This window comes from Macadamia integrifolia, unplaced genomic scaffold (assembly GCF_013358625.1).
Source record: "Macadamia integrifolia cultivar HAES 741 unplaced genomic scaffold, SCU_Mint_v3 scaffold871, whole genome shotgun sequence".
Classification (NCBI taxonomy): domain Eukaryota; kingdom Viridiplantae; phylum Streptophyta; class Magnoliopsida; order Proteales; family Proteaceae; genus Macadamia; species Macadamia integrifolia.
In genome coordinates this window covers 70,597-142,685 of record NW_024870566.1, presented here as the reverse complement: position 1 = coordinate 142,685, position 72,089 = coordinate 70,597, and the positions used below count along the sequence as shown (strand labels likewise).

At 39.6% G+C, this 72,089-nt stretch overlaps 2 protein-coding genes across 5 annotated transcripts; one reads left to right on the top strand and one right to left on the bottom strand.

Moving 5' to 3' along the window:
* Positions 1-14,680: 14,680 nt before the first annotated feature.
* Positions 14,681-23,006, top strand: LOC122070279 (ERAD-associated E3 ubiquitin-protein ligase HRD1A-like). 2 transcript variants are annotated; one of them, XM_042634404.1, is made up of 3 exons: positions 14,681-14,937; positions 15,559-16,103; positions 22,796-23,006. In XM_042634404.1, exons 2-3 carry the CDS (start codon positions 15,571-15,573, stop codon positions 22,974-22,976), a joined length of 714 nt encoding a protein of 237 aa, XP_042490338.1. In that variant the 5' UTR covers positions 14,681-14,937; positions 15,559-15,570; the 3' UTR covers positions 22,977-23,006. The 2 variants fall into 2 exon arrangements, with proteins under 2 accessions (XP_042490338.1, XP_042490339.1); XM_042634405.1 differs by lacking the exon at positions 14,681-14,937 and adding an exon at positions 15,017-15,145.
* Positions 23,007-28,261: 5,255 nt separating this feature from the next.
* On the bottom strand, positions 28,262-68,495 carry LOC122070281 (regulatory-associated protein of TOR 1-like). 3 transcript variants are annotated; one of them, XM_042634408.1, is made up of 20 exons: positions 67,816-68,495; positions 56,740-56,842; positions 53,363-53,445; positions 53,120-53,278; positions 52,901-53,026; positions 52,645-52,805; positions 51,815-51,969; positions 51,544-51,688; positions 51,306-51,384; positions 49,528-49,629; positions 49,045-49,128; positions 48,818-48,928; positions 47,771-48,124; positions 47,463-47,652; positions 35,895-36,515; positions 35,387-35,716; positions 35,166-35,289; positions 28,786-28,910; positions 28,532-28,677; positions 28,262-28,434 (listed from the first exon to the last, which is right to left on the bottom strand). In XM_042634408.1, the coding sequence occupies exons 1-20, from the start codon at positions 68,104-68,106 to the stop codon at positions 28,264-28,266; spliced, it is 3,660 nt and encodes a 1,219-aa protein (XP_042490342.1). In that variant the 5' UTR covers positions 68,107-68,495; the 3' UTR covers positions 28,262-28,263. The 3 variants fall into 3 exon arrangements, with proteins under 3 accessions (XP_042490342.1, XP_042490343.1, XP_042490344.1); XM_042634409.1 differs by having other exon boundaries at positions 52,901-53,017; XM_042634410.1 differs by lacking the exon at positions 28,262-28,434 and having other exon boundaries at positions 28,546-28,677; positions 28,770-28,910.
* Between the last annotated feature and the right edge of the window lie 3,594 nt (positions 68,496-72,089).

Below are 72,089 nucleotides of genomic sequence, written 5' to 3'. Positions count from 1 at the left end.
GTGGTATTTCGGGATCGAACATACCCCCATTGGGTTATCCAACACCTTACCCCATGTTGGCAAGGAGACGTAGCATAGGGAATGTCACCTAACCACAATATTCTGTATGCCTTTTATAATGATACAGTTAATATGGATCACGCGACATCGGGATCACCATCGGCTACAAAGCAGGTCCATTTTCAAGTATAGTCCTGGGGTACATGATACTGGGATACCATCGGCCACAAGGTGTAACCCACGACTATACCTATTATAGCATACAAAATAGTTGAGCATGGACTATGCAACACTGGGATTCCCATCGACCACGAAGCGTATCCATTTTTAAATGTAATCTTGGAGTACACGATACCGGGAAACCATCAGCCACAAAGTGTATTCCGTGACTACATTTAATCTAATCACATAATTAATGCATGAATGCAACAAACATACAGCAATCACGGTACTGGAACCCCTCGGCCACATCGGATTCCATCTCACAATATACATTTCATATCTTTTCTATCAAAATATAACATGTTATAGAACATCATCATCATCATCATCATCATTTAAGCAATTTAAATAATCATGTGAGAATCCTACATATGCGAGCAGTTCTATTATAATTAAACAATCCAAAAATAAAAGGCAACCATCCCTCACCTTGATTAAGTTTGAATGGATCAGGTTTCAAGTACGATCACCGAATGTTCAATTTAATTTTGGCCTCAAGGTACGTGCGCATCTCTATCCTAGGCACAAAGGCAATCGGGTGTTATTATGTGTCAGGAACATCGGGGAGAAACCATAGGGTAAACCCAAAAGAGTCAGACACTATCCAACTTGGATAGTACAGGTCACCGGATTCAGTCACTGGAAACAAGGTTAGAACCCACCAGATTCATAAGATGTAAATCCAGTGGCCTTGGCAAAGAGGTCCTAAGGTTTGGAGACCTCACCAAAAATAGCCACCGGATCCTGGCCCAGGGTTTCCGATGAAGACACAGAAGGTGCCCATGCCATTAGGGCTTTCCGGCTCGGGTCTGATTGTCGGGGTTTATTCCATGGAGTTTGTAGGGGGTGTTCGTAGCATTATTTTAAGCTAAAAAATCTCAATTCCATCGAGCCATTTGGGAGATACATCGATCGAAAGATTAAAACCCTAGATGGTCATTTGGTCACAAGTGTTGCTGGGGTTCATAGGACTTGGTTTGAGCTCGGCAATCACACCGAGGAGGTAGAATACGTACTTCCCAAGCTTAGGAAGGTGTGGAGGTCAAGATTTACATCCATACTCACTTTACCCTAGCTCTAAATGAAGGGAGAGAGTGGTAGGAGAGGTGGCACTTACCTCCGGCAAGGATTTCGACAACTAGGCGGGCAACCGGCACCAAGGTGAGCTCCAAAATCCTTCCCTTTCCTCTTCTCCTTCCTTCTCTTCCTTTCTCTCTTCCATTTTCCCTCTCCCACGTTTGTACGAGTGAGAAATGAGAAATGAGTCCTCATTTCCACTTAAATAGTAAGTCCTCAATAGGGCCTGTTTGGTTGGGTCCTTTCTTGTCCAAATGGGTTAATCCGTCATTCGTGACACGCAGTCCCACCTCCATAGACTCATATGAAGTACAAGTCATGAGGAAGGTATGGGAGAGTGTGTGTGGTCATCCGATGTTGTTCCCAATGCGGGTGGTGGGATCCACAGGCATCAGAACCAGTTCAGGAGCACCAGTGGCCACCGGATCCAAGCCCAGGTGCTTTCAATGGTCAAGACAGCTATGTGTCTTGACTGCTTGTTGTCCACAAGTTAGTCTTGCACGGGTAGTTGCCCTAAGCTGAGGACATGGCCTTCCGACAGTTTTGGTGCGTGCCAGGATTCGAGTGTATGTTGTCGAGTAGCTTACCATCTGTGATTGGAAGGCTTGAATTCCCTCCAGTTAGATAAGTAGGAGATGCACTGGCATGTGGGTCATCTTTCCCCCTTTGGAAGTGAGCTATCGCGAGCCAAACCTCGGTGGTGCTTTCCACTATTGGCCCGAGACCTATCACAACAGTTCAAATTAGACTGTGTTAGGGTACAGGTGTAACACAAAATTCATGAATTCCATTTCGAATCTCACATCTTCTTTGTATTCCGTCAACTAAAACTAAATTTAATTAAGGAGAAATTCCAATGGCCTTGATCGTTTAAGAATTCCAGCACAGGTTCCACAAGAGAAGCTCTAGTATATGCCTATAGAAATCAATGAATCTAGAAAACTAAATAATCTAATCTCAACATTTAGTAAGAAAAAAGAATGCACAATTGAGTTATTCAATAGTAAAATCACATTGATCTCAAATCCCCATATATTAGGATAGCTTCCTATCAACCAAAGAGCCATTGAGATTAAAAAAATGTCCTAATGTCAGGTTTTCTAGGTGGTTTTATAGAGTGCCGGTAACCAAAGTATATAAGTAACAGAAATTATGTCAATTATGGACATGGTGCCCTTAGGTGAAACTTTAGAAGATTGGACCATTTTAATAAATGGGGGATATATCCAAAACCCACTACGCAACTGTATTTTGGAATGCAATCCTTCAATCTCATCCTCTCTCATTTCACAGTATGACAGAAGAATTAAGCTCTTAAATGGCCAAGATTTGAGTAAATGACTGTCTAGTAAGAGTTTATATACATAATGATCCCTTTAACATGCATTTGAACAGCATTAGCTACCCCAAAAGACAATAGGTTAACACTAAGATATTAGAATCAAAAATCAAACATTACTCCTACAATCCACCCTATGTTCCAAAAGTGAAACAAAAATCCTTAAAAAAATAAAAACATATAAGAACAACCATATAAATTGGAGAATTGACCAAGATTTTAATTCTTATTTATAGACATCCAAAACAAAACGAATCCAAACATATTTATCGTTGTTTCGAAACAATTTATTGAAATTCAAGTTTCCTTCACTGAAATAGAAGACCAAATACTATCTTTGGAGGATAGAAGGAACGGAGCCTCATTGGTCCAACCTTCTTGTTCTTTACTTTAGAGGGTTATTTCTTTACCTGTAAGAAAATAAATAAATAAATAATGAAAAGGCTTCAACTTCAAGTGATAGTCCAAAATTATTTTGAGGAATGGACACACAACCCTTATATCTGATGGTTTTTACTCTGGTTTGACCTGAAATATCATCTGGCTCCAATGAACAATCTCAAGTTACGTATGTTCCCTAGTGTGGTTAAAAAGCTTGAAAACTCAGTTGAATATTGAAATCAATAGCGGGGATTTAAGGGTATAAACTATGAGCTAATAGTGATCTGATTTAGTGAAAAAGCAGGGATATGGAAAAAATAACAGAATACCGATTCTTAAATCCAGATCCAGAGAAGCCAAAATTGAAGAATTAGCATTGAAGTAGGATCTTGGAAAATTAACTATAGAAAATAACACTCAAATTAAAGTTGAAAATGAAACTAAAATTTAAGTAAGATATTGGAATCACAGGTTTTGAATTAGAAGTTCTATTCTGATATGCCATTGGAGGAGGTAAAATTATGGATAATGAAAATAAGAAAATAATGCAATCAAGAATCCACCAGATTAAATCTACTGAATCTACGGTTGCCACTCAGACTTCACTGAGCCACACCTAAATCCAGATGCAAAGTCTAAAATCCATAGATCTAAATAGCAATAATGACTTTTTTCTTTATTTTTACAAATTGTGGGGTATGGGCTGTAGCCCTACAGATATTTATAACCTTGTACTCAGACCCTTTAGACCCCAAGGAAAGAAAAGAAAAGTAAAAAACTGACTCTAACTCCTCCGATTTGGAGAGCTGTGATGGCAGTCTTATTTGTAAATGAAACTGACTTATAACAAGACTGGATCCACAATTTCTGCTTTCAGGCTGTATGAGACATTAACAATGATAAAATTAAGAAAATGAGACTAAAACTAAGACTTGACGATGGACTGAACTTCAGATTTCTAAAGTGACGAGGAAGTTTGGAATTTTAAGAACTATGAGCCTAATAGAAGGCGGAATTGGCAAGGGTAAAAGCTTCAAGCGACAAACCTCAATCTTCTTTTTCTTTCTTCTTTATTAGAACTATGAGCCTAATAAGGTCAGGGTTGTAGTTTTGTTTTTGGAGTTGGCACGGGTGAAAGCTTCAAGTGACAACCTCCCCTTTTTATATGATGATGATTTGCAATCGTATCATCTTATTTTCTTCGCTATAATCTTCTGCAATAAGATAATAGTAAATTAATAAATCAAGTTCAGAAATAATATCAAAAGATATTAATTAGTCTAGTGCCAACTGCTATAATGGAAGAAAATTTGTATTCATCCGAAACTATGATGATAGAATGTTGTATTGCAATGCAAGGAAGCTAACAAGATGTCACACCCTGTCAAAATTTGGCCAAGGTATGTGGCACTAGACACCCATATCCAGTCAACCAAACCTTCCAGGATCACAGATGCAGTATCTTAATTTCAAAAATTCCCACAAGACCACAACTAAAATCAGAATATGCTAATAAAGTCCCATAAATATCACTGGTGATGTACTAAAGTGATAAATTACATTATACAATTTGTATGTCTGAAAACGACCACAGGTTACAATACTACTTACTACACATCCACAAATATATACATCAAGAAGAAGGAACTGAAAAATAGTGAAGCCCATCAAAATCCCGACATCTCGCCGACATAAGCTTCACAATTACTACTGAAGTCTAATCCCGCCTTAGCACCAGTTTCCATCATCTGAAAATAGAATGCCCCAAAGGATGTGGCCTCGGCATCTTGAAGGGAAAATGTAAGGAGTGAGCACAAGAATGCTCAGTGAGGGGTGGGGGCAAGCAAGCATGCATAACATAAGATGCAATGTAAGTTCCACACAGACATGTGATGCATATGAACCCATTAAGAACAAGCACACACAGCATAAGATGCAATATAAGTTCCACACAGACATATGATGCATATAAATCCATTTAGAACAAGCACACACAACATAAGATGCAATATAAGTTCCACACAGACATATGATGCATGTGAGTCAATTTATTAATTTTCCTATTTCTATTACTAAGTCCATCATATGGTATAGGTGCTACGCAACGTAAGTGGCATTCCCTACCCTATATGTTGGGCCTCAGGAATACAAACTCGCTGCAAGTGGAAGTCTGTAGGTCTCGGAATCATACACAATCGGTCTTCCTGCAAACCTCCAAAGGTAATCCAAAATAGACAGTCATGGTCCCAGAATCCTACACATCGGTCACCCGTTCAGTGAATAGCCACGGTCCCAAAATCCTACACATTGGTCACCCGTGCTATTTTTGCCTCGGAGTACAGTACATCATACTCTCAATAACATACCACACTTTGGGATTAGCCAGTACCTAACTCCCTACTGACAAGGGGTGTAACACCAGGGTTTGTGAATCCTAACAATACATTCTATATGCTTCCATATCATACAACAGTGGCCATCACTGTAATACCAACCTCTAAGCCCACGGTACCAAAAATGCACCTCAGCCACACCGTACCTCAGACCATCAATATTACAATCATTACCACCCATTATTAATCACACATCCCCTGACCTCTAAGCCCATGGTACTGGACAGAACCTCGACCACACCGTGCCCTAGACTGTCAGAGTCACAATAACTATGCTACTAATCTCTAGGACCACGACACCAGAAACACACCTCGGCCACACCGTCCCCCAGACTTTTAATACTACAGTTACAACTGTGAACTACATCCATATAGCCACATTCAATATTCACAACACACAATCACATAATCACAATGGCTTACCTCCCTTATCTCTGCAGTCCAGAAACCTGTCCACAGTCTTACCAATCCATATTCACAAGGTAACAGATACTAATAGCAACATCATGCATAGCAACAACATAACAAATCATGCATACACATAATTCATGCAAAAATATAAAATAATGTAGAAACACTCTGTAAAATAAAGTCAAGCACCCCTTACCTTGTTACCCAAATCACAGTTGTTACTGTTGAATTTCCGTCACCGCGTATCCTCACTGGATGATTTAGGTTCCTAAACCAATATGTATCATAATATCAACATCCATAACATACTTACATCAGAATTATTATCAAACTAGATTAGATAGGATTATTCTTATCTCTACCATTTCTGTTTTGGTTCACTTTATGGTCCCTTTTTACTCTTGTGCTTGGGCACACTATCCCCTTTTTAGGTATTTAAGAGGTCCTTAGTAGGACCAATGAGTTTCAAATCAGTTCTGAAACCATTTCAGTTTTTGTGAGTCTAACCGGCTAGAGACTTCTGCCACGACCGGCCGGCCTGTAGTCTCCTGCTTGTTACTCCTTTTCTGCAGAAATTCAATTTTTCTAGTGTTCAGTAGAAATTTAACTCTACAATGGTTTATACTTCTCTGTTTTGAGGTCCCAACCACTTAATAATAGTACAAGGACTTAATTTAAGCCCTCTTTTAATCCACTCACTAAATTCCATATCCAATTCTTGGGTTACACATGTGATTTAGTAGAAATTTCAGATTTCTCCCAAATTGAACCAATTCCTCATGTTAGATTGTGAATTTAAGGTGAGATATCAGTATTTAGTCTTTCAATTTACATAATCTATGCCCAATTTTTCATGGATACATAGATCCATCTCGAATTTCCCTTGCATGTAGCCCAAAACCCAGTTGTACATGACTATAAAGACCATATACAACTTGTATATTACCTAATTTTTATAGGTGCAACATGCTTGACTAAAGTTATCCAGTCTCTGTATCTGTATTTCATTCAAATCTCATGCATGCAATCCAAAATTCCTTTCTAGGTGGCTGCATGCTTAGGAACTAAGCTGAATCTGTAACGACCTAAAAATACGGCAAGTACTAGACCCGCTTGGGAGATTGGTGAGGTATCCCCACCAAGAATACGACAAGTACCAGGGGGTTTGGGAGATCGGTGAGGGTGTACAAAGTTTAGTCCTACATCACCTAGGGAGAGATTACTGGGCTAGTTAATAACCTCTAACCTCCTTAATATGGCATAAAGTTTTTTAAAGCCTTGAGGCCTATGGGCTAAAGAGGACAATATTGTGCAAGGTTAATGGGGCAGGGGCATTAAAAATGGTATTAGAGCCTACCCCGATAGTGTGTGGGGCCACAGGGGGACGTTGTGCCTAAAGGGAGAAAGTGTAATGACCCAAGAATACGATAAGTACCAGACCTGCCTGGGAGATCGGTGAGGTGTCCCCACCAAAAATACGGCAAGTACCAGGGGATTTGGGAGATCAATGAGGGTGTGTAAACTTTAGTCCCACATCGCCTAGAGAGAGATTATTGGACTAGTTAATAACCTCTAGCCTCCTTAATATAGCATAACGTGTTTTAAAAACTTGAGGCTCACTGGCCAAAGATGACAATATTGTGCAAGGTTAATGGGGTCGGGGCGTACAGAACCTATACCTAATTTGTAACTGCACTACTGTATAGAAATTTCAGAGGTTAATTTTTACCTTATGATGTGTGTACAGCAACATATATGTAGTAGTAGGCCCTTGGGACAATAGCATGCACTCCTCTTGGCTTGATTTTTCATAAGGATGAAAGATTAATAAAAATTGGCATACCCTTTCAAAGATATAGATCCAACCTTTGTAAATGATTTTGTAGGTGTTTATAGAAGATCATAATAAATGAAGCCACCAAAAATCCAAGGAACTCACAAGCAATCAAGGTGCTCACCCCAACTGGACAGGTATACTACAACCGGTATTTTGAGCTTCTTCCTTTCCCTTGCATGTGTGACCTTGAGATATTTATATCTCTAGGGTAGAGATGACTAGCCATAAAGTCAGACCCCAAATGAGATGCTAGCGATCTAATAAACATATCCATAATGCCCCTTGGGCTTACCTTAACAATTACTAAAATGTCCCCAAAAGAAAAAGGGAACAAAAATACAAACTACCTATTTCCAAAATCAAAATCGGTTTTTGCAAAAAGATAAAATTGATATTATTTTATATTAATAAATAAAAACATTATTTTTAGCAAAACTATTTTGACAATAAATTTTTTCAAATTGGCAGTTAAAGGTATGCATACACTTATATAATTGTTAAGTCACTAGCAATGTAACATTAGTCACTAAAATCAACACTCAATGTACACAAGGTCTTTCCATGGATGGACTCCACAGACCTAATGTGTACTGACCATCAAGTGACTAGTCCTCATGTCTCCCATAGTCTGAGCAATTTCGACTTGCACCCCTCAAACCCATCATAATAGGTGCGGTCAAGTCAAGGACTATAATGTGGCTCAGTCGGATGATCATCCATAAACCAGTCCACTAATCCAGTAGACCAAAAAATAATGGTACAATTTAACAATTCAATAAGCCACAAAATATATTTTACATGCCACAAAATAAAACGAAAATGTCCAATGATAGTGTGCAAAAAATAACACAAATAAAAGTGTGTTGGGCCACACAATTCCAACAGTTTCCCACTTGGCCTATCATAGTCCCATATTTATTACATGTTTCTCAAATAAACTAAAAGACAAACCTTTTGTAAAGGGACCAACCAAGTTTGACTTAGATGGCACTCTTTGAACATCTACCTCCTTCCTTCTTATCACATCACGAATGTAGTGAAACCGACCCTCTATATGTTTGGCACGAGAGTGACACTTTGGCTCTTTAGTGATGGCTATTGTAAAGTTGTTGTCACACAATAGTGGAATAGGTTTTTCCACACAATCCACTATTAATGATTCTGACAAAAACTTTGGAAGATATACAGCTGCCTTAGCGAATGCATTTAAAGCAAATTCGGCTTTCATAGTTGATTGAGCAACACATTCCTGTTTCTTGCTCTTCCAAGCAATAGCACCACCATATAAAGTGAACACCAGAGATAAATTTTCTATTATCAACACATCATTGATAATCTGAATCAAAATATCTAATGATGTTAAGCTCATCAAAATGATAAGTCAATCTAAAGCCTTCAGTTTGCTTTAGATACCTTAGGATCCACTACATAGCAATCCAATGCATCCTACCAGGGCAACTCTGAAAAAGACTTATCATATTAATTGAAAATGCTATGTCTGGACGAGTACAAAGCATTGCATACATCAAGCTTCCCACAACAGAGGCATAAGGGTATACTAACTCATTTAAATTTTCTCTCTTAGACTTGGGACTATCTTCTTTGTTAAGTGGTCTAAGATAATTATATGAAATTTTTCCACTCAAACAATCAGTCATGTGAAACTTCTTTAATACAGTATCAATATATTTCTCCTGAGACAAACTTAATCTTCCTTGTTTTTGATCTTGTTCAATTTTGATACCAGAAATATAAGAGGCTTCTCCCAAATCCTTCATCTCAAATATGTCAAATAACCACTGTTTTATTTCCATCAACATACATACATCATTTCCTACAAGTAGAATATCATCAACATATAGTGTAAGAAATGCAATCTTATGCCCTTCTTTCTTCACATACATACAAGCTTCAGAAGTATTCTGTGTAAACTCTATGCCAGTAACAGAATCATGAAACTGCAACTTCCATTGTTGTGAAGCTTGTTTCAATCCAAATATGGATTTTTCTAACTTGCATATTTTTCCTTCATCTCCCTCAGAAATAAAACCTTTAGGTTGTTCCATGAACACACCTTCAATAAAAACGCTGTCTTTACATCCATTTGATAAAGTTCAAAATCATAGTACGCAACCAATGCCGAAACAGCTCTAATAGATTGTATCCTCATACTTGGTGAAAAAGTTTCATCATAATCAACACCGTATTCTTAAATGTAGCCTTTAGCAACAAGTATTGCCTTAAATTTCTCAACATTTTTATCCAAATCCTTCTTTCTTTTGAAGATCCATTTGCAACCAACAACTTTAGTGTTTGCAGGTTTGTTAACCAATATCTATACACTATTCTTATACATAGAGTTGAACATCCTCTAGACCCAAGTACGGAGTGAACGACTGGTAAATGCTAAAAGTAGGGCAGCATGACCAGGACTGCACTTGTGACTACTGTGCATATGCGGCACCATAAGATGCTCTGCATATTTTTGTTACTTTGATACTGAATTGTGAATAGTATATTTTTGGGATTATTAATTATAAATCATGGATAATTGTAATGGAATAACTTGGTTATTTATATAAGATCTCTAGATGTTCCCCATCTTGAGTTATGATTCTGCTATTATACTCTGATTCCGCTACTACTGGTTTGGTTGTGTGGTAAAATTGTGTATGTTAAGATACTGCTATTAAAGATCCTGGTAGGTTTGTAAGATGGGTATGCGTCTTACTCACACCATCGATATTCCTAATGGTAAGTTGGATTTACTGAAATTGAGGTGTGACAGGAGGGGCTGGCCTTTTGGTACACCAGCAACACCCTTCGGGGCATAGGAAGCATATATGCAACCCTTCCTAGCCAGGGCCTCTAGGCAACTTCATTGTAGCCTCTTTATTATTGTTTTCTTTTTGGTTTTATATTTATTTTGCTTTTATCATTCCCTCCGCAACTGCTCTATTGCTTTTGTAAAGATTCTGCGGGCCAACCACCCAATCGAAGAGGCATCTTGGGAGAAAGAGGATGATATTTAAACCTTGTATCCTCATCTTTTCAGGCAACCAGGTACGATAATTTTGGGGATGAAATTTTCAAAAATGGGGGCTAATGTGATACCCTACTTTCTAAACCCGATCTAATTAATCGCATTGACTTGGTTTGATTATATAGGGGTTGAACTAGAGAGAACCGACACAGGTACCATATGGAATATGGTAGCAAGGGTGACCTTGAACTTAGGTTGGCTGACACGACCGAGCGGATACCAAGGGTAATACATGCACCTAAGCCTTGCACTTGCACTCACCATGAAGCCATGTACAGAAAGTAAAGGTTCGTAATAGTGTTGTTGGGTGCCAATGTAATCTAATATTATGTGGGGGGTTTATGCCCACCTGAGATTTAACCCACTTGAGATATAGCCCACCTGAGATTTAACCCACCTGAGATATACCCACCTAAGATATATCCACCGGAGATATACCCACCTGAGATAGCCCACCTGAAATTTAGAAGATATTTTGGAGGCCCAAGTATAAAAAGGGGGAGACATAATTGTCTTTTCCCTCATTAATGTTAGTTGGTTGGTGGAAGAGTAAAGAAGAGAGAGAAAGAAGAAGAAAGGAAAAGAGGAAGAAGAAGAAGAAAGAAGAATAGAAATCGATCGTAGAGCTTCACCAGAACTAGGTCTTGGTATTTTGAGCCCAGATTTATGATCAACTCGTCGAGATCTTCTATTTGAGGTAGGTATTTTACACATTCCAAGGATTCTTAAGAAAACCCCATCCTTAAACCCTCTTTTTTATTTTTGGGAAAGAACTCACTTGGATCTTACTAATCCTACTCAGATAATCAAATCAAAGGTCTAATGAAAGGTGTGTATAATGATTTTGAAGGATTTGAAAGAAGTGCGGATGAAGATCTAGAGTATTTGGAAGTTCTTGAGCAAAAGAAGTGAAATTTAGGATTTCATTGGTGTTCTTGAAGAAGAGGTAAGAATCTTCATTTTCTTTTGATTTAATCTTAGATCTAGGTTGAGGGTACGTGATTGGACCTTAGACAAGTGATTTGAGCCACCAGATCATCCCCAAACAAGTTCCCTAAGCTGGAGGAAAGTCGGGAATGATGTTGGAGAAATTTCATTCACAAACTGGGGGGTACTTTTACCCCACCTGTCTTCTGGTTTTAGCCCACCTGAGTTTCTAGAACTCAGATTTTAGGCTCTAGAGTAATCGACGGGATGAAATCGGTGGGCTATATGTAGCCTGTTGGTCTTCTGATTTTAGCCCACCTGAGTTCCCAGAACTCAAATTTTAGGTTTTGGAGTAACCGACGGGCTACTTGGCCCACTAGTCTTTGGCTCTGGCCCACCGATCTTTCCAGAATTACCAGAATTTGTCCAAATTTAATGGGTAGCCTCCATTTATGATTCTAAACCCAATTATAATGTTCAAACATGATGATTTTGACCCCAAAATAGTGAAATGATAAACATATTTATGATATGTTACACTCAATATATGCGTACTCACACATCGGATCTTTTTCGTATCGAGTACAAGCACCATGTACACATACAAGTAAGTGGGGAGTGGACTCTTTTTTAATTTCAGAATGTTATGTATCATTTAACATATGTTAGTCTAGCTATGTCACTTGTATGTAGATTAGGCATCACATATGCCATATCACGCATTTGAATGTGCATTTACATAACATACTATGCTTTGTGTTATGATGGAATATTCATTGTCTTAATATATGTGATGGAGGAATTTCATTTGGACATGATATGCACAATAGATTTAGATGCTATAGTCGGCTTAGAAACAAGTGCATAATGGCACATGGTATGGGACGCAGTACCATTGTGTAATCCTACTGTGCTCATGTAGAGGCATGTGGCTAAGATGTGATTTACTCTTGTGCTATGATCCTTCCCCACAGAGATTTACATGTTGAGGGATCATTGGGGGAAAGCATCGGGTTGTGGTTGTCGAACTCCTGCAGAGGTTAGAAGTACGCACAGCTGATCGCTAAGATAGTCGATAACCCCTGTGATATTTCAGGTGGAGTCACCCATTTACGTTCTGTCATTTAAATTTACCGGGAGTCTGCTAACATTTTAAATTCTGGTACCAATGGTGGGCCTTCTCCAATAACCCTATAGGCATATTGTGGGATGGGGTTCGCGGCTCGTACCAGGGGCATACGCGCACTGTGGTTATTAGTACAAAAACTATGACTAGGTAATGTTGTTAGGCTAATAGGACTAAAATGAATCGCATATAGCGCATTTGTATTGTGACTGTTTGTGTGATTTTCTTTTTGTGGTCTTCCTTTCCACTTACTGGGCTAGTGAGCTCATCCCATGTGCACAAATCTTTTTAGGTGATTTTGTAGGTTACCCGCTTGGTGATCAGGAGCGGGGCTCCACTGTGGAGTTTTTATTTGAGGATTGGTAGGTCCCTGACGAGTTCTAGCATGGATTGCATGTGAGAGGATTGTGCTGCATGATTGCTGTGACTCCTAAGTGATTCTTTTGATTCTTTTTTATGTACTCCCTTTTGTTACTTGATGCTTAAATTGTTATATTTTTGTATATATATCATGCCTTCAAGCCCAAATATACGAAATATTTATAACTCAATTTGGGTATCAAGTATTTGTGAAACAATTACAGATATTATTATGAACAGGTCTTCCGTTGAAAATACAGGTCTTATCTTAGTTTAGTAAATGTATGCTTTATTGCAGGTACTGCATTATTAATCTTGGTAGGTTTGTGAGTTAACCGGTGTTAACTCGGTCACCGGCTCGGTTTTGTGCAAGCGAGGTGTGACAATGATCCTTGACCCCCTTACCACAGAAAAGGTTTATGAACTCACGGCAGTTCGAACCCTCCTTAAGATGATCCCCTTGTCGGACATCTATGATTCTTGGCGAGCCACTTCCCGAGGACCCTTAGACCCTCTTTAGACGATCCGTCTGTTCCACACCTTCCTTCTCTTTGCTGTGGGGCAGTGCTTTTTTAGTAACTTCCGGGGTGAGATCGACATCCGTATGACACTCCTATTTTCCAATCCAGAGGAGATTGAGGAGTAAGATTGGGGTGGAGTGGCATACTCCTAAACATTTTGATTGCCAAAGTGACAAACAGACTAACCCAAAAAAAAATGTGTGTAAATGTCCAATAAATTAAATTTGTTAAATATAACAAAAGCAACTAATTCAATATATTAGTGGATATACATGACAAAATATAGAAGTTTGTGCTATTAGGTTTGCATTAACTAACTTGTACAAATCTCTCTCTCTCTCTCTCTCTTCCCCCCTCCTAAATTGTTTCTCCTCCTCTTCCTACCAAGCCTGCACTCTCTCGTTCCTCTCTTCTACTCACACTCTTATTACCTACAATCCACATTCACCTTTCAGGAAAGTTTTCTTCACCGTGTCTCATAGGTGAAAAAAAACCTTGGGTCTCACAATGATTTTCCTCTGTATGACAAATGTCCTAAGTGCCCTTGACATTTGCTCCTAGAGCCTAAAAAAAAAAAGTAACTCAGTGCACGAGGCTTTCGCTACTGCGGGGTCTGGGAGGGGAGAGCCTCATTATGTTAAAATATTTTATTCACATCATGGGTGAAAGTAAACTTGATACTTTCATCTTTTAAGAATAATTTAGTATTTTTCTATTTGGCAAAGGTGAATCATTCTATGAGGATAAAAATAACCCCAAGGTCAAAATATTTGCCATATGGTGAACAGACAGACTAATAAAAAAATCCTTTTTAAGATCCTCTATTTATATATCTTGTTTTTTGATGAGATTTCTTACCTTGAAACAATGGCCACTTGATCACAATGGAGCAATTGCACCAAGATCCACCCTTTATAATCCTATCTATTATATTTTTTTGATGAATTGAAAAAAAACCATCTATCTAATATCTAATAGAGTAATAAGTCAGAATCTCTACCAAAAAAAATAAAAAGTCAGAATCGCCACAGTGCGTCACTTCGCATTACGATGTACGACTAGTCTCTCTTCTCGTCCACTCTCCGACCTGGCGGTCCTGGTAAGGCTCTAATAAGGAAACCAAGACAGGACACGTGTTATCTTATTATTCGCTAACTTTCCATCAGATGACGCTGCAGCTGGCCTGGACCGGACCGGTTCTGTGGTTTTATCCTCTTTCCTTCTCTTTCCTCATGCGTCTTTTTCTATCAACGGAGATCTCACCGGCGACAACGAAACCCCTAAATCGGAGCTTTCACAGGTATTTGAATTCATTAAATTTTTTTCATTCGAATTTATTTCGATTTCTTCACATATGTAATTTCAGCTTTCGATTATACGTTTTCTAGGGTCATCCATTTGTTGAGGACTTCAAATTCTTCCCGTAACGAACTCTGTTAGGGGTTTTTGAATTGAGGAACAAGTTCAATCTCTCCAAGACCCCCCACCCTTTTTTTTTTTCAAAGTTGGTGGGAGATCTTCTGCTCTTCTGTAATATATATATATATATATATATTTTTTTTTTTTATTGTATTCTATTGTAGCTTCGACGTTTTCTCTGCTTAATGTCAAATTTTGATGGTTTGATGTAATCAAAATGGAATTCAATTTAGTCTCCAGGAAAGGAAAATAATCGATTTAGGAATCGTGTAGCTTTGAAGTTCCCTGGAACTCTTTTTCGTGGGTGATGTTTGCAGTTCTTTTGAGTTTCAAAGCTATAACAAATTTATTTATTTTGGAGGTCTTATGCTTGTTGTTCAATATGTTTTAGAAGGGGGAAAAAAAATGAAACTTAGAGGTTGCAGATTTTGTTTCTGAGTTGGAACTGGAATTGGTTTTGTCTGTTGTACGTTATCTGAATGGATGTTGTTTATTGCTGCAGCTCTTAGAGGAAATGATGAGGCTGCAAACATACGCGGGACTCAGTTTAGTCAGCGCAATTGCGATTATTTATCATGCTTTTAATACCAGAGGCCAATTTTACCCAGCAATGGTATATTTATCGACCTCCAAGATCAGTCTGGTTCTTCTCCTGAACATGGGTCTGGTCATCATGTGCATCTTATGGCAGTTAACTAAGAAGGTGTTCCTTGGTTCACTCCGGGAAGCAGAGGTTGAGAGGCTGAATGAACAGTCTTGGAGGGAGGTTATGGAAATCCTCTTTGCTATCACAATATTTCGACAGGATTTTTCTGTTACTTTTCTTGCAATGGTCACTGCTCTCCTTCTGATTAAGGCTTTGCACTGGTTGGCTCAGAAGAGGGTTGAGTACATTGAGACAACCCCATCTGTTCCCATGCTTTCTCACATTCGGATTGTTTCTTTTTTGGGGTTTCTTCTCATTCTGGATAGTCTCTTCCTGTACAGTTCCTTAAAGTATTTGATACAAACATGGCAATCTTCCGTTTCTCTCTTCTTTGCGTTTGAGTAAGTCACCTACGCTTATGCTTCTGGATTCTTTGCAGTTTGGTTCAGAACATCATTTTTAGTGTTGCATACTGTTGAGTAGTCCTTTATTTGTATTTTTTATTTTTAAAGCACTTTTGTCCTTGTTTGTGTAACAGAAGTTTGTATGAATGGGGTTATTATACACATGATTGGGGGAGAAGGATCCTCATTTAATAGAAGAACTGCTCATAACTTTACAACTCCTTTTGAAACTACATTCTTCAGTTCTTCTGGATATCCATCCTTCTCTAATCAATAAATTCATCTAAAGAGGAATAAGACTCATAGTAAGAGAACTAATATTCAACCAAACCCTTGGAATGGATGTACTTGGATCTTATGAACCTCATGCTTTTATTTTATATATTTGATCACATACCCTTTAATCAAACAAACCCCTTCACTGAGATTTAAAAAGGGGGGGGGGGCTTTTAATTTTCATGAAATTAGCCTTGAAGAGTCAAAATATGATTTTGAGCTTCTATAACTATATGTCATAAAATAAAGTTGTTTGTTATGCATCAGAGGTTGACCTAATGTCAGTTATTAAGCTGTGACAATTAAAACCAGTGGTGAAAAGTAGATGCCTAATTGTACAACAAACAATTGATTCACATTTTATTGTTACTGGGTTACCTTGCATTTTGGGGGGGGGGGGTGCCGTGGTGGTGGTAAGAAACTCAATCTTCTGAATTTGCTTCCTCCTCAATACCTCTAAACCAACTTCTTTTTTCTTGGAAAAAGATTAGGGGTGCTCATTAAAAGGAAATTTAAAAACAAGGACGCTGCCCACATGATATAGGAGGCAACTAGAGATGAGAGCAGCGGCAGTGATGGATTGAAGATACAGCTCTACTAAATCACAAACTTAAAAGCCAATACATTGTTCAGTAATGGTCAATTTCCCACCTCCTAGAAAGCCAATTGATACCTCAAAAAAACTGTATGGATAGATGCCTAGATGAATAGAAGAAAAAGCACTTTCCTAGTCACAGCATTTTAGAATTCTAGATGGTTTGAATCTTCGAACCCACATGTACAGGTATCCCAACAGCCATACAAAGACAAAAATACTCCATATGATCACCCCCCCCCCTTTTTATCCCAGTGCATAGCAACTTGGTCTTGACAGCAAGTTGGACATGTTAGAGGTGCAAACCTTATAATGATAAAATTAATCAAAAAGGTTAAAACAAGGATTGGAATGGGAGAGTCAACTGCACTTTTTAAATGATGGCTGATGCTAAAGTAGGGGTTATTAAAAAAAAATGTGACCTATCAGTCTTTCACCTTCATTATTTATGATAGGTGACAGTAGGATTTTTTCCAAGTTTTTACCCCTAGGAATGTTGAATAATAAAAAAAATACTAATAAATGAAAAGACAACATCCCAGTACACCAGGTTCCCGCTACTGCAGGGTCAAGGAGGGGCAATTGTATGCAGCCATACCCTCTGCTTCACAAGAGAGGCTATTTCCAAGTTTAGAATCCACAACCAACAGGTTGTAATACCGCGACTGAACCTTTGCACAAAGGCTCATAGTTGTCGCGGTGTCAAATCGATCCAAAGTAGTAGTGGAGGGGTGGCTAATCGATTTGGTGATGAATCGCCCCGTTATGGCGTTGCCATGGCGGTCAAATCGCCCATGTGTCATTTTTTATTTCCCTTATTTTCTAAAGTTATTTGGTATGCTACAAGCCTGCAATATATACCCTATAACATATAAAACCAATATTATGCAACATCAAATCATCAAAAATCAACATAGCTATATCATGTCATTAAAAATCAACATGAATTATTGACTTATATAGTTATACATCAAATCATCAAGTCATAAAAAATCAATATGTACATCAAGTTATTAAACAGAGAAGAAGGAACAGAGATGGAGAGAACTAGACGACTAGAGAAGAACTGAAGAAGAAGGAGAAAGAGAATCAGAGAAGAAGAATCAGAAGCAGAACTGCAGAAGATGAACAAGGAGGAGAGGAGTGAAGAAGAGAAGAGAATCAGAGTAGAACCAGATGTTGCAGAGAATAACTGGAGCAGAGAATAGAAGGAGGAGAGCTGGAGAGAAGAAGAGAAGAACTGGAGCAGAGAATAGAACTAGATGTTGCAGAGAAGATCAGAAGAAGAATAAAGAGTGAAGATTAAAAGAAAAAGAAAGACCAAAGAGAAGAATTAGAGCAAAGAAGATCAGAAGAAGAAGATGAAGAAGACGAAGGAGGAGAAAGACCGAAGACATTGCAGACTCGCAGGTGGGGCCTTTACCTGGCTGGCTGCTATCGCTCTTGCTACTGGAGAAGGAGAAGACGTCGCAGGCTGAAGGTTTTTGAGGGTTTTGTTCTCTTTGAGGGCTTTTTTGTTCTTTTGATGCTTTGTATTTGAGAAATTGAGGAGGGAATGAATCGACTGGTAGAGGCCTCGAGGGTTTTCTCTTTATCTTGCCAATAAAAATATAAGAAATGGAATATTGTTAATAAGTAAAAAAAAAAAAAAAAAAAAAAAAAAAAAAAAAGAAAGAAAGAAAGAAAAAAGAAAGTCCAATACAAAAAATCGACCGCCTAGTGAATCAGGTGTGACCTGGCGACCGCCATTTGTGAGTCGAGTAAATCGTAGCACTGCAATGAACTTGTTTTTCTGCTGGGACGCCAAATCGCCGTCTAGGGAACGCTATGACAATTATGCAAAGGCTCGTTGATGGAGGGCCTGGGGAAGAAGGTTAAGATCAGAGTAGTAGGGGGAGGAAGGGAATCACACACTCACATAGAGCACAAATCCAACCAATTCTCATTCAAAGACCAAATAACTCTAATTTGTCCATCGGTTATCACCATTATATAGGAAAATAAAGACATAAAATTAGCAACTCAACTGAAATAGTAATTAGCCTAAATTAGGAAAAATCCTAAAAAGGAAACTAATGCATAAAGAAAAAACTCCCAACTCATACGTTCAAATTTGGAAAATAGAAGGCATGAAATAAAAAGAAACCACTAATTATTTCTAGTCATTGTTGGACCAAAACCCTAGGCTGGACCGGTTCTTGGCTCTTGGCTTCCAAAGTCGGTCATACTAGTCCAACCAGGCAATTGCAGTCATGTCTGCATCAACTCTCCTCCTCTCCGTCGAGTTAAGGAAAGGACCAAGAAAACCATTTAAAGGAATACGCTGAATGAGAAACAAACCCACCATCTTCTTGAGCTTAATTCTAAGGAGATCTTTGGCAGGATGAAACTTCATAGTCTTGTTATCATGCTTGAAAGCATAGGCATAGGCATAGGCATAGCTACAATGCTGTATTTTCTTGTCAAACAACCAAGGTCGACCAAAAAGGATATGACACACTTTCAGAGGGAGGACGTAACATTGGACTGTATTTTTAAATCCACCAATAGAATATGTGACCAAACACTTATCTATGATTTTGAGATTAGTGTTGTTCACCCAAGCAACCTTGTAGGGATTTGGATGTGGCTTTGTCTTCAGTCCCAGCTTAAGAATAGCATCTTCAGAGACAACATTAGTGCAACTACCTCCATCAATGACCAAGGTTAACATTTGGTTATTGCACTTCACATGGGTCTGGAAAATACTACTACGACGCCGATCTTCATCATCAGTGACTCTCTGAGTGGTCAACACATGACAAATGACATAAAAAGGATATGAGTCCTTTGGGAGTGTCATGGACTTCACTTGACGCACGCTCTTCCTTAAAATTAATTTTGTCAGAATCAAGTTGCTCTTCAGGAATATAAGGTATAGGAAAATCCTTATCAATAAAAACAACCAAACGGCTAGGATATTGAGCACTGATATGTCCAAATCCATTGCATAAGTAGCATCGAGCTGTAAACATTATTGTCTCAGAAGGTTTATTTGAACCATGCCGAGGGGGCAAGTATGGACGAGTAGGCTGTAAAGATGACATTTCAGAAGCATGTCGAGGTGGAGAATACGGTCGGCTAGGTCGTGAAGATGCCATAGATGAAGTATTAGCCTGTGGTTTGCTGGTTGATTTTTCCTGGGGAGATGACTATGGCTGAATAGAATTAGGACCCCTAGGAAAAGTATCTGTACATGGCCTCTGATTGTATGGGCGTTTCGTACTTTCCTCAACCTGATACGCTACTTGTACGAAATCTTCCATTGTAGGTAGTCAACTAGATGCAAAGGCATCAATAATTTGAGGATGCAAACCATTACGGAATTGTGCCACTAATACTTCTTCATTCCACTCAAAATCAAAATGAGTGGCAAAATAATAAAATCTAGCAACATATTCTTTTTCAATGGTCAAATTTTCCTGTTTCAACTGTGCAAACCTGAGAAGCATGCGTTGCTTCTCATCAAGAGGCAAGAATCTCTGGTTCATGACTTCATGCATTTCAGCCCAATTAGTGACTAATCCAATTCCTCGGGTTCGATTTTGTTGCTGTTGTTTAGCCCACCAGACTTGGGCTGTGCCTTTCAGTTTAGCCTCTACAAATAGGATCTTTCGGGTTTCAATCAACCCGTACCATCTGAAGAATGTCTCTAAGCTATGAATCCAGTCAAGGTGCAGTTTTGGATTGTTATCTCCATAAAATATCAAGGACATCCAATCTTGCTGCTCTTTCCGCTCCATCATCATATCAACCAGTTCCATATGGTGGTGGAGGTGGTGGTGCTGGACCTACTGGTGTATGATGTGGTGTTGTTGGTGGTAGTCGTGGCAATGGTGATGACGGAACCTGTGGTGTGGTGTTGAAAGAATCCCCATATTAAATGGGACTCTTCCCTCTATCTGTTGGGAGTTTGCATAGATTCAATCATTGTTTGAAGAGAAGCGATAGCGGTAGTGAGGGTATCAACTTTGCATCCGTTTCACCCTTGTCGGAGTTGAGCTGTTGGAGGACTCCATTGTTGGTTACCATGGTGGAAATAACCAAAGAACACTCACAAGTAATGGCAGAATAGTAATTATAGTGAAGTCCTTAAGTGAGTGGCAATTCTGTAAATACAGAAGTACAACTTGAAACCCTATAAGTAATGTATATAGGGGGAGGGGGGCTAACTCGGAAACTGGAAATACATATGGGATAAAAGGAAAAAAGGAAAAGGTAGGGGCTGTATAGGAATAAAAAAGAAAATAATAACGAAGGAAGAGAGAAAAGGAGGGATCGGGGGTGGTGGTTGACCGACATAAGAGTTTATCTCCTTCTTAGAGACGAAACCAGTAGAGAAGGGTTTGTGCTCTCGAACCAAGGGAAGCAATGAGGAATTTCCACTTCAAAAAGGATTGTGACTTTGATGGAGGTGGCGATTAGTAGCGGGGACTTCGCAATGAAGAAAGTCGACGTACGGCAGGAGGCGGGGAGACTGAGAACCAGGTATGTTGACTTTTTTGTTTGTTTTTTTGCTGGCTGGCAGAACCTGACAACCAGAGGGGGATTTCGATTGAAGCTAAAGGAGGGTTTCAGCATGGTTGAGAAGTGGCCCGTTGTTGTTGCGACTTTTTTTTTCCGCTCGCCATTACAGCAGGGAAGAAAAGAGGGTGGAGGGGTTTGCTGTAGAGGGATCCGAGGGAAAATTTGGGGTTTCCGACATCTCTATTTGTGTAACAAAGTTTTTTTTTTTTTAATTTTTTTATTATTTATTTATTTATTTATTCACTTGTTGGTTGCTGTTGGCAGAACCCTAAGTAAGGGGAGAGGTCGATTGAGTGGGCAAGGGAAAGAGGAGGTGGTAGGGGTTTTCTTGTTGGGAATCGAAGGGGTGGGTTTCTGTGGGGGGAACCGAAAGAGATGGGATTGGAGTTCTAATGTATTTATTTATTTTTTTAATCTCAGACTAGGAGAAGATTGGGGAGGGAAGAAGAGAGATGTAAGGGAAAGGAATGGGGATCCTTCGGCTTTGATACCAAGTTGATGGACGGCTTGGGGAAGAAGGGGAAGATCAGAGTAGCAGTGAAGGAAGGAAGGCACACACACACTCACACAAAGCACAAATCTAACTAATTCTCATTCAAAAACCAAACCACTCTAACTTGTCCATCGGTTACAGCCATTATATAGGAAAATAAAGACATAAAATTAGCAAGTCAACTGAAATAGTAACTAGCCTAAATTAGGAAACAATCCTAAAAGGGAAACTAATGCAGAAGGAAAGATATCCTAACTCCTACATTCAAATCTGGAAAATAAAAGGCATGAAAAATAAAGACAAAGAAACTACTAATTATTTCCAGCCCTTGTTGGACCAAAACCTTGGGCTGGACTGGTTCTTGGCTCTTGGCTTCCAAAGTCGGTCATGCTGGTCCAACCAGGCAAGTGCAGCAATGTCTGCATCACTCATCCACTAAAAAAATAATAATAAAAGTTAACCTACCACTTTAGGGTATACTTCTTTGGGTTGTTTATTTATTTGTTTTTGGTTTTCATTGCTTTTATTAAGTTGCCAATAATCTGAGAACATCCAGGCTTCATTCAATGCAGTTTTTTTTTCGAACGAATTTTTTCACTCAACAACATCATGATGATTTTTAATTTTTAATTTTTTAATTTTTAATTATATTTTTAAGTAATCTGAGAACATCCAAGCTTTATGCTTGGATATTGCGTCTGAGGTTTTTGTTTCAACTTGCTGTTCTTACTTGTAATGTGTCGCTGAAATTTTTATCAGGTATATGATACTGGCAACAACAACAGTGTCTACATTTGTGAAATATGTTTTCTATGTCAGTGACATGTTGATGGAAGGACAATGGGAGAAAAAGGCTGTCTACACCTTCTATTTGGAACTTATTCGTGACCTGCTTCACTTGTCTATGTATCTATGCTTCTTCCTTGTGATTTTCATGTAAGTAACTAATTTGTCTCTTGACTTTCCATTAACAATTTCTACGTATGCTTTTGCACATTCTTGATTTGGTTATGCTAAATTTTTATATATTACATTGAATTCTGCACTTGATACAGTGATATGGCCAACTGTCTATTTTGAATTATGCTATTGTAGATCATCTTGAGTATTTGGTCGTACTCACGAAGCAAGATGATAAGCTTTTAATGTAAGACGTTTGACAAACCAAACTAGACCCAATACTACAGGAACTTATAAACCAAAGAACAACCAAAGTTCACCAAGTAACCCAACTATATTATACTAACAAATTTGGACAGCATGTTCTAAAACCTTGCAGTCGATCCCAATAGCTTCAAGAAAACCTCAACAGTAGAATATTAAACAGCATATGATAATTTCAAATTACTGTTAGGTGAATCAGTCCATTCAGGAACAAGGGCAGCAACTAACTTCATCACAGATTAGGTAAAACCAGAATCGACTCCACAAAATAGCAACACAGTGAACTCAGAACTCAGAATTGCAGAAATCAGTTATCACCAGTTGTAGGACTAAATAGTAGCAGAACTGGGATATTAAATAGACAACAGATTTCAGCAAGGCAAAACAGAAACAGAATTCAAATCTGGACAGACTTAGCATTCGGCCAGAATTGAGAGAAACTTCATAATTCAAAATCCCCTGGTCTGATTGGTCCCAAATTAAGGTCGAGCCTCCCTCTTAATAAACCCAACAATCGATCAAAAGGGGAGGGCCATCGGCTGGCTGGATCTTCCAGAACAAAGTAGGGGCAGTAGGAAGAAATCTGGAGATTTCCAGAACCAGAATTCAATCATAGTTTCAGATCTCTTACCTGATTTGAAGAACCTTGCAATTAAATTTGAAAAGAAAGAAATAATAGTTTAAGAGACCTCTTGGACTTCACGCCGCAAAGAGTCAATTGGCTCCAACACCAATTCCTTCAGCCTTGATCAAACACAAGACAACTCTTCATGAAGAAGACAATAGCAACAACCATTATTTTTTTATCAAAATCATTTAAGACTTTTAGGAGCCTCCTCTTCTTTATTTATAATGTTAATGGGGGAGGGAATTACAAAATAGAATGTTCCTCAAAAAAGAAACCAAATATTCTCCTAATGTGATAGTTACTAAAACCTGAAATTAGAAACTACTTAAAAAGGAAACTAACTACTAATGACTTGACTCAATTAACAACTTGACTCCTAAGGAAACAAATATAACTCAAATCAAACCCAACTAAAAAAGAAACTAATGGAAAAAAGAAACTAACTAGTAATCCCGTACTCAATCTTAGAGCCCCCCCTTTAAACCCATAAAAGTGGTTTATTACACTCAAAATACATGGGATCAAAGGCCCAACATGTATGGAACCCAACCCTAGGCTTATTCCTAATAAAACAAGCCTATTTTGGTAATTAATTTGCATCAACTCTCCCCATTTTGAAAAAAATCATCCTTGAATTTTGCAGTGATAAGGGGGAAACAACATATGCGTAGCAGCTTTAACCATTCCCAAACAAAATTCTGGTTGCTTGTAGACTTTTGGAAGGTAGTCTTCAAGGTGTGGACCTTTCTCTTCAAAGAACCATGATGGCATAACAAACTCTATATGCTCAACCTCTGAATCAATACCAACTGTGAATGTCGTGTCCATAGAGTCGTCAATGTTGGTAATCTTCTCATTAAGGATTGGAACAAACTCTTCATTCTCATCATGAATCTCCAAGACTTGTTGTGGAGTTCTTTCAATTACTACCTCATCTTCCACGGCTTCAGTCTCGTCTACTATGCTCTCTTCAATGTAGAACTCTTCAGTGGAATCTTCTATCTCTTGACCTTCTGACTTTGATGCTTCAAGAACTATCTCTTCAATGTGAACCTTGACTTCAAGTTCTTTTGGTTTGAATAGAGATATCTTCACGTCACCTAGAAGAGCTGTGTCTCTTGGGGATGCTGAAGAGTTAGGTTTAGTGGCTGGAAAATTTTTCTTGACCTCCCCAGCTTGATAATGAAACCTTCTACCTAGCTATACTATAAGTTCCTCTGCTCGAAGAGCCTTGTCAAAGCAATCTCTCACTATATACACATTAGCAACACCAATTCCCCTATTAATTTCTGCTCGTAATCCCAGTCGAAACCGAGAAAGTAATTCCTAATGCCTGTGAGAGAATAAAGTGCATCAAACTTATTTATTTACTCCACCACAGTCATATTTCCCTGACGAAGAGAGTTCAACTGGTCTTGTATACGAGCTCTAAAATTACGTGGCAAGTACTTATTAGATAGTTCAAGTTTCATCTCCTCCCAAGTAGTAGGCTCTCTACCATGGTCCTCCAATTCATATTTATAGGTTCTCCACCAATCACGAGTAGCCTTAACTAGCTTACCACAAGCTAGTTAAATTTTTCGTTCCTCAGATAGGTCATAGTAGTCAAAGTAGTTATCCAATGCAGCTATCCAACCATAAAACAACTGGGGGTCATGTCTACCATCAAACTCCTTCAAATCAAGCTTGACTTTCTATGAATCCCTTGAGTACCTCTGATGTGTAAGACGTTCCTTCTCAAAATAACCCCTTATGTGTTCTTCTAAAGTAGGTTTCTCTACAAGAATCCTTTGTGCTGCTTTCAGATTAGAGATAGGTCTTATGTTAGCCGACTGAGCAGTTACATTCAATGGTGCTTCTTCCACTTCGGGTATTGTATGTGAATCACTGGTAGGTTGTTGTGGTTGGCATAGTTGTCAAGGCGTCGCCTAGGTGACGACTAGGCGTCCAGGCGGTTTGCCTGGGGCCTAGGCGACAGTCGCCTTATTGCACTGCATGCCGCCTTGTATTTTGGCACTTATTTATGCCAAATATCATTTAAGTAAACGCTCATTTACTTAAGATATTATTCATAAATAAGCAAATACCCCTTATTTGAATCCAATAAAAATAGTTTAAAAATCAATTCTAAAAGGATAAAAAGTCAACCACCCAGTCCAAGAAGAAAAACTGAATTTTGGTTATAGGGGCGATTTTCAACTTTTAAATGCTGGAGTTTTTCTCAATTATGAAAATTTTATAAATTTTATCATGTTAAAACATTGTTAAAAACCAAAAGTCCGGTAAAATAATTTTTTGTTTTGATATCCATAAAATTATTTTCATTCAGGCGATTTTAACAGCATTCGCGCACTTAAAAATAAGTTTGACCGGAGCATAACTTTGTCATTACAACTTAGATTTAAGTAATCTTAGACTTGTTGGAAAGCTGATTTTATATTATAACTGATACAAAAAGTCTCATGTAAAAATAATATCATTTGACCAATCAAACTTATTATAGAACCAGAGCATTTCTCTAAATTTTGATTTTTTATAACTTAATATGACTTAATGTTAATCTTTTTATGATTTAATATGGCCAAATGTTAGATTTTTAATGATTTGATGTTGCTTAATCTTGATTTTTTATGATACAAGGTATATATAGCTTACTAAATAATGTTAGAAAATAGGAAAAATAAAAAAATAATTGGTCGCCTTGTTCGCCTCAAGGCGTGTACCTTCTCGCCTAAGCACTTAGGCAACCCTCCACCACCTTGGTTCGCCTTGTCGCCGTGACAACTATGGTAAGCGCAATTGGAGTCCATTTTTACTGATCCACACCAAGAGGCGGAACCGACTGGGTCACGAAAAGCTACAACAGTTGGTGTCTATGCATTATAATATGAGATTGAAGATACAACACATATAGCATAGAGGGTAACAATGAACCAATTGAACTTGCTCACGTTTTCCAAGAAGACTCAGATGAGGATGAGGATCCCCTATACCAATGGATGAAAGATGGAGGTGAGCCACTTATGGATCAGCCTGGGGGTAGGCCCGACCCCGTGGTAGCTAGTGAGATGGGTACTGACGTGGATGAGTATATATCTCAAGAGGGCCGTGTGCTTTCACAGGTACCCAGGCCTTTCGAGTCCCAAGCTACTAGGGTTGATGTGGAGCCTGAAACTGTTTAGTCACGGTCTGGTGATGAAGATGATGGTGTAGGGCCTGGTGGTGGTAGTAGTAGTGGAGTCCGTGATGGTGATGGTGATGGTGATTGTGATGGTGATGGTGATGGTGATGGTGATGGTGATGGTGATGGTGGGGATCCGCGAGAGGTACCATTACACTAAACCGGAGCAAGAGTCACTGCAGTTCAAAGGAGAGATTCAGTTCACTCATGCCACACAGGACATGGACCACAGTGCACATTCCACCACACCCCTCAAGAGAGGCTCACATCGTCGATTTATAATTGGTGGAGAGGAGCAGGATAACATGGACTCCATAGACATCTCTATTAGGAGCTTGAATGACACTCTAGGAGGCTTAAGCATGGAAAGTGGTATTCATGGGGAGCCGTTGCATGCACCGTCAGCTATATATGCCATAGGGACAACCGGTTCAGACTATAGTTATTATAATCAATTTGGCCAGTTGGGACACCCACATGCCAACTCTTTCCCCTCTGCCACTGAGTATGAGGGTCAGTCTTTTGTGGATAGCATCTTCGGGGTTCCAGAGCCCCAGACATACATGCCGGTGCAGGTTCCTATCCGTCAAGCGCCAACCAACAGCTATGGATCTCGTTCCAGCTCATTTAGTTTCAGAGATATCTACCCAAGGATTGGGTATCTCCAGTTTGTTGGTGATGATATTTATAGGGCTGTTGTGGCAGACTTTGATTATTACTTCTGTCATACCATGACATGGCCAGCCTTTGTGCTTCAATCAGAGCAAAACATACTTCTAGGGAGATATCACCCATCTACTAGTATGCTATAGCTGAAGATTAATGGCCTTTGCACTATAAGAATACAGAATCCTTATCTAGTAGCAACGACCAAACAAACCAGTACAACGTGATAGGATCTTAACCCTTTAAGAGTTGACACTCTCCTATAGGGATATATTACCAGAGGCATGTAACTGGTCCTCGAGAATACCCTACACCTGACAACCATGGATTGCCTAGACTATAGTCATCAAGATTCAATCCCCAAGTCGCTCAGGTGTTAGCAGTCACATCTCTAACCTTTTCCAATAATGTTTCCAATTCATATCAAATGATTAACTATCAAAATTTTCTTAAAACTAATTTAACTTCTTCATTCAAGATGAATTTCTGAGCATATGAGTAATGCAGCAAATGATTGAAGCAAAACAAATGTAGATGTCAACTGTAACCTGTAAGATGTCCAATCTGTGTCGAGTTTCACAATAGTATTCATTTGTGTTCTTCAAAGAAGCAAAAATTAAAAATATAACCAAGTCCATACAAAGAGACAAAGCTCACCAATGCCGACACACTTGTCTCTGATGGTGTAGGAATAGAATTAACAAGCTGCTCCTTGTCCAAATCCCATAGCATGATGGCTGACATCTCCCCAGAAGCATACTGGTTGTAAGATGTAACAAAGTTTACTTTAGAAGAAATAAAAAGAATACTAAAGAAATATCAGAAAGCAGTCAACATTCTTGACATAAACATGTACCAAATATCCAGACTGCTGCTGCCAATCCACAACAGCATTAACACTTCGTACACCAGGTCTATGACCTTGAATCGAAGAGAATGCAGTTACAAGCTTTTGTTTACTCTTCAAAGAGTAATCTTTCCATATACGGATATTTCCATCACCTACATTAAAAAATACACCGCTGATTTAGTATGGAATACACAATCCCACAGAAGTGGCTAAATATAACCACTGTTTTTCTCATCAAACATACCAGCATTGAATCTTACATGAAGCAACAAGAAGCAATGTGTCATCTAGCTCATTCACAAGGCAAAGTTTAGAAATTCCTTTCTCAGGGAAATCGTGGTTAACGAAACTGTTGAGAAGAGTAGCTTCCTCATAGTTCCATATCCTGAGAAGAAAAACTCAAACATCTAAGAAACTCTAAACAAGTGTACAAGACCATATATCAAAATATCAAGAACAACCTTAAGCCAAACACAGGCTGCATTCAGATAAATGGAATTGGAGATTCATGGGATCTCAAAATTCCAGATTTAGAAATCTTCTCATTTACAATTGCATAGATTTTGAAATTTGTTGTCCAGATCGAATTTAGCAAATCCACAGAACTGAATTAGCTATTCTGCCTCCATCCTTCGATGACCAAAAGATTATGTAGATTTCACCACTGTGGCTTTTCTTCACTCAATACATCCGAGATTTTAATACACTAGATTGGGAAAAGGGTTCTGCCTGACATGCAAGGGGAAGGGTTTTGAATGGCACATTGTCTGTCACATGGGTAGGTCATCTCATCATTGCAGCAGTTCCATAGATGAGGAACCCTAGATAAACCACATTCAAGTTTGATGGGCATACCTTAACTGCATGGCCCTCCATATGGATTTCTGTTGTGTTTGTCATCAAAGAAAATATCTTCACAATTTTCTGTAGTGAGAACAACAACCATAACCTTATCCCAACTAAATGGGTCGACTACATGGATCCAATGTGAAACAGAAAAAGAAACAAGGCAAACAAAGAAATAAAAGACGGTAAGAAAAGATAAAAATCAGCGGTAAAAGTAGAACAGATTCCCAGGAACAACCCCTATAGGGGATCAGCTATGCAGATCTTTGTTCTCCAGAAAGGTCTAACCGGCGTATGTTTGTCACAAAGCACTCCCAGGTCCCGACACACTTCTCCATTTCATCCATCCCACTTTAATTCTGTGGGACACATCATACTCTATATCTCCTTCTTCGCTAATGATCGACCCCAAGTATTTAAAATAGTCTCTCTTTTGTAGTTCCCGATCAGCTAGATTCACAACCTCATCATCCCTCCTAGCCTAACTGAAAGGACACATCATATACTCAGTCTTTGTTATGCTTATCATAAAACCCCTTGATTCTAAGCATGATCACCAGAGCTCCAATTTAGTGTTTATCCCTTCTACGGTCTCATCGATGATTATAATATAATCTGCGAATAACATACACCACGGTACCTAATCTTGAATGTCTTTAGTTAACTCGTCCATAATGAGCGAGAACAGGTAAGGGCTCAGGGAAGATCTTTGATGTAACCCAATTGTAATTGGGATTCACTACTTTGGCCTTATGGCGTCTTGACACTTATCACCACTCCTCATACATGTCCTTAATTATATCCCCCAATATATGGGAGCCCCTTCTATTCCATAGGACATGCCAAATTAACTCTCTAGGTACTCTGTCATAGGCTTTCTCAAGGTCAATAAAGGTCATATGTAGATCTTTCTTATGAGATACACTTCCATAAGGCTTCTTAAGATGTAGATAGCTTATGTCATGGATCTCTCTGGCATAAAACCATATTAATTCTCTGATATTTTCGGTTCTGCCCTTAAGTGCGATTAAATGACCTTTTCCCAAAGCTTCATGATATGCCCTATTACTTTGATACCTCTATAGTTATTGCAATTCTGGATATCACATTTATTCTTATAAGTCGGGACTATGATACTTCTCCTCCACTCATCCGACATTTTCTTATTAATCAGAACCTTTATAAATAGCTTAGTCAAAAAAGAAATCTTGTGAGATCCTAGTCACTTCCACACTTCAATTGGGATCTCATCTGGTCTAGGTGTTTTACCTACCTTCATCCTTCGTAGGGCCTCCTTAACTTCAAATTCACCAACCTATAAACGTTGGCTTTGAAGTGGGCTAGTTTGATGTCCATTCACTCCCCCATGTAGTTCCATCCAATCAGTTGAGAGGAAGTTTCTCCATTAGCAATTTACAGAAATAATCCCCCTAATGTTTCGTAATGTCCTCATCCCATATCAGTACTCCACCATCCTCATTTTTAATGCATCTAACATGGTCTAAATCTCTACTCATCATTTCTCTTATTTTAGCAATCCTATAAATATCTTTTTCCCCTTCCCTTGTATTTAAGCTCTCATACAAGGCACCATAAATCTTCTCCCTCGCTTTCCCCACAATCTTTTTAGCTTCCCTTCTGGCTGTGTAATACCTTACTTTTATCTTCCACAATGCCAGTACTTCGCCAAGATTTAATATAATCCTTCTAAGTCTTAATGAGTCCTGGACCTCATCATCCCACCACCAAGTCTCTCTAGTGGTTGGACAAACACCCCGAGATATCCCTAGCACTTCTTTGGCCACATTCTTAATTCATGTCGTCATTTTCATCCACATCTCATTAGTATCTCCTTCAAAAACTCACTTTCCATGTGCAAACATTTTATCGGTGAAAGGTTTTTTAAGAGCTCTTTGAAGGCGCCCTGATTTTATCTTAAGACAAATCTGCCTCTTCTTCTTTTGCTACCTGGTGCTAAAATACCAATCCAAGAAAAAAAATCGATAATGAGTAGTCAAGCTCTCCCCAGGAATAAGTTCACAATCTTTCCATAACGGTCAATCTGAGCCTCTCGTCAGAAAGAAATCAATTTGTCTTGAGAAATCAAATTCCGATGGAGAACCATCTCATTAGCTGTTGTTTTGTTATTGTAGAGAGTTCCTACTAGGTAGTTGTATGAACCTTCTTGCGAAGATCAACCTGAGCATAATTCCCTAGTTGCCAATAGGTTTCCTCGGCAGTAGCCCAAATCTAAGAAGTAGTATCTAACAGCAAAAATCCTCTAGAAAAAGATTGATGAATAGAAGAAATCAAACAAGCCATTACCAAAGAGTCATTAGTGACCCATTTATCCTGAAAGGTACCCTCAATATAGCGTTTCTTTAATTTTCCTATGATTTGTCCAGGGAGACCTCTACCAGCAATGATAAAATAGGTAAATTTGGACCAGACGAGGTAATTCGTTCCCTTCAATTTCACAGTGCTAGCCCCAAAAGGCATGTAGTCGTTGCAATTTTATCCATCAGATCCAGAGGTACAGTAGTTACTTCAGACATGATTGAACCAGTAAAAAATCAACAATGAGAGAGAAATACCAAATCTTCAAATCCAGCAGTCAGAAAAGGTCTATATTGTATCAAATTGCCCAATAAGGGTAGTGAGGCACTCCTCCAAATTATATCTGATTCTAATGGAGAACTGTTTAGATAGGAAAATTAGGATTTTGGGAGAGAACTGTCAATATCAAAGAAGAGGAGAAATTTCTCCAAAGACTTGGCAAATAGGGCCACAAGTTTGGTCGATCTCCTCTTCAATGGTGAGGATGATCTCCTAAAAAAATCAGCTAATTCTGAGGAGGAATTCCCAAAAATCGATTTGGTCAGGGTTTTCGAAAAATCGATGAGTGTTGATCTTCAATCTTGCAAGTAGTGATGAGTCCTTCTAGGTTGCTGAACTTGATCTTCAAGAGGTAGAGATGTGTTCTTTAAAGAGGTAGAAGCCACACTCCTTTAAAGTAGAAGAATAAAAAATCGTAAAGGGTGAAGAACCTTAATTTTCTTGCAAGGGTTTTGGGTTTTAGTTAATGAGGTACATATAAAACAGCCACTAGATTCGTAGGAATCACCGCATTAGTGCTGGCCTATGGGAAGTTAAGGAGATAAAGGTAAGAGAAGATGAAGGCTAACAAAGGACATGGAAGGGAAGGGGATGGAGGCTTGAGATTCTTTAAGGAGAGAAGAAGGGGCTGGAAACTGGAAACTGGAAACTTAGATCAGAAATTAAGCTTGGATACTATGTTAATAGTAAGAATAGGGAGAATTCTTGTGTGTACTGATTGATCACACAAGCCCTTTATTTATAATATGCAAAATAGAGTCATAATAGGAGTACAAGTCAAAAAGCATAACTCAATTACAAGTATAACCCCCATCTAGCTGCCCCACTCTAAATAAGGTCGGTGGAGGGGGAAAAGTCCCAATGTGCCCCCTACGGCACAGTTAACCTCTATTCTAACACCACATATTAGTGGTTCATCTCCGCTGTCTACAAGACCAAACTGTCCTTACTCTCCACCTCAAGGCGTTGTGGTTCTGAAAAACCTTCTATGATGCCGAAAGTTACAACTCAGTGCTTCATATGCAAAGGGTACGATCATATTTCTACTCAGTGTACAAACCATTTGGTAGCTTACTTTGATAAAGATTTTTTCATAACTCTTGCTCCGGAAGAGCAACAGAATCTTGAGACAGTTTGTTTAGAGGCATATGGTCAACCTAGTGAAGGCAACGATAATCACATTGGTGGGGAGTGACAACCTTGCTATGTTCTTTATTTTGACCACTCACAAGGTTTCTGACAAGAAGATTCAAACCACAAGGATTTTTCAGACTCGGGTGAAGTGCAATAATCAGATGTGTAGCATGGTGATTGATGGAGGCAATTGCACCAATGTCTTCTCTAAAGACTTTCAGAAGCTTGGGTTGAAGACAGAGCCCCATCCAAATCCCTACAAGGTTGCATGGGTGAATCACACCAATCTCAAGATTACTAATAGGGGTTTGCTCACATGCTCTATTGGTGGGTTCGTGGATATGAGGCAATGCGGCATCTTACCTCTGAAAGTGTAACATTCTTTTTGGACGACTGTGACTGTCTGATTAAGTGTAACAACGTTGGTATGTGAATTTCTACTCTTTCAAGCACAGCGGCAAAGAAATGAAGCTTCTTCCAACAAAGCCCTCGCTGAAATTAAGCTCAAGAAGGTAGTGGGCTCGTTCCTCCTCCAACAAGTTGACTCAGACGACATCATTTGTCCTAATTCAAAGGACCAATCCCAAAACTGTCTTTTGGTCCAAAGGGGGCTAGTAGAGATTTATTTCTATTTTGGGATAACCAATGTAATCCTTTTATTTTATTTTATTTTGGTAGTAGATAGCAATGAAGGAGTTGTTAGTTTACTAATTGTATTGTTTCTTAGATTGAGTTAGTTTCCACAAAAGAGTAGGTTTCTTTATTTGAGTTATTTCTTTCTTATTAATAAACATGTAATCCTACTAGTTGAATAGAGGTTCAATGGAATAAAATAAGATTTGAGTAGCTGCTGGTCGTGTTTTTTTTCTTCCCCTTCCCTTCATTGATCGAAACATGTTTCTTCCCTTGGGTACTCACTCTCATCTCTTCCTCCTCCCTTAATATTATTTCTTCTTTTCTTATAATTTCTCATCCTTTCCCCCCTTTTGTCCCCTTCTTTGTTACTATACTATTTATTTCTGGTGTACTCTCTTTCTGGTGCTAACTTCAGTCTAAATAGAGTCTGCTGAATTTCATCAAACTTGATATATTCATTTTGAATTTTGGGTATAGATTCTCCACTGGAGACATCTAGTGTCAACTATGATGGATATGGTGGGCATGATCATTATACCCCTTCATCATCTTCATTCCCCACTGCTAATGATGGGCCACGGGACGCGTCATCTTTTGTGGATAGCATCCTCTCATACCTAACCCCACCCCCAATAACCATATCAGACCGATCGACCAAGTAGCTACAGTGGATCCACATTTGCATCATCCTCCCAAGTTGGTGATCTATATCCTAGGGGTAACTAGAGTATGTTGATAATGAAACCTAGTAGGTTGTTGTGATGGACTTCAAGCGTCTTGTCAAATATAGCATGACATGTGGCCTATAAGTTGGAGGAACAGTTTTCTCGGTGGCAACAATCATCCTCAGCTTTTGAGCCTTCTGGGAACTCTATGTGGTACTAACATAGAGTTGGAGGAACGGCTTCATATGGGTCTTTTGAGTTTCACCTTTGTTGTACACTTATACTTGTAACACCTTTGACATTTTGTAATATGAAATGATTTTTTTCTTCATTTGTAAAGCATATCTCAGTAGTTTTCATTCAATTTTATGTGTTTTAGTTTTATATTATGTGTAGCATAACCTATATTTGAGAAAGTACACAATAAGGTATGTTGTAAACCAACCTAGATACAAAACCGAACTAGCATTTTGGGTGTGCGGTTTTTTTTTTAAAAACAATCTAAGGGTTCCATTATGTTTTTTATAAATGCTTAATTAGGGTTTTCCTGGAGTTTCAAGCCATAATACAGCCATTTGACAACCAAAATGTCAAAACGAATCCATCTTTCAATCAGGCTTCAGTCAAAACCCAAGATATTTCGGGCGACAACCAAAATATCTCGAATCTTGCTTTTGGTTGTGATGAAAACACAACATTCACATGATCTGATAGCAGTAGTTTTAATGAAAGGAACTCCATACCTGATTCGTTCATTCTCATCAGCAGCAACTACAACAGGAGAAAAAGGCTGCAGCAAAGCTGTTCTTGTACCCGTTTCAAACTTGGTATCCCAACTAGCAATTTGATTGCTCAGCTTGCTTACAGCTGTAACAAGGAGATAAAGAACCATGTCAGCATCTCTCTGCAAGCAGAAAAATAATTATAAAGAAATTACAAGCAATGTGCATAAAGAAGCCCTCACGAAAATGCTGGCATCTAGCTATGCAATCCAGTGCAATTTTTTCCCTTTCTTCTCTTCTAGCCACACTGTCTTCATTGTCATCTGCTGCAGTAAGCAGTGGTCTTGAGAAATGACCGCAACTCCAATTGTAGATCGTTGACTGAGGAAGCAAACTGCGCTCCAAAGTCCCAGAAGTTCCACCAGAACCTAAAAGAGGATCAGCTAATCCTGAGTCTGGGGAGTTCAGCACGTGTGGCCTGAACTCTAAAGAACTAACTCTTCGCATTCCTGGCAAGTAGCTTTGTTGAGGGGGACTAACAGGAGGAGTTCTAAATGTCAAAGGTAAATGACCTGTCAGAAAGTTTAAGCATAAAATTCATGATATAGCAAGCAAAGATAGAACTTAAAGAAAATTAATCAGAAAGCCATTATTAGCTGCCAACATGAAGGGTTCAATGGCACATGCATATATCATAAGTACTGCTTTGAGATGCAAGCAACACTGTAAATAGCACCATTCAAAGGCTACCTCCGTTCATATCAAACCAGGATGCTGACCGTGCCAGGCCAGCAAGGTGAGGGGCTGGAATTGCAGTTGCATCACCCTGCCGAACACTGCCACCAGTAAACCGCATTGAGTTTGTAACAACTTGTTCGATACCAATAATAGAGAGTATTCGCCGCCCAAGGCCTGCAATGTGAGGAGATGGATCCTTGGCCAGTGTACTGATTGCCAATACACATAGAGAATAAATTCCACTGTCAAGGGGTTTAGGTCTTGAATAGTTAATGACCCCATTACTAGAACTCTCATTCACTAATATTCCAGAATCAGAGTGGTGGAATGAATCGTCCGACAATGGAGACCCGTGCATTATTCCAGAAGCAGAAAGCGGGCTACTAGCAGAAACCCTTCCATCTCGACCCCCAGATATGCTGTCGCTGCCGACTCGCATTACGGGACCAATTTGGGAAGGAATAGCACTTCCATGCTGCATGTACTGGCTTGTGTTAGTATAGCCACCACTTGGACTTCTAATAATAGCCAAAGATGGTAAGGAGTTCAGCAGAGAGTTAGATTGCGGCTTCCAGTATGCAGCAGCAATTGATTTCAGGTGCTTATTGTGGCCAAAGGCGAAGCGTGAAAGAGCTGTCAAAATATAAGTCCAACTCATTGACAGTTCACAATTAATGCTAACTGCAGAAGCAAAACAAACATCCCAAAACCACAATATTTTCCCAATCCACCAAGCCTAAGATACACTCACGCATATTCACCAGCGGGTTACATAAATAACCATGCATTTGTACTTGTGAAGAAACTACATTACAGTGTATTTACAATTACAACACATAATTCCACAGAACTGCTATATAAGAGACATAGAAATAGAACACAATATTTAAGGATGATATTTCATCAAAAAACCGATGCAGATACATCACCTAAATAGGCTTATTTTATTAGAAATAAGCTTTGGGTTGTGCTATGTATGTGTTGGGCCTTCGATCCCATGTGTTTTCACTTTAATTGGCCACTTTTTCTTACTTTTACTTGTTATTAAGTGTTTTAGTTAGGCTTGATTAGGATTCTATAAGTCCAGTCATGTTTTGGATCAGTTTCCTAGTCAGTTTATGTTTCCTAATTATTAATGACTGGGTTTAGGCCTTTCCATTTTAATGTCTAAGTCTATTTTCCTGTCCACTATTTTTTTGTCCTCTATATAAGTTTGTAAGAGGGGCCAGCATTGTACATGTATTTAGTAAAGAAATTGCAGCTTTTGCTTGCCTCTTCGTATTTGATCAAGGAACCCCTTGTGTTTGCCCAATCGAACCACCTTGCAGTGTGAAGTCACAGTATTATTTTCTGTTGCTATTATTCCATCCATTAACAAGTTTTATTTCTGCAAAATTTTCTGCAACTAGAACCCTTGTTTCTAGAAGATCATATGCTAAATGTTTATTTAGATTAAGCAATCTAGCCATTAGATTCTCTCAAGATTTTGACCATATGTTCAGGAATCCCAATGGTGAACTCGGTTTGACTTTAATTCTGACCATCTGATCTTGAGATATTTCTGTTTTCTGCCATTCTACCCCTACCCTCCATTATAGCTATTGTTTTACCTTTTCTTTTTTAAATCGATTCTGAGATTTAAGCTACTGCTTATGTCATATGCTGTTGAATCGATTGACCACTACAAACCCTATTTTCCGATTCTTTTTGGCCTTGGAAATTACCGTTTTACCCCTATTTTGGTTACTGTTTATTTCCTCATCAATATACTATTTTCAACAGTATTTTAATCACTAAATTATATCAGATTTCAGAACCTCTCCACTAGAAGACCCTTTTTTGGAAAAACAGAGTGTCTGGCCGGACACTTGTGGATATGTCCAAAAAAGGTGGGCCACCCAAGTTTGAAAAAAGAGAACAATTCTACAAATATCTCAAAAGACTTATCCGAAGATCTCAGAAGACTTATCCGGACTTCCGGACTTCAAAAAATTATGTAATTTAATTTGTAAATTTTGTTTATAAATAGACAAACGGCTCTTCATAAGAGGGGAGCCTCTTCTCTAAAAGTTTTTTGGAAGTTTTTCCTCTGTAATAATTCTATACATCTCCAGTCTAATAAAAGAAGTTCATCATTCCTGTAAGTTTCTTTCTTTCCTTTACATACATTGGAGCTTCTTCCTCTAGCATCAGACTGAAGCCTACAGTCGAGCCTCTCGATTCTGGCTGCTAGATCTGCTAGGATTGCCCATAATCCTGTTTGCCCTAAGATTAAATGGTGGAGATAAAAACGAGACGCCCTGGATGCTTTTACTGATAAAGTGGTCAAACAAGAAATGTGGGACAGCCCCATGAGACTCCCATGTGATGTGGACCAAGATGTCAGCATGTATTAAGGTCACCAAAGAGGTACTAGGGGAATCAAGAGGTACTTGTCGGGCACATGGGGAGACTTGGTAGTGGGATGAGGAGGCCCAGACTACCATCAAATGTAAGAAAGATTATTTTAAGACTTGGTAAAGGACTAAAAAAATATATGATAAAAAAAGAAACTAAGCTGCTAGAAACGAAGCTAGAAAAATTGTGGGGAAAGCAAGGGCGAAGGAAGATGATGACCATTACAATAACCTGAATACTAAGGCTGGGGGAAAATCTATATATAAGATAGCTAAAATGAGAGATACGCAGAACAAAGGTCTTGAGAATGTCAAGTGTATCAAAGATGAAGATGGTAGAATGCTAGTAAAGGATGAAGACATTATGAAGAGATGGGGTAATTATTTTTGCAACCTATTAAATGAAGACATCTCAAGTGGATCTAGAGCGGAAAAGTGCATTCTCACCAAGACACCACATGCTATAAATATATAAAAGGATTGGAGTGGCTGAAGTTAAAGATGCATTAAGAAAGCTAAAATCAGGAAAGACTCCGGCCTAGACTAAGTCCCTAGAGAAGTTTGGACGAGCTTAGGCCTTTGTGGGATATTTTGGTTAACCAACCTTTTCAAAAAGATTTTGAGTACAAAGAAGATGGCAGACGAGTGGAGGCGAAGCTTTGTAGTCCCCATCTACATCTACAAAAATAATGGGGATATTCAAGACTGCAATAACTATAGAGGTATAAAACTATAAACCATACTATAAAGCTTTGGGAGAAGGTTATTGAAGCCCACTTGAGAAGAAAATTTGCTATTTTGGATAACCAATTTGGTTTTAGGCTAGAGAGATCATCAAGAGAAGCTATCTACCTGCTCAGGAGACTCAGGAAAACCGACAGAGCTACGAAGAAGGACCTCCATATGGTCTTTATAGAAAAGGCGTACAGCAGAGTGCCTAAAAAGTTAATATGGCATGTCCTAGAGAAGAGAGAGGTGTCAAGTAAATATGTGCATACAATTAAATATACGTACGCCAACGTGGTGACTAGTGTGAGAATCGAAGGCGGTCAAGCTAGCGACTACTGGGCTTCATCAAGGATCCACTTTAAGCCTTATCTGTTTGCGTTTGTCATGGATGAGTTGACCAAAAACATCCAAGGTGAGGTGCCATGGTGCATAATTTTCACGGACAATTTTGTTTTATTGGATGACACAAAAATAGGGGTCAACGATAAACTCGAGCAATGGAGATCAATCTTGGAATCAAAAGGCTTTAAACTAAATAAAACAAAGACGGAATATGTGATGTATAAACTCACACTACGATGGATAACGACACGGAGACTATTGAAGGAAGAGAGATACCACAGTGACTATTTTAGCTATTTAGGATCCATCACAAATAAAGAATGTGATATAGAGGATTATGTGTTATATAGAATTAAAGTGGGATGGCCGAAGTGAAGACGTGTGCCTTGGTGTTGTGTGACCGACGTGTCCCAGTAAAACTAAGGAAAATTCTATACCACAGTCGTACGCACAATTATGATGTACGAAGCAGAATGTTGGGCAATTAAAAAGGGGCATATTGATAAGCTGTGTAGCGGAGATGAGTATGTATGGATCTGTGGGAAAACTAGGAAGGATAAGGTAAGGAGCGAACGTATTAAAGCCAATTTGGGAGTTTCCCCAATTCATGATAAGCTTTGGGAAAGTCGTTTGAGATGGTATGGCCATGTTCAACGGAAGCCATCGGATGCACCAATGATGTAGATTTTTCACCAAACTATGCTTATTTTATTAGGAATAAGCCTAGGTTGGGTTCCATACATGTTGGGCCTTTGATCCCATGTGTTTTGAGTGTAATAGACCACTTTTATGGACCTAAAAAATGGGCTTTAAGGTTGCATAAGGGATTACTAATTTGTTTCCTTTTTCATTAGTATCCCTTTTAGTTGGGTTCAATTTAAGTTGTTAGTCTTTGTTTTTTTAGGAGTCAATTTATTAGTTGAGTCAAGTCATTAGTAGTTAGTTTCATTTTCAGTTAGTTTCTAAATTCAGTTTTAGTAACTAGAAGACTTTATATTTTATTAGTTTCTAATTTCCAAGTTTAGTAACTATTATGGTTTCTTTATAGCGTAACCTCTCCCAACAAGTTATAAATAAAGAGGAGGGCTCACTTAAGCCGTCACGATTTTATGAAAAAAAAAAACCATGTTGCTGCTGCATCTCCTCTGTGAGAGTTTGCTTTGTGTTTGATCAAAGTGGTGGACTGGTGTGTGATCCGGTGACTCTTTGCGGTGTGAAGCCCAAGAGGTTCTCTTCAACTTGTTTTTCTCTTCTCTTCCATAGAACTCAAAGTGTTACAGATCTGGTCTACTTATAAGGGTATTTGATTTATTTACTCTCTCAATTCTGTCCTAAGAATAGAGGATTCTGTGAAAATTCTACAGTTTCTGTATAGACCAAACCAGCCGTCAGGTTGGGCTGAAAATTGGGTCGCAGGTGTCTCTTACCTAGGGAAGGACTCAATCCAAAGGGCAGGCCTTTCCGGCCTGGGGTTTGAGAGATACCAAAAATCTCCCAGTTTTTGTCTTCTAGTGATTTCTGCAGTTCACACCTGAAATCGTTGGGGGTTCTTGACCTTTTCTGACTCCAGCAACTTCCTGTGATTTAATCTATGGTCGATGGATTATGTGAGGTGTATTTCAGTCCTGGATAATATCTGTTTGGTCTCCTACTGATCTGCCCTAAGAACCCCTAGATAATTGAAATCAATAGCTTGCTCCAGTTTGGTCTGCTGTCTTTTATAATCTGATTTTCTATGCAAGTGTTTGGGTTGGTTTGTGGCTGTTCTTGGATTAAAAAAAATCCAGCAGTTGTGAATTGGTTTGACTGGTCCAAATCAGTTCTACATTAACCAATAAGGAGTGATCTGATCCATAAAGAAGTATTTAAAAGAGCCAGGGGTCATTTCAACCCCCCTCCTCCTCCCCCTCCCCCCTCCCCCATCCCCCATCCCCCATCCCTCCAACCTCCTCAACAAGTTTGTCCCTGATGATCTCCTTCCTTCCTCAAGTCCATCCCCAGTGAGGAAGAAATTCTCTCGGCCATTTTATCCCATAAGGCTAACAAGGCCCCTGGCCCTGATGGCTTCAGTATGGGCTTCTTCTCGGCCTGCAGGAATTTCATTTGTAATGACCTCATCCTGGCGGTGCGTAGTTTCTTCTACAACCCTAACCAGATTGGAGGTATCAACCACACCTTCCTTTGCCTCATCCCCAAAAAAAAGGGTGCGGCTTCCATGAATGATTTTAGACCCATTTCTCTCTACAATCTCCTCTACAAATTCATTACTAAAATCCTAATCATCAGGATTCAAAAAGTCATTGATCCTCTTGTTAACCCAAATCAATCTGCCTTCATCGCTGGCAGAAGCATCTCGGATAATATTATTCTCTGTCATGAGATTGTCCATGGCTTTGACCGCAAATCCCACTCTCCGGTTGCCCTTATTAAGATTGACATTCACAAAGCTTTCGACACGATTAGCTGGGACTTTGTCTCCAATGTTCTGTTCCAAATGTCATTCCCGGCCTCTTTTGTTCACTGGATCCACTCTTGCATTTCCTCCCCTCGCTTCTCGGTCCTTGTGAATGGCAGTCTAGCCGGTTACTTCCCCTTGGGGTGTGGAATCCATCAAGGATGCCTTCTTTCTCCTCTTCTCTTCTCCACATCCTTGGAAATCCTTTCCCGTTCCATTCAATCTGCCACAGACCTCAATCTCATCTCTCCCATTCCCAAGTGTAAACCCCTCCTCCTTTCGCATTTGGCTTTTGCGGACGATATTATGATCTTCTCCAAAGCTGATCCCCTATCCATCACCAATATCATGTCCATCCTTCATTCTTTTGAATCTCTTTTGGGGCTTAAAATCAGTCTCCTCAAATCGAATATCTTTCTCTCGGGGGTTTCTCCTGAGACCCAAGCCTTTATCTCTGCTATCTATGGTATCCCGTTGGGATCCTTGCCAGTTAGATATTTGGGCCTCCCGCTCATTACCACCAGACTTTCCTCCCACCATTGTGCCCCTCTGCTTGATCGCCTTAGGAAAAAGCTTCAGCTTTTGACGGGAAAACTTCTTTCTTTTGCTGGCCGCCATAGTTGTCAAGGCATCGCCTAGGCGATGACTAGGCGTCCAAGCGGTTTTCCTGGGGCCTAGGCGACAGCCGCCTTATTGCACTGCATGTCGCCTTATGTTTCGGTACTTATTTATGTCAAATATCATTCAAGAAAACATTTACTTAAGATATTATTCATAAATAAGCAAATACCCCCTATTTGAATCCAATAAAAATAGTTTAAAAATCAAATTCCAAAATGATAAAAATTCAACCCCCCAGTCCAAGAACAAAAACTGAATTTTGGTTATAGGGACGATTTTCAACTTTTAAATGCTGGGGTTTTTCTCAATTATGAAAATTTTATAAATTCTATCATGTTAAAACATTGCTAAAAACCAAAAGTCCAGTAAAATAATATTTTGTTTTGATATTCATAAAATTATTTTCATTCTGGCGATTTTAACAGTATTCGTGCACTTAAAAATAAGTTTGACTAAAGCATAACTTTGTCATTGCAACTCAGATTTAAGTAATCTTAGACTGGTTAAAAAGCTGATTTTATGTTATAACTAATACAAAAAGTCTCATGTAAAAATAAAATCATTTGACTAGTCAAACTTATTATAGAATAAGAGCATTTCTCTAAATGTTGATTTTTTATAACTTAATATGACTTAATGTTAATTTTTTATGATTTGATGTGTTTAAATGTTGATTTTTAATGACTTGATGTGGCATAATCTTGATTTTTTATGATACAAGGTATATATAACTTAATAATGTTAGAAAATAAGAAAAATAAAAAATAACACTTGTTCGCCTTAAGGCGGGCGCCTTCTTGCCTAAGCGCTTAGACAACCCTCCACCGCCTTGGTTAGCCTTTGCATCGTGACAACTATGCTGGCCACCTAACCTTGATCAGATCGGTCCTCCAGTCCTTGCATCTGTATTGGTCTGGTGCTTTTGTCCTTCCTTTCTCTGTCATCAAGTCTTTTGAGGGCCTTCTCTGCTCCTTCCTTTGGAAAGGGTCGGATTCATCCAAATTCCTTAGACCTCTCAGTTGGAAAAATGTTTGCCTCCCTAAATCTAAAGGAGGGTTGGGAATTAGGAGAATCAAAGATGCCAACTCTGTGGGTGTCCTCAAGGTCATCTGGAAGATTGTCTCTAAGCAGAAAAGCATTTGGGTTGACTGGATCCTCTCTGGTTTACTCAAGCACAACTCTCTCTAGACTGCCCCTTCTAATTCTAATGCCTCTTGGATCTGGAGAAAGATCCTTCAACATAGACCCCTGGCCCTCACTTCCATTTCCTATTCCATTGGAAATGGACAATCTACCTATCTATGGAAGGACCCTTGGCATCCTTCGGGCATTCTTGCCCACTTGGTTTCTCCCAAAGTCATATACTCCTCTAGGCTTCATGCAAAGGCCATGGTCTCCTTGATTCTTTCTCCCTGGGGCTGGATGCCTCCAACCTCTCCCCCTCCTCTGTTTGATCTCCGATCCTCCCTCCCCCCTCTCCTCCCTGGGCATACTGCATAGAGGTAGAGAAAGACCAATGCATCTAGCTCCCCTCTTCTAATGGGTTATTCTCTTCTGCCTCTGCCTGGTCTTTTATCCGTTCCCCATCTCCGGCGGTTCATTGGCATAAACTAGTCTGGTTTAAAGGTCATATCCCCTGCCATAACTTCACTCTTTGGCGGTGTCTTTCCAGTTGTCTTCCCACTCAATCCTTCCTCACTCTCCGCAACATCCCCGTTAATCCTTCCTGTTGCCTTTGCCCCTCGGACATAGAGCACATCTCTTCTTCTCTTGCTCCCTATCTTGCCAAGTCTGGAAAACTGTCCTTTCCAAATGTTGGCCTTCCAGAACACCCATTCTTCCTTTTGACAGATAATGTATCTGGGTTGACATGTCCTTCTCTAGTTCTACCATTTGTGATACAATTAGTAAACTGGCTTTTTGCGCTACTAGTAACCATCTCTGAATGGAGCGCAACATCCGTAGATTGACCGCCAAATCCCGATCCCCGGATAAGACTTGGAAAGCTATCTTCTTTGATGTTCCAAAGCCCAGGCTCTCCTCAATAGGCTTAACCAGCCCATCCTTATCTCCCACAGAAACTCCTACATCATTTCTTCTTGGAACCTTCAAGTTTCCCTCACCCACCACCACCGCCCCACTCTCATCACCCTCAGCCCCTGACTGCTTCTGGTTAGCCTCTCCCCCCCTTATCTCTTTGCCAGGTCAGTGATGGTTTAGATTTTGTTTGTTTGCTTTTGTTTTAATCCCCTTGCGTTGGCTTCTTCTTGTTGGCTTAAGCCTCCTTCCCCCCCCCCCCCCTTTTCCCTTGTTTTTTCTTCCTCTCTTGGTAATGAATTATTTATTCATCTAAAAAAAAAAAAGAGCCAAGGGCAGACCAAAAATGTCTATAGGAGAAATAGTGAGGAAAGACATGCACAAATTTGGACTTGTCGCAAGTATGGCCTTGAATAGAGCAAAGTGGAGGGCTAGGATCTAGGAAGCGGACTGATGTAGCAGCGCTCCGATGGATCGACCCAAACCCGGTCCAGGACCCAGACCCAAAGCCAAATCCAATTTGGGATAAAAGTTACTGATTTGGGTTCAAGATATTAGAATATTCTAGGATTTTAATTTATTTGTAATATTTTATTTTAGGCAGTTTCCTATTTAAGTCCTTATTTGTTTCTAATTCTGTTGGTCTAGATTTAGGAGATTTTATTTTAATTAGGAAGCTTTAATTTTAGATTATTATAAATAAAGCATGTAACCCAAGTTATGAATTAGTTGATTAATGAAGAATGAATTAAGTTGTGAAAGGCCTGCATGGCTACTCGCTCTCTCCCCTCCCCTCTCCTCCCCTCCGTTCTCTGTGAGAACCCCCCTCTTCTTCCCTGCGATCTCTCTTCTCCCCTCCCCTCTCCTCCCATCCGTTCTCTGTGAGAATCCCCCCTCTTCTTCCCTGCGATCTCTCCTCCCCTCCCCTGCGTGGCTGCCTTTCTTCCCATTCTTCTTTCTTCTTTGAGACCTCCTTCCCCTCCCCCCCCCCTATGTGACTTTCTCTCTCGCTATCTTCTCTTTCCTTCTCCTCTTTGTTCGTTTCTGATTTATTCTCCCATCCTCTGTTCCTGGACAGTAGCATCAGTCTCAAAAGAAAAGCTTGCTGAACCTGTGAACATTACCGATTGGTTCCGAGCTTTGAGTCGAAGGTAGCCCTTCCCCGGGTGACCAAACCATTAAAACTTCTTGCCTTAATGACATCCCTGTTATGAGAAACTAGATCTGCAACTCAGGTTGTCTGAAACTACCGCCCAGATCTGATCTCAGGGTTAAATACTCTTTGTTGAGTGACTTTTGCAACAAATTTTTTCTGGAATCCATTGGAATAGAGAAATCGATTCCCCATCTGAAAATTCAGACCCACCCAAGAAGCATTAAAGGAGTTTTCTCCTTTCTCGTTTCCTGGTTCTACCGCCCTGTGTTGGGTGTCCAAAGGTTGAAGATGATCTCTAAAAATCGTGGGTTATAATATCCCTTTAGTTTCTCTTATCCCATATTAATGACCCCTCCTTTAATCTCTTATTTACAACCTGCCATCAAGTTCTGTCCATTCCTAGTTTGCCCCTAACAAATAATTCTAAACCCCTCCATAACCTTGTGGCTCTTTAAAATCCTGATTTATTACAATAGTGCCATTACCTCTTGGTACTTGAGTATTTACCCTTAGGATAGGTCACTTAATTACTGAATTGCCACTGCTTCAATATTTGTTTCTAGGAAAGAATGAAATTTATATGAAAATGAACAAAGTAAGCACAAAATTTTTTGGCTAGTTCAAGAGGAAGCTCAATGGGTTGAATTGCCCATAATTGGCTTAGTTAACAATTAGGCTCAAACGTTGGGCCCATTCCTTGACGATACATCTCATGAATGAGCCCAAGAAGCCTAATCTCAGAGAGCTTACATCTTAAAATACCCATTGAGACAGGCATGTGAACACGAGTTTGACCCAAGCCCAGGCGGAGCAGGCCTGGGCCTGAAATCCCTTATTTACAACCTGCCATCAAGTTCTGTCCATTCCTAGTTTGCCCCTAGCAAATAATTCTAAACCCCTCCATAACCTTGTGGCTCTTTAAAATCCTGATTTATTACAATAGAGCCATTACCTCTTGGTACTTGAGTATTTACCCTTTGGATAGGTCACTTAATTACCGAATTGCCACTGCTTCTAGTATTTGGACCTAAGCATTTAAGTGGGCCCACAGCCATCTTAGTTTGATCTCTAGGGGCCCACCAGGGCAACCTGTGATCTACTTCGTTACTGTTTTTAATCATCTGTTTCCTTTCACTTTCACTTTTCCTTTTCTTTGTCCTTGCTTGGATCCATGTAGCTAACCCCATTAAGTTGGGAAAAGGCTTTGTTTTTTGGGTTGGTGTTGGTGTTGGTGTTTCTTTGATTTAAAGATCTTGCCTATTGGCTATTTGACTTTTGAGTCTTTCAAATATAGTACTACATTAAAAACGTTAAGAAGCATCAATTTACAACTGCAAAATATGGGACTCCTGCGATTTTGTGACTATTACAGTAAATTATACATGCTTTCCAAAAGATACTTATCTACCACTCCAACAGGTATTCCAAATTTTCCAGTCATCTGAAAGCTAAATAGATACCAAGCCATATCATAGAGGAGTAGTTCACCCACATTATTCCAACAGAACTACCAAAGTTTTTCACTTCATATAACAACATTCAGGCAGTCATTGACATATTATTTGTTAATCCATGTCTTCTTTTCTATATCTTATGCTACTTTCTGATGCCGCTGCCAGACTATACACAACTGCAACTGTGGCTCAAGTAGGATCATTATTATTCTTATTGTCATTGAAACAATTAACTACACAACCAAAAGCTTCTTTTTTAGTGCAGAACAGAAGAACAAGAACAGAAAAAAAAAAAGATTCCCAGTTCTCAGAGTAACTATAAAACACTAGAAAACCATGGAGGTTCCTATCATGCAAAAGAGATTTGATTCTGGAGGACTGATCACATACCTACAGCAACCTCTGCCCTAACCAGTGGGCTCCCATCTGAAACTACATTCAGAAGGCTTTTAATAATACTTATCTCAGCTTTAAACTTTTGATCATCATCACAGTCTTCATCACCTCCAATCCCATCCCTGGGTGAATCAGATCCAACATCAAGAAGGGTACCCAGTGCATAAACAGCAGAAGCCCGAACCTGAAACATATTGTCTTGTAATTTATCACCACACAACATACAGTGAAAAATTAAAATAGAGAAGAAATATCAGAAGGAAGACCTAATTGAGGGTGTGCAAAAGTAAGATAATAAAAACCTCAGGTTGGGGCTTTGACAGTATGGGTGTGCATATTGTGGATGCATCTGCCTGCAAACCAATTATCTGTGCCTCGGGGAAATCCTCCCACAACTTTCCTAGACATAGACAAAGCCACTGAAGAAGCAACGGCTCAGTTTGCACTTCATGAAGAGTTGCAAGCTGAAGATGTTTCAAGCAAACATGTATCAGATCAGCTTTGATACAGGCTTCCTGTCCCCGTCTATGGCCATCAACAATGACAGCTAAAACAAATGCAGCCATTGCACGTAGTTCTGGGTACGCGTGCAGGCTATCAAAAGATCTTATAAAATATATATGACCACCATCCTTTACCAAATCAACCTGACATGACTTTACAGCAAGGAAGAAAACATGGAGTTAACGTTGTGATAAACAGTAGCATAGCATTAGCAGACAAAGACAGGAAACATTCTCATCATCATGATAAATTTAAGAGGGAAAAAAAGAGTTTGCAGTTGAAATTTTAAAAGGAAAAAATAGAGACAAGAATTATAACTTCCGAAATGGCAAACTTCTATGATCTAGGTAAAAGGACAAAAGAGTTTTTTGAGGTAAAAGAAAGAGTATCTCGAATAAAGAGGAAGAAGAGTGCTTAGAAGCCAATGAACACAGAAACTCCCCAAAACCACAAAAGTGGAAAATGCTGTGTGTTTGTACATGTGGGAGTGGAAAACCAGGTGGAAGAAAGAGAAAGAGAGGTTCAAAAGTCATCTTTGTTTCCTTCTAGGGAAGGGTTTTTTTTTTTTTTTTTTTTTTTTTTTTTTTTTGTTAATCCTTTCCAGGTTTATGCATAAGAATAGCCACACACTTTGAAATTTTTCGAACATAATCCTACCAGGGACTCTTATACAGTTATAGTACAAATAATAGGCAGTTTTCATGGTTTTGAATGAACACAAAATAACACAGTATGTTACGTCAATAACGAAGAGTCAGAGCCACAAGACATTAGCAACTAATTACCCACTCCCCGAAGCTGTAAATCAGATGAAAAGCAATGACAAAATAAATACTAGGAGATACCTTATCAAGCGCAAGGATCTTTGTCCATATGAAAACAAGAATTTGCCTCAAGTCACTTGCTGTTGTTTGCAGCAGCTTGAGTACATAGGGGAATATTCCGACTGAAAGGGCCTACAGGAAGAGCAGCAGTCATTCATCAGTTCATTAAGCTATGATAGCCTTGAAAATCAAGTCACATATTCATTGGACTAAAGCGTACAGCAGCAGCAAAGAAATCATAGAAGTACCAGATCCACAGCCCAAGGTCCCATATCGAGGAATCTTCCAAGAAGTACCAAAGCCCGATGTCGATGCAATTGACTAAGCAAAACCTAAATGAAAGCAACTTACAAGTAGGCATAAAAATATAATCATCAAGAAAAAGTGGACTTCAAGAAACGGTAAAAAATGAAAAACCAGAAGAACTACGCACTTCAAAAAGTAATCAAGATCATCTTGCAGAAAAGAACACAGATAAGAAAACTTAAAGACCTTGAACTGAACTCCATGAAACTGAAGTATTGGTCTTGTGAAAGTTTTCTCTTTACAAACATGGTAAATAGACCATAAACTCCCATAATATATATATATATATATATAAATCAATTGATGTCACATGAGATGAAGGATAAATCAGTGGGATTATCACAATGAACTGTGGAAATCCCAACGGCGAGGCCACTTAACAGCACACCTTCAAGACCATCTCTAGCAATTGACAAGAACCTCACCTGAAGAACAATTGGCAACTGCTCTGGTGGTTTTTTATGCTCAGATCCATGGTCAAGCCACACCTCAAAAGCTGTCAGCTGCTCCGTGAAAAAAGGACTTGGCTGAAAATCATCAAGAAGAAACATATGAATATTAAGCATTTTCATGTGAGTATGTGATCCATGGTAAGCCGTACCTCAAAATCTGTCAGCTGCTTGATGAGCACAATAATGTGTGAAATCTTAGGGATATAAGTGTATATTTTACCCCACTTTGGATAGTACTACTTTTATTTTTCTTTTCTTTTTTTTTCCAAGTTTACAAGAGAAAGTGCTTAAAGTGAATCAAGAACCAGCCCAAAGGTGGGACCCACTCATTGGTACCACATCCTCTCTCCTACAAAATCCTGAAGATTATTCTCTCTCCTTGCCACCTCACAAGATCTTGAAGATGCTATGCTGAGATTCCTTTATGATTTAATCAAGATTGCAAGATATTGGTTAATATTGCAAGGAATGAATAAAATTTGTTAATTTTGGAAACAGATTCTCTCTTTCCTCACACAATATCTCAGAGAATGAGGATTTTTACCAAGATTTTATTTTATTTTATTTTCTTTCTTTTCTTAAAGAAGACTTGTAAAAGGAAGGAGGCAAGATAAAATCCCTATAAAAGCCCCTTCCTCCCCCCTTCTAATTATTATTCTCCTTAGTTTACTTTCTAGTTTATGCTTAGTTTTCTTCTTTCTCTCCCTCTCTCACTCTCTTTAGTTTTAGTTCTTCTTTATTTTTGCTTTAATCACTTTTATAATAGTTTTTTATGTCAATTAATGCAATCACTCTTTTATTCTTATTCAGCCTTTTATGTTTATGATTTATGCAATTGAGTTGTAATTTTTAAAGTTATAGTTCTAGGCTTAGATCTAGGTGACAAGATCACAAGCCGTGGAGCATCTTTTTTTTTTTCAAGTTCAAGCATTGATTCAAGTAAGTAGGTTCCCTCAGTAGTCTTCTCTCCCCCCTCTCATTCCCTCTTCTGACTACCCTTTCTTTCTTAATTTAGGATTTTAATTTCAGTCGTTACATTATTACTATCCCTTTCCCCCAAGGTTCATGGCTAGTGTATGTGTTGGCTTTGCCCCTCCTAGCCATAGAACCATCAATTTATTGCTTTTATTTTAATTGTCTCCCTTTCCCTAAAGCCAAGTAGAGTAACCCTTGTAAGAGTGACTCTCTGGTCAAATGGGGAAGCTCATATTATGATGCATCCCTGGGGCAAAGTAGAGAAACCTACTTGTGAGTCTCTCTCTAGCTTTCTCCCCTTTCTTTTACTTTATTTTTATTTCAGTATTTTTTTTCCTTTATTTTTAATTGTGTGGGTTGTTTATTTTCACTTATTTATTTATTTAATTTTAATTGCGTGGCTTGCGTCTTTAAATTCTTAGATCACGAATGGTTAGGACGTTATTTTAGATACATATGTTTAGGACGGTAGTTAGAATTAGATCACAACCATTAATAGGTTCACTTTCGCATTATTAAAAGAAAAAAAAAATAAAGTGGTTGCTCTCCCTGTGTTCGACTCGTAGCTACACTGATCCGCACGCTTGCGGTTACATTTTAAGTCTCAAACACTGCTCTGTGGAATAAAAAAAAGACTTGACTGACAATCATCAATGATAATAATATAAACATTAAGCATTTTCATGCGAGTATGTGACAAAGTGAACATGGGAAAGTGAACACAACATGTCATCACTCCCCCCACCCCCCAGCACTCTTAGTCACAGAACAGATACCTGAAATTCCGCATAAGGTTCCTCAACCAATGACTGAAGCTGAGAAAGGCAAATTTCAGCAGCCATGTCCCATGCATCCCTGCAGTGAAACATAACATAAATGATAAAAGTATCTATATTAAAAATTAAAAATATAAAATAAATAAATAAATAAAAGAAGAAGAAGAAAAAGATTGAAACTCATAAAAGGAAAAAATTACAGGAAACGCAGTCTATGAGATCATTGTTGGATATTTACCACATATGATGCTGATGAGTTGAAGGTAACATTGGATATGAAATTGGGGAACAGTTAGCAGACCGCATTATCCGCTCCGCAAGTAAGAAGTTACGGAACAAACTAGCGACTAGCAGGTCTTGCCTGAACAACCTCTGAAAAAGATCTGCAGGAGGAGAGTCAAGTTCAATATTGACCACATTGTCCCCTAAATAGAAAAAAAGGAACACCAAATTCGACAGTTTTAAGTAAAGAAATGTACAGGTGCATCAAATTATTAGCAGTAGAATACCATGGGGGAGGACATTCCAAGCAATCGTGTCAGTCACTGCCGTAAAAATCCAGTTTAGTTCCCCGAGAAGAGTTTTCCGGTCACTTTGGAGGCCAGGAATTTTGTCTATGAGAGAGTGGTCAAGAGTATCACGAAGTAACGAACGAGAGCAGAACCTGAGAGGCAGATGACAATGCATCATATGATAAGCCCAAGAACTACCCCATGCGCTATAAGTAAATGAAATACATAGATGAATAAGAGCACAATTGAATGCTACCAGCTATACCAGAAGAAAGCACAAGTACGGCACAAAAGGTTGATTTCCATGCTGCCAACAATACCATTAACTGCTAGCAGCTACCAGATGAAAAACTGAGGATGTTCAGAAGACAAATGAAGGAGGAAACAACCAACCAAGAATAAAAGGGGAAAATCAGATGATGATTTGAAATAATGATAAGAAAATTAAACAAAAAAAATGACTTCCTAAATTACGACATTCCAGGATTACTTTATTCCTTATGTACAATTACACCTTCACTAGAGAAAAGAAATCCATACAAGAATCACCAACAATGTAATAAAAATTTATTAAAAAAATATTAACATATGAACCATGGGGTTTACAGACTACTTTGGTTTTAGAATATGTCCACTTCATATGTTAAAATTTTCATTATAAATTGTCATCAATAATCAACAAGAGAGTGAAGTGGGGATGAACATGTGTGCAAGCAAGGTGACATAGACAGCGTGCACGTGAGAGAGAGGGACAGAGAGGTCCAATCAGTGGAAGAAAACCACTAGGAATAATCAGACTGAAAGGCAAGACCTAGACAAGAAGTTACCATCTTAGAGCCATCTTGATTGGTGTCGTTAGGCAAGACGTAAACACATCAGCAGGAAATTCAGCACTCTGAGGAAGAGTCTCATGCGCTTCACAAGCCGCAAGAAGAATGCAATCCTTCAAGGAAGACCCAGACGAACCAGAAGAGTTCCAATCTTTGCGCTAACCAAAGACAAGAAATAATATCAGAAGAGAGGTAATGGCTATCCAATAAAGAACACCTCACTGGCAAGGGTACCAGAAATAGTGCTGCTAACCTCTATAAAGGCATTGACAATATTTCCGGCTGCAGAGCAATCTAAAACATATATTGATGGTGTCTTCAACCAGGAATCCAGGTCACTGACTGGCAGAGGAATGTACTGTGTATAACTCTGGTCCAACTCACAGATTAAAAACCAAACAACCGCAACTTATAAAGTGTTCCAACTTCCAAAAGACAAATGGCACAGAAAGAAAGTTAGAGCACCACCAACCTTATTGAAGAGCCAAATTTCACCATTTGCAGTTGGTTTTGGGACACCATGGCCATTGTAGTGGAAAAGCACTCTCTCAGACTTAGCATATTTGCGACAGGCACTGCAGAGCTTCTTTACCTCTTCCACCGTAGGATCAGGCTGAAGTTTGTAGCGAGCCTGCCCAAATCCCAAGGTTGCAACTTTACATAAAGGATTCATGCACTAAAACCTCACCCAATACAAAGAAAAATCTCTTATTACCCTGGCTTGCCATCTTTCATACTGATCTTGCAACTTTTTACCAATTGTTTCAAGTGCCTTTGGAGCTGCCACAGAAAACGGATCTACGAAACAAGAGCAAGAAGAAAATAAAGAAATTAATAAATACCTTAGCGAACATCCTTGAACAAAAATATGAGGTAGGAATATATTTTATATGGGAAAAAAGAATTCTCCAGTTCATCCACAGACCACCATTTATCCAACATAAGCCAGAATTTTATTCTCCTTAAGCATATGAAAATAAAAAACAGTCTCCAGTTCATCCAGAGCCCACCATATTTCTTCATGAAATCCAACAAGCACTTGCAAATTTATGTCATTAGAACACTGAAAATTGAGAACAACTGAATTAAGAGTTCTCAAACTCTAAGTCACACCATACCTTCCCGTATATAGAAGGAATCAAGACCCAAATTTCCTCAGGTTAACCCTCACAATTTCATGACTAAATGAAGGAAAACATTATTTTTTTTACCAGTCTATGATGAAATCAATCAAGTGCCTCAATTGCAAAAGGCAAGTTGCCAGGTGACACAAACTCTATGACAATCAAACAGTTCCAATGGATACGACCCAAAGGAGGAGACAAAAATAATCTTATGACATACCAATGCACAAGGTGCTTACTGAAAAGTAATGTGATGGCATACCAATGCACATGCTGCTTACTGAAACAGCTGGACATTCTAAAGAAGGTCAAACTTTATTTATCAACGGTAGCTTAACAAATTTAACAACTATCCTATATATCTAGGCCCACAATGGTACAATACAACATAAAGTACAAATAGAACACCAAATTCTACCCAAAAACAAAAAACAAAAAACAAAGATAACCCAAAAACGCAAAAGATCAACCACCATCCAATGGTGGTGAGGATGGTTGTCAAGGCGCCTTGTTGATGTCGCCTTGTTTCTTTCCCACTTCCAACGCCTAGGGTCGCCTAGAGGTCGTGACAACTATGGTGGTGAACATGCTCCCGCATCAGCAGCAATATTCTCCATTTCTTCAATACAAAGTAGTTGTCATATGATTCTCACAAAACAGACAATCAGACATATTTATATAAAACATAAGCTATAACATGGTTCTCTTGTTATAAGTGCATGGTGTGCAATAGTATTCCCAGATATATATTCAAGCTTAAATAATAATCCTTAAACTTCCATTGCAAATTTAAATGGATTTCCACATTTTCCAAAGCTTCACCGGATTTCAAAAATATATTACCAGATATCAAGCCAATTTCATACATAATTGATGAATATTTCAGTTTCAACCACATAAAAAATGGGTTGTTCTGTCAAAATTTGGAGCCATGAGCATCATGATGTGCCAAAAAGATAATCTAGCAATACCTCTTAATTCTTAACACCAATAAATAACCATGGAACCTAGAAACTTAATGATAATAGGCATCTTGTAGTTAATCATAGAGTACCCATGGGCCGTTGGTATTTATATCCCTAAAGGAAAAAAAGTCACCAGTTAGTCTACAAATTAATTGGCACAAAAAGGAATTTAGTAAATAAAATTAGAGAAGAGAATACACCGAACATTGCACAACGAAGGCCAAGAAGGAAAGATAACTGGTTATTTCAAGACACTCACAGCACACACCACACAAAAAAGTCCTCTACCTCCAACCCCATGGACCACCCAAACAAAAACTCACACAGACACTATAGTTGTCACGGCGCCAAGGCAAACCAAGACGCTGGAGGGATGCCTAAGCGCTTAGACGACAAGTCGCGAACAAGGCAACCAAATTTTATTTTTTATTTTCCCTCTTTTCTAACATTATTCAGCATTAAGCCAAATCAAATCATAAAAAACCAACACTATGTCACATTAAGTCATCAAAAATCAACATTAAGTCACATCAAATCACTAAAAAAAAACTTTGAATCACATTAAGTCACCAAAAATCAACATTTAGAGCAATGCTCCTGTTCTATAATAAGTTTGACTGGTCAAATGATTTTATTTTTACATGAGAAGTTTTGTATTAGGTATAGAACAAAACCAACTTTCCTACAAGTCTAAAATTACTTAAATCTGAGTTGTAATGACAAAGTTATGTTTTGGTCAAACTTATTTAAAGTGTGCAAATACCGTTAAAATTGTCTAAATGAAAATAATTTTATGCATATCAAAACAAAAGATTATTTTACCGGACTTTTAGTTTTTAGCAATGTTTTACCATGATATGATTTATAAAATTTTTAGACCTGAGAAAACCCCCAACTTTTGAAAGTTGAAAATCGTCCCTACAACCAAAAATCCAGTTTTCGTTCTTGGACTGAAGAGTTGACTTTTTATCCTTTTGGAATTTGATTTTTAAACTATTTTTATTGTATTCAAATTGGGAGTATTTGCTTATTTATGAATAAAATCTTAAGTAAATGTTGCTCAAATGATATTTGGCATAAATAAGTGTCAAAATATAAGGCGACAACTTATCTACCTAATTGTCACTAAACCAAATATATCATTTATTGTTGGCAGTTCATACAGTTTCCAAAGAAAGATCATTGAGAGGCAGCATTGTGGTATTAGTCAGTTCACACGATTTCCAATTAGTCCTCTCTCTTGGTTGATTACTGGCTTATAGCTTCTGGTATTGTAAGATTTTCTCAATGTCATAGTTTCTGTCTGCCAGGGGATTGGATACTGACTGACTTGTTAGTGTCAACTGTCAACTACAACCTGCAGCTTCAATCGTTGAATAAGATTATCCGAGTCTTTAAAAATAATTAAGGTTCTCAAATGGAATAAATATGCAATAGAGTTAAAGCTTCTCATTTAATCATCCTAACAATTTAAAATGTCAATTAAATTAACTTGCCCAACCCACCCATGCTGCCAATATCATAGTTCGCCCGTGAAAATCTCAGCAATGTTTCTTTATCAGGAATAGGAAATCTTAGCATTTCTAGTACCTCTTTTCATTAAAAAAATAATAATAATGATGATACAGGACTACCTAGTGTACAAATGTAAAAGCCTGTTAGCATTACTCCAGCTGATCACTGATCAGTATCCTCAATGAATACTAACAAAAGGATACAGCATAAGCAGCAGTTGGGAGGAGCCCAGACCTTCAGAATCCACACCATCAAACTATTAGCACCAGACTGGTGATTTTCTTACCTAGATAACTAACTGGAAAATGTCCAAGATAAATTACCACATACACATACAACTGATCTAAGCACGAACACAAATGCAAGTAAGAAAGAAAAAGCAAAGAACTACCAGGTAAACAGAAACAGAGACAGGAAAATCAAGAAAGTTGTATAGCTAACAGAAAAAGAAAATTTTAATTACAGACTATAAAACAGTGAAACCCTACCTGTCCAGCACTCCATCCTAGCACATGGTGAGATTTTAATTACATCAGGTGGATCAACATTAATATTTAAACATAAAACAAGCGCCACACACCCAGTCTTCATCTGCACTAGAAAATTGAGAGTCAAAACTAACATGGACATTGAATTGCAGCGCTGAAAAAAATCCTCAAGAATCACTAACCTGTGAAAATAGTGGAACAATAAAAATAACAAATAAGAACAGCAAAACAAACGACAGAAGTCATTAAGGGAATATAGCCAATAACCAAGCCACAATTAATATGAAAATACTATGGTAACTGATAAATAAATGAGATAAATGAGCAAAACGCTTTTGCAAACATTGTAGCAGGCTTTCTTGGCAATCCTGATACATGGCTCACCTAGGGATTTTTAGGTTTGAGGAATATGCCTCTAAAGAAAAACACTATTGCACCCTCAATCTTAGACTTTGCTGTAGCTTATGATCTATCCATCATGAACACTTTGTATGAAAAAAGTGAGGAGCACTTAGTTACCTATAAAAGTGGGAATCATACAAGCCAAATAGATTTCTTCCTAATTAGATGAGCAGACAAACTGTTGTGTAAGGACTGTAAGGTTATTCTTGGGGAGAGTCTAACCACCCAACAAAGACCGGTGGTTCTAGATATGTGCCTTAGTACACAAAAGCATAGGAGGTGAACCTATGTACCCTAAGATAAGGTGATGGAAATTAAAAGGGAGTCCTTAAGTACATTTACTAATAATATGGTCAAAAAAGGAAAGTAAGACTTTGAGGGAGACACCAATACAATGTGGAACGAAATGGTGACTTGTATTAAGAGGGTTGCCAAAGAGGTTCTTAGGGAAGCGAACGATAGTCGACAGGCCCCCAGGGAGACTTGGTGGTGGCATGATGAGGTCCAAGTAGCCATTAAGACCAAGAAAGATAGTTCTAAGACATGGCAAAGGACTAAAGAAACATAAGATAAAAAGAGATATAATGATGTTAAAAACGAAGCTAAGAAGATTGTGGAGATGGCTAGAGCGAATAAATATGAGGGATCTATACATAAACACAAAAGAAAGGGGAAAAGTTATCTATGAGATAGTTATAATGAGAGAAAGGAAGATTAGAGATTTCGACCATGTGAAATGTATCGAAGGTGATGATGGACGAGTGTTGGCAAGGGATGAGGTCATTGTGAAGAAATGGGGAGAGTAAATTTATGACCTCCCAAATGGAGATAGTTTGAGTAGGAATGACCCAGAAGATTGCATTATTCATCAAGGCACCACACATCATAGATACGTAAAAAAGGTTAATAAGGCAAGACATCAGGCCAGATAAGATCCCAATAGAATTATGGAAAACCCTAAGAGTATGTGTGGTATATTGGTTGACCAACCTATTTAACAAGATTATGAACACGAGGAAGATGCTAGATGAATGGAAGAGAAGCATTGTAGTTCCGATCTACAAAAATAAAGGTTATATTCAAAGCTGCAATAACTTAGAAGCACAAAACTAATGAGTCATACTACGAAACTATGGGAGAAGGTTACTGAAGCTCATCTGAGAAGAGATACTCATATCTTGGTGAACCAATTCAATTTTATGCTAGATAGATCAAAGACATAAGCTATTTATCTATTGAAGAGGCTCATGGAAAGATATAGAAAGAGCAAAAAGGATCTCCATATGGTCTTTGTATTGACTTGGAAAAAGCTACGACAAAGTCCCTAGAGATTTAATCTGGTATGTTCTTGTGAAGAGAGGGTTGGAGAGAAAATATGTGAATGAAATTAAAGATATGTATGAGGGCATAGTGACTAGTGTGATATATGTAGGAGGCTACGGCTAGGAATTCCCAATCACGATTGGGTTACATCAGTGATCAACCTTAAGCCCTTATTAGTTTGCGTTTATCATGGATCATTTAAGCAGGTCCCATGGTGTGTTTTTCACCGATGATATCATTTTGGTGGATGAGGCAAAAGCATGGATTAACGCTAAGTAAGAGCTATGGAGATCAACCTTGGAAACAATAGCCTTTAAGATTAGTAGATTGAAGATTAAGTATATGATCTGTAACTTTAGTCACACTATGATAGATAACGACATGGTGAAAATTGAGAGAGGGATAACCACAAAGTTTCTAGTTTAGATATTTGTGGTCAACCATAAACAAAGAAGGTGACATAAAGGATGATGTTTCACAGAGGATTGAAGTGGGATGGATCAAGTGAAGAGGTGCGACCAGAGTGCTGTGTGACCAACTCCTTTAAAGCTTAAAGGAAAGTTCTATATGACTATCACACGACCGTCTATGATGTATGGGGCGGAATGTTGGGAATTGAAGAAGTGTCATATAGAGAATCTGTGCAGCAGAGAGGGTACCAAAATGGATGTGTGGCCAATCTAAGAAGGACAAAGTAAGGAATAATCGTCTTAGAGCTGATTTGGGAGTTGCCCGATCAATGACAAGCTCTGAGACAGTCATTTAAGGTGGTATGGCCATGTTCAATGAAGGCTTGGGGATGCCGAATGCCCCAGTAAGGAGTGATATGGTTCCAATTGAAGGGACTACAATAGCTAAGGGCAAGCCTAAAATGACCATAAGAGAAGTTGTGATGAATGACATGCATAGTCTAGGCCTTGTCTCAAGGATGAAATCAGATAAAGCCTATTGGAGGGCAAGGATCCATTTAGCCGACCCCATGTAGCTGAGATTCTCCTGACTTGCTGGGTTGTGCCTCTTTCCTCTTACTTTCATTACTTTCATTTCTTATGTCTCTTTCTCTCATTTCTTCATCTTTTCACAACCCTATATCTTATACTCCTCATTGGGCAATGGAGCCACCTAGACAATTTGACGACAATTTATTATCCATAAGCCCATACTACAATACAATTTCAACACAAGGAACAATGGAATAATTGCATGCCACCTCTCTATGAATTCAATGGTGTTGATACTAAACATATGCCTTTAGATTTATGGTAGTCTCTAGATTGGATAGGATTACATCCTAATATACACTATTTGTCTGAGATTATTTAACAAGATTTTGAACACAAGGAAAATGTCAGACGATTGGAGGAGAAGCATTGTGGTACTAATCTAAAAAAATAAAAGTGATATTCAAAGTTACAAAAACTACAGAGACATAAAACTAATGGGTCATACTATGAAATTGTAGGAGAAGGCTATCGAAGCCCACCTGAGAAGAGAAACTATTATTTTAAAGAACCAATTTGATTTTATGCTAGGGAAATCCACGACAAAATCTATTCACTTAACTCAGGAAGCTCATAGAAAGAGTTAGAGTTTGTAAGAAGGATCTTCATATTGTCTTTATTGACCAAAAAAAGCCTATGATAGAGTCCTTAAAGAGTTAATTTGGAACATACTAGAAAAGAGAAGGCTAGCGAGTAAATATGTAGATATAATTAAAGATATGTATAAAGACATTATGACTAGTGTGAGAACCATGTGGGGGCAAGGAAGTGAATTCCCAATTACAATTGGACTACACCAAGGATCAGCTTTAAGTCTTTATTTGTTTGGGCTTATAATAGATGATTTAACCAAGAACATTCAATATGAGGTTCCGTGGTATATGCTCTTTGTTGATGATATCGTTCTGGTAAATGAGACAAAAGCAATGATTAATGCCAAGGTGGAGATATGGAGATCAAACTTAGAAACAAGAGGTTTTAAGATTAGTAGATCAAAGATGGAGTATATGACGTGTAACTAGGGGTGAAATATGACTGGGTTTCTTAAGACCCAAGCCCAACCCTAGGTCCCCAAAGCTCAACCCAGGCCCAACCCCTGGTCTGGCTCATACTAACCCAACCCGGCCCTAATTGACTTGATTGGGCCGGGATAGTCCTAATTGGCCCTAATTTTTGCCAAGGTCAGGCTAACCTTAATTGACCATATTTTTGCCATTTATGTCCTATACATATTTATAGAAAAAGCACCAATAGATCAAATGACCAATACACAATTAAAAATATAAAGTGCAACACGATAATAGATGTTCAGGACACCTAACCATAAGAATCAGTGACCCAACTTTCATGATTCTAAATAAAAGGATAGGATAATAGCCCTAAATTAAATTACATAACTTAAGGTTAAAATCAGAGCTAGACTGGGCCTAGGCCTCAACCCAGGCTCGGCCCAAACTTGACCCATGGTCAGTGTATTTCAATCCTAACCTGCCCTTAGAGTTAGAAATCTTAGCCCCAGCCCTGTTCAGGCTCAGGGCGAGTCAGAGTAGGTTCAAGCTGTCAGGGCCAAACGTACACCCCTATGTGTAACTTTAGGGCCCGTTTGGTAACATTTCAAGAAATGCGTTTCTGCCGTTTCTGGACAACGGAACAAAAAGCGTTTGATAAAACTGTTTCGTTTCACTTGTTTTCAGACATAGAAATTGAAATTTCTACCTATTATGATTCAAGAAACGACTCAGGCGAAACAAGTTGCCATTTCTGGAAAAGACTCGTGGCCATTCTTTCACTGGTTACTATCGACTTCTAGAAACATGACTTATCAAACACCTTCAATTCCGTTTCTGTTTCTAGAAACAGAAATTTATGTTTCTGCCGTTTCTTAAAACAGAAATGGCAGAAACGTTATCAAACGGGCCCTTAGTCACACTATGATGGACAACGATATGGTGAAAATTTAGGAGAGAGAGAGTGATGTAGGGGAAAACCTACGAACTAGGGTCTCTATATAGGCTGATTAGGATGGTTATATTAACGTATGTGAAACTCAGGTAAGGGCTTAAGGTAAGGAAATAACAGCAGCATGCATGAACTATATGTAGATTTAAAACAGAAGATTACTGCAACAATAAGCAATATAATCCCAAGTAATTACACCAACTCAAAAGGTTTCAATTGGGTAACATGGGGATGGGAACAAGCGGCAGCAAGATATCAAATGGAGTGCATGTCCTTTCAATATTCAAACATTAACAGATACTAACCTAGAACTTAAGTTTGCAGCCAATAGACAAGTTTAGAAATATTCTTAATGCAAAAATTCAGCAAGAAACAAAGAAACAAAAAATAAGACTTCAAATAGGGATAAGTAAGCATGTAACTGAAACCGTGGTTGGGGGACAGGGATCATGTTGTTGTAATAGGCAGCTGGGAAAATAAGAGATAAGGGGAGGGAGAAGAATATCAAGAAGGGGAGAGGAATCGCCTCATTGCCAAGAGAGAAAGAGAGAACCACTCATGATAAGGGGAGCAGAGGGAGCTTCACGATGGAGAGGGAGAAGATTCCTTGCACAACATTGCTTTTCTTTTTCATTCACTAACTTTTGGCCGTAGACCTTATAAATCAATAAATACTAAAAGCAAGAAATCCTAGTCAAATCTAATAACTTAGGAAGGTATATAAGGAATCCTAATCTAATCCATTGTTTTAGGAAATAACTATATAAGTAAAAAGGAGCAACCTTACATCCCAAAAAGAGGAAACAATAAAGCTGGCAAATCTCGACTTGGTATTCCTCTATCCTCTTGCGTTGATTGCTCATGTGGGGCCCTTATGAAGCTGTCAAAATAGATCTCAGAATTGAGAAGTTTTTAGATCCTTGCGCGGCTCTCCAAGGTGGGGCCCATGTGTAGTTGTAAAGGTAATTTCAGAAATGAGACGATACCTCCCTGAATAGAAAAGTCGACACTCAAGTGTGGGCCACATGGTGATTCTCAACCATCCAACCAAATAGAACCCGAAGTGGAAAGGTTTTTGTGACACCATCTCTGATAAACTTGATAACCTAGACTGATGTCCCCATCAGAAGGATAACGCAAAGTGACTATTTTAGATATCAATGGTCAACCATAAATAAACTAGGTGACATAAAGGATGATGTTTCATAGAGAATTAAAATGGAATGGATGAAGTGGAGAGGTGCAATAGGAGTGTTGTTCAAGTGACGTATTCCTTTAAAGCTTACAAGAAAATTTTATCGGACTGTTGTACGACCAGCTACGATGTATGGGCAGAATGTTGGGTAGTTAAGAAGTGTCACATAGAGAAGTTGCGTAGAAGAGATGAGAATGTTAAGATGGATGTGCGGCAAAACAAAGAAAGCAAAAGTAAGGAATGATGATATTAGAGCTGATTTGGGAGTTTCTTTGATCAATGAAAAGCTCCGAGAAACTAGTTTGAGGTGGTATGGCCACATTCAACAAAGACCTAAAGAAACCCCATTAAGGAGAAGTGATCTAATTTCTATTGAAGGAGCTAAAAGAGCTAGGGGCAGCCCTAAAATGACTATAGGGTAAGTAGTAAGGTATGACATACATAGCCTAGGTATTGTCCCAATTATGACCTCAAATATAGCCGATCAGAGGGCAAGGATCCATATATGACCCCATTTAGCTGAGATTTTCCTGACTTGCTAGTGGTGTGCTTCTTTCCTTTTACTTTCATTTCTCCTATTTTGTTTTTTGCATGGATCCATGTAGCCGACCCCATTAAGTCGGGATAAGGCTGAATTTGTTGCTGTTGTTACTAAACAAAAGAAATCCCTACTTGCATAGGGTTTAATCAACAGGATTGTTACCCTAAATGCATGGGGTTCTAATTAGAAATCTTGAGCTTGCTTGTTGGCAGTAGGTGTCTAACCCACATTCCATATAGCTGTTTGTGAATGGTACGCATTAAAACCTAGTTTTCAAAAAGGGATGTTCTGTTTTATGATTTCAGATTCTGAAAATTTGATGTTAATATATTTGAACTATCAAGAATGGTTTTTGTTCTTCCTTCTTGAATTTGTAGTGATTGGAATCATAAATCTGAATATAAATACCATCATTTGAGTTGGGATAAGAATGAGTTTTTGTTATACTATATCTGTTGGAATCGTAAATCTGCATATTATATTGGTATAAAATCAGAAATCTATTTAGTTTGAACTTGGAAAATCTCAATGGGGGTTTGATTGAGCCTTCAGTCGAGATGTCAGCTAAGGGAAGATGGCCAATGGGAATTGAACCTCGCCGAGACATCAATGAGATATTAAACCCCAGACAAGATGCCAGTCACGGGAATTGTTTGTACCCATTTGTAAAGTAGTGGGATCATGGACCCACCTGATCAATGAGGGTTTATTGATGCCTCAGCTGGTGCAACAGTTGGAGGTTTGTTTGAGCCCCATCCAAGATGTTGGTTATAGGTTTATTGAGCCCATCTGTTCAGCAATGGGGAATTGGCCCCATCTGAGACATCATTTGGGGATTGATTGGGACCTCAGCCGAGAGGTCGATTGACGGTATATTGTTGTTCCCTACCAGGTCTTACAATAGGCTGTCTAACTCGTCAGTGGGGGTGAGTGCGGGGGATCATGCCCTCATCTAATGGATCGACGAGGTGAGCCTCAAAAAGGGGTCACCATGCCCTCATTTGACTTGTCAGTGCGGATTGTTTGGGACCCAATTGAGTGTCTCTGGAAATGAAATGGTATATGTGAATTGAATTTTTTTTCCTTATTGGAATTGGAATTTGGAAATGATGTGAATCCATCGGAATTGTATATGTCAATTAGACTTTTTCCCTTATTGAAATTGTATATGTGAATTGGAATCCTTTGGAACTATGTGAATATGTTTTGGATTATTTCCTTGTGGGAATTGAGAAATTGTAAATGGAATGAATCTTTAAAAGGGAAAATTACATAATCACCCACTTTTGGGTTTCCCTTTACAAAATTACCCATTCATTATTTTAGTTAACAAAAATACACTGTTTTGGGTTTGGGTTTACAAAACTACCCAAAACAGTGTTCTTCCCTCAATTAAGGGATTTTTTTGACAGTTTTACCCCCACCCAGACACCCCTTCACCTTTCTTCCGACATAACCTGCTCCCACTCCCCTCTTACTACCATCACACCGCCATGGCCCTCGGTTCATAGTTCACACGCCCCCACCCCCGCCCCCTGCTGCACCCCAACCCACCCCTACCTCCCTTCTTCTTCTTCTTGCCAACCACCTGTCCCTACACCCTACTTCTTCTTCTTTCCAACATTTTCAATACCAGGTTTTAATTGGGGATTTCCCATGGAGTCTCATCATCAGATAAAGAACATTCAATGGAAGATGGCAAAGATGGAGAGTCGTCTTTAGACACGAGGCAGTGGACAGAGAACAGATACTCAGCCGAATGGGTCGGACTTTCCATTTTCCGATTCAAATCAAAGAAAATAGTGCTATTAACTTTATACTGTGAAAATTTTTGAGAAAATAACAAGCCAACGAAGCCCCTGTTTTCCTACTCAAAAATTGAAGAGTTGTGCAACTTGCCAAATGGCACCCATTATTAGAAATTTGGGGTTGGATGAGGGAAAGGGCATGACGAAAGATAGAGAGAGAGAGAAAGAGACAGAGAGAGGGGATAGCACAGTTCTATCCTTGATGTTTGATTTTGTTCTTCTGATCTAGAATCTTTTGTTAAGCAAGACCCTAATTTTCTTTGTACTTTGTTTTCCTCTCTTTCTCCTTAGGCTTCAACTTAGACAATTTCTTGAAACCCCAAAGCTTATCTGAGTTATGCTAGACGGATCAGAGGGGGTGGTCAAGGGAACAAGGGAAGGTGAGGTAGGGCGGGGTGGCGTAGCCGGTGGGTTGCAGCCTTGCAAAGAAAGGAGGGTGGTGTGACCGATTCGACAATGTCTTCAAATTTATTGGCAATTAAGATCTTCTAGCCACTCCCTCTCCCCACAACCGCCACCACAAGCCACAATTCTATTCGCCGACCGTCTCAAGAAATGTAAAAAAGATAAAGAGGGGATAGGGTGGGAGGATTGCAACGGTGGACATTGTGATCAGAAAAGAGGTGGAGGGGTAAAAAGGTCAAAAAACATGCATTATTGAAGGAGGACACTGTTTTGGTTAGTTTTGTCAGAACCAAACATCATATTGTGTATTTTTGTTTACTAAAACATAGGGTGGGTAATTTTGTAAAGAGAAACCCAAATATGGGTAATCTTGTAATTTTCCCTCTTTAAAATATGTGCATGTGAACAGGTTTTAGATCACTCCCCTCACTGGAATCATAAGTTTGGAAACCGCTCATTAAATCATTGGACTCAGTTTAAAATCTTTGAAACATGATTTTGTTTATATTAATAAATATCTCATTTTATGGTTTGTGGTTAGTTGCTTACTGAGCTAGTTCTCTCACCCATTCATGTTGTTCCCTAACCAATACTCTGACTAAAGATACTTTTTTTTCCTTTTTGAGAATGAATGAATGAATAAAAAAAAGAAAAAAAAATCAATACCGAAGGAAAGAAGGGGGGTGAGGGAACAAGCAAACGAATAGGCCCATCAAACAAAAAGCACTGAAAAGAGAAAAATCCTAACTACAACAAGGGAACCAAACGAAATCCCAAAAAAGCGCATTACCAAGGAGAGGAGGGACCATAAAGCGAAATAGCCCTCCAACTCAAGACATAGTATCATGACAAAGGGCATGATGCGGATTTCCATAGAGGAAAATTTTTCTCATTCCGCAAAAAAAAGTCATTGTAGGACCTTTTTTGGGTAGGGAGGGGAGTTATTGTCAGACCAGCGATAAACACGCAGAGGGGCCATGGGAAATTGAGGGGAAGGGACCAAGGAAGGCTGGGGTGAATCAGAAGGAGGGAGATGGGTGCTGCTCTAGGGAGGAGGGCCCAACCCAAGGCTAGCAAGAGGGGCAGAAGTGGGATGACCAATGGATCATAGGGGTTAAAAGGAGGCTTTAGTAGGGCAAGATAAGGAGATGACCCAATAGGGATATCAAGGCCAAGAGATGGAGCGGTGAGGGGAAGGGAGGGGAGAGAGATAAGGTATACTTTTCTTTTCCTTTTGATAGGCAAAGGCAAAAGGACAAGGTTACCATTACTAATGTCAAACGAAAATACATACATGTCCCGCAGACCACCAGCTGTCCCTCTAATCTGCCCCTTCAATATCTTCAAATTTAAAAAGCTCTCTCTCTCTTTTTGGGTGGTAGGTGCTTGGGGGGGGGTACTGTTATAGCCAAGGTGGTCAACTATTAGTTGTCACAGGTGAAGAAGGTAGCACTGAATTAGTCATTGACTAGAAAGAATCAATAAGCCAACCAATAACCAAGTAACTATCAGATGGGTAACCATAAATTTTAAGGTTTAAAAGTAGAAGCAGCAGTAATTATACAAGGTTCCAGTCAAAAGAATAGGTTAAACCATTTTCAAGCTCAGGGCATATTCTTTAAATAAAGAAGGAACATGCAAAGCCTAGCATAAATAGCCAACTCTCATCCAATAGTTGATGAATATACAACCATCTATTTGGGACTCTACAACAACAACAACCATAACCTTATCCAAACTTGATGGGGTCGGCTAAATGGATCCGGGGGGTTTAAGATAATAGTAAGTTTATAGTAAGCATAAGAATAAAAGTACTAAAAAGAAGTAAAAGGAGGTAAAAGAATAAGTCAAAGCAGTAGTCAGAGCTCCTTGGAACATCCCCTACAAGGGGTCGGCTACACGGGTCCTTGTCCTCCACTTACCTCTATCCGTGGTCATACTAGAATCGAGCCCTACCATCTGCATATCTGTTTGGGACTCTCTTTCGCCTATTATAACTAAGGAATATTCTGGTTAAAATGCAGGTTTCGTAAGTCTTTTTCAATAGAAGGATACATTGCAGGGCTCTCAGTAAAACCTATATATCAGTTCTAATCCACGGAATTGATTACCATAAGAACAATATAGTGCAAGTAGATACCACGACAAAAGGGCTAAAAAGGAAGGAACTATAATATCAACAACAAAAACAACAACAGGCCACCAACTCTTCCAACCAATTCTCTTTTTCCACTGTCCTATATATGAATCAGGGTTAATACAATTGCCACAGCAGTACTAAATTAACAATAGAAGCACGTATTCATCAAACAAAACAAAGGGCACAAAAATTATGGGTATAAATTTTCAAACGCATTAATCCAAAAATCCTATTGAGTAATGCTAATAATAGAGTAGGAGTGCGGGACAAAGCGAAAACCAAAGAGCAGTAAAAGAGCTTACCCGGTCCTTAGGCCGCCACTTTGAAACAAGCCCACTCTCAGACGGACCAGACGGTACGCAAGCTTCGAACGATTCATGCCGAAGCTCACACAACACAACAGTCTGGGGCAAAGAAGCCATGCTCATCGTGGAAGTCCCCACTGCATTGCCACTACTACTACTTGCCGTCTCCGAGTCTCTTCTATAGCCACCAAAATCTCCATCTTCCCTGCTCGAGAACTCATCAAAATGATTCGAGACGGCAACTGAAGATTGTGGGAATCGAGTTGCCATCAGATCTCCGAATGCCATTCAAATCCCACAAAGAATCAAACTTGCGCTAATCGTGCCGCAGCGACCATGACCGAACGGCACATAAATCATGAAATCACGGAAAATCCACCATAGAAAAAACTTCAGTTCCTCACTAGATACGATCCAGCTCCCCAGCTCACCCCTTTACAGAAACCTAATCAACGAAACCGCTGAACCAGCGGCGCATCGAAATTCTTCGTAGAAAAGTTAAAGAATCCAGCTCGAGTAAACCCTAAAAACCTTGAGAAGCCACTAAAAACTCTAGAGAGATAGACAGCCTAAATTTCGAACGGGAAGGCCGTAGCAATGGCGGCAGAGCAAAAGAGGTGTAGAGAAAAAGGATTTTGGGAAGAGAGTGTAGGTGCTGTGTTTCTATTTTCATTTTCATTTTTTTTTTTTTCTCGTTTTTATTACTGTACCATTTTCGTGGTTTTTTAAATTTAATCTTATATTTCTTAACGTGCGAACACAAAAAGGGTGAAAGTTTTGTGTGGGGTGACCTGTGAGTGTGGCCCCACCGCCAAGACACAGGGCGTCAACCAACCGACCAGCCCTTCATGAAACGAAAAATGACATTCCATGTATATATTTTCATGTGTTTTCTTTGACCCTTATGTATGCATAGGAATCGCATTTTCCCATAAAAAATACATTCTACTAAAATATTATAAGGGCGAAAGAACACTGAGCGCATAAAACGCCAGACGCATGAACCAATGAGAACATTGACGGGAGCATCTTCAGAACACATAAGAGAGGGGCAAAGTAGTCTTTTTGGGCTTGCCTGTGTTTGGGGATTTCCTATGCTAAATCGGTAGGTTTCTTTTTCCCATTTAAGAAAGCTTCCTTAAAGTTGTAAAAGAAAATGTCAAGAAATGGATAGAAGAGAACAAAATAAAAATAACACCCACGACATAAATCTCACTCTCCATGTTGAGTTTTATGCTTTTTCTCAATTTCATTAAAAAGGAAGGTCTTATAGTGATTCCTAACATAGTTGGATGTTGCTATCGAAAATCCGTATGAGCTGATCTTGCACAAATACAGAAGGCAGAGGCCCGGATGTTTATCCGATGTTAGTCCTCCGACGCCCAAGTTAGAGATCGACCGCACAGCTTTTCACAAGGGTAATGGTGAGGGTTTTTCTGCATACCTTTCTTCCTCTGCTCGAGCCCTCTCTTATAGTCCTTAGGGTTTAGGGTTTTTCTTTTCCTTGGAGGAGTCCTCCTCGGGTCCGCCTCCTCTCCTCTTCGAGTCCTACTCAGATACGTCTTATCACCTTCGTGGGGAATATTCTCTCCATGTGATTGACGCGATCATACTCCTTGCAGACTCTAACAGGTGAGTGACACGTGTCCTCTCCTTAGATACCATGTGTTCTTACCCTATTGGACAATCAATTTAGCCGTATCAGTAGCCCCCTAACTCTCACCAGGAGGCTCTTCCTGTGGGAGTAACCAAGTTTTTCATCATTTTTTTTTTCGTTCATGCGTCCCTTTGGCCTTATTCCTTCAGCTTCGACCTTAGTTTTGTTTGAGACCGAGACCTTCGGTCAGGTCAGCTCGGCCTTGGCCTGAGCACCCAACCGAGGTAGGGACCTTCGGTCATGTCTGCTCGGCCTTAGCCTGTGTCCCAACCGAGGTGAGGACCTTCGGTCAGGTCCACTCGGCCTTGGCCTGAGCTCCCAACTGAGGTTGTGACCTTCGGTTAGGTCCGCTCGACTTTGGCCTGAGCCCCCAACCAAGGTGAGGAACCTGGGTCAAATCCGCTTGACCTTGGCCTAAGCTCCCAACCGAGGGTGTGACCTTCGGTCAGGTCCACGCGGCTTTGGCCTGAGCCTCCAACCGAGGTGAGAACCTTCGATCAGGTCTACTTGGCTTTGGCTTGAGCCCCCAATCGAGGTAGGGACCTTCGGTCAGGTCCACTCGGCCTTGCCTGAGCTCCCAACCAAGGTGAGGACCTTCGGTCAGGTCCGCTCGGCTTTGGCCTGAGCCCCCAACTGAGGTGAGGACCTTTGGTCAGGTCCGCTCGCCCTTAGTCTGAGTTCCCAACCTAGGTAGGGACCTTCGGTCAGGTCAGCTCGGCCTCGGCCTGAGCCCCCAACCGAGGTGAGGACCTTTGGTCAAGTCTGCTCGGCCTTAGCTTGAGTTCCCAACCGAGGTGAGGACCTTTGGTCAGTCCACTCGGCCTTAGCCTGAGTTCCCAACTGAAGTAGGGACCTTCGATCAGGTCAGCTCAGCCTCGACCTGAGCTCCCAACCGAGGTAAGGACCTTCGGTCAGGTCTACTCGGCCTTGGCCTGAGCTCCCAACCGAGGTTAAGACCTTCAGTCAGGTTAGCTCGGCCTCTGCCTGAGCTCCCAACCGAGGTAGGGACCTTCGGTCAGGTCCGTTCGGCCTTGGCCTGAGCTTCCAACTGAGGTTGTGACCTTCGGTCAGGTCCGCTCGGCTTTGGCCTGAGCCCCCAACCGAGGTAGGGACCTTCGGTCAGGTCCGCTCGGCTTTGGCCTGAGCCCCCAACCGAGGTGAGGACCCTCAGTCAGGTCTGCTTGGCCTTGGCCTGAGCTCCCAACCAAGGTTGTGACCCTCAATCAGGTCCGCTCGGCTTTGGCCTGAGCCCCCAACCGAGGTGAGAACCTTCGGTCAGGTCCGCTCGGTTTGGCCTGAGCCCCCAACCGAGGTAGGGACCTTCGGTCAAGTCCGCTCGGGCTTGGCCTGAGCTCCCAACCGAGGTGAGGACCTTAGGTCTGGTCCGCTTTGGCACAGATCTCGAGGGGTGGTAATTGGTGACATGGCGGCGCCATTAATGCTTGGGTAGTCGTACCATTTTTCTTCTATTTATAAAGTGTGGGGGTCCATTTGTGGGCTACTTTCGTTTTTCCCTCGGAGAGCCGTCCTTCGGTCTAGGTGTTCCTTTTCCTTTAGCACTTCGTCTTCACCAAAAATAAGTACGATGTCTTCTTCATCCGAGTACAGTCCCTCATCCTCCGAGAGGACAATGTCTCACCATAGGTATCGGAGTTCAGGGGATCCGAGGGATGTCCTCAGACTCTTCCCCCGATTTGCCCTCTTCTAGTAACTCATCTTCCGCGGCCTCGCCGTCTGGGTCCGAGGGTGGCTCAAATGGTGAGGGATTCAGGGAGAGGGTGCTTGAATCCCGAGCCCAGACCCAGGACCCCCTCGAGGTGGAGGCCTTGCACATCATTTCCACCATGGATGAGCTGGAGCTGGGGGAGCTAAGGGCCTCCTTCAGTATCTCGGATGCTTTCGAGCTCTGGCTACCGAAACCGATCGACCAAGCCAACTATCGAAACTCTGAAGAGTTGTGCCTATATAAGGAGGCGTTTAAGGCCGACCTTCGGCTTCCCTTCCATCCTTTCTTTGCCCGGGTGTTTCGACACTACGGGATTTATCCGACCCAGCTGACGCTGAACGGATGGCGACAGATGCTTAGCTTCGTCGTCCTTTTCTCTAGGCGCCAGAGGCCTCTCTCCCTCCCTCTCTTCATCAACTGTTTCCTTCTTTAGGCCTGTAAGGGCTTTCAGGCTGGTACTACTTCAGCCCTCGAAAAGACCTTTGGCTGCTGAACGGTTACCCAACGTCAATCCACGGGTGGAAGGAGAAATTCTTCTTCGTGAGGTCGTTCGATGGGGTACCCTTCAACACCATCTGGGATTTATCCCCGATCTGAGGATGGTGAACTCCGCCCCTACCCTTCTTGGGACAAACGCGGAGTCGATGGCGATGGTGAAGTGTCAAGACACCTGCCCTCCAGTTGAGTCCGACAGCCTTAAGTCTGACGCCATTTTGTTCAGATTCGGGCTTAGCCCGGGTGAGTCTTAGGCCAGCCCAAGTTTATTTGCCTCGGGTACTTGTGTTTCATACTAACTCCCTTTGTCTTCATGCAGTGCAAATCTCCAGGGCCAAGGCTAGGGCTGTAGCTGCAGAGAGGCAAGTCCAGATAAGGGAGGCCAGGGCATGG

What these genes read in the sequence shown, in the direction of transcription:
- LOC122070281 (XM_042634408.1), bottom strand. Translation starts at nt 68,106, where the DNA reads ATGGCATTCGGAGATCTGATGGCAACTCGATTCCCACAATCTTCAGTT. An exon ending in AGATCCTTGCGCTTGATAAG is followed by an intron (nt 48,125 to 48,817) that starts GTATCTCCTAGT and finishes CTTGCTGTAAAG; the next exon opens with TCATGTCAGGTTGATTTGGT. An exon ending in TGTCAAAGCCCCAACCTGAG is followed by an intron (nt 47,653 to 47,770) that starts GTTTTTATTATC and finishes AATATGTTTCAG; the next exon opens with GTTCGGGCTTCTGCTGTTTA.
- LOC122070279 (XM_042634404.1), top strand. Translation starts at nt 15,571, where the DNA reads ATGATGAGGCTGCAAACATACGCGGGACTCAGTTTAGTCAGCGCAATT. An exon ending in TCTCTCTTCTTTGCGTTTGA is followed by an intron (nt 16,104 to 22,795) that starts GTAAGTCACCTA and finishes AATTTTTATCAG; the next exon opens with GTATATGATACTGGCAACAA.